This window comes from Scyliorhinus canicula, chromosome 2 (assembly GCF_902713615.1).
Source record: "Scyliorhinus canicula chromosome 2, sScyCan1.1, whole genome shotgun sequence".
Taxonomy (NCBI): domain Eukaryota; kingdom Metazoa; phylum Chordata; class Chondrichthyes; order Carcharhiniformes; family Scyliorhinidae; genus Scyliorhinus; species Scyliorhinus canicula.
Genome location: NC_052147.1, coordinates 57,358,819 through 57,430,907, shown reverse-complemented (window position 1 = coordinate 57,430,907; position 72,089 = coordinate 57,358,819). Strand labels below are relative to the sequence as shown.

The 72,089-nt window shown below is 48.0% G+C and overlaps 1 protein-coding gene across 1 annotated transcript; it reads right to left on the bottom strand.

Annotated features, from left to right (window-relative positions):
• Nucleotides 1-13,098: 13,098 nt before the first annotated feature.
• LOC119962250 (zinc finger protein 623-like) lies at nt 13,099-52,355 on the bottom strand (the record flags this gene model as incomplete). The annotated part of the gene is made up of 4 exons (XM_038790240.1): nt 52,311-52,355; nt 49,560-49,677; nt 13,636-14,155; nt 13,099-13,573 (listed from the first exon to the last, which is right to left on the bottom strand). Coding segments are annotated over exons 1-4 (1,158 nt in total), but the record flags the coding sequence as incomplete, so codon positions are not given.
• Nucleotides 52,356-72,089: the final 19,734 nt, after the last annotated feature.

Here is a 72,089-nt window from a genome sequence, read left to right as displayed (position 1 = left end):
ACACACGGGGAGGACGTGCAGACTCCACACAGATAGTGACCCAGCCGGGAACCGAACCTGGGACCCTGGAGCTGTGAAGCATTGATGCTAACCACTATGCTACCGTGCTGCCCCTAATGTAAATAAAAATAGGAAAACACCACGGCTGTCAGAGCACTAACTTTTTATTGTACTTCAAAAAAATAATATTCGTCAAATGTTGTATTGTGATATGATAGCATAGGCTAGACAGCACAGGCTGGGATCTCCGGTCCCCCAGCCGCATATTTCTCAGTGGCGAGCCGTTTGCTGGTGACAGGATTCTCTACTCCTGCCACTTGTCAATGGGATTGCCCATTGAAGCCACCCCACCCTGCCTGGAAACCAATGGCAGGAACAGGGATTCCCGGTGACCAGAGAACTCCGGCCCACATTAACTAAGACCAACCCAATGGGCCCTTTCTACGTTGGGAGAGAATGGGACCAGGCTTATTCACAAAGGACTGAGTGGTGGATAAGCTTGCTTAGGCTGACATATGAAGATATATTACTGGCACCAAGGACAGAAACTCGACAATTGTCAGAGCCTTCAGAAAATGGGTTTGGTACATTTCGGCGTGGCCAGTTCGGCGTGGCCGATTCGGCGTGGCCAGTTCGGCGTAGCCGATTCGGCGTGGCCAGTTCGGCATAGCCGATTCGACGGAGGAATTTTTCGGCGGAGGGACGTTTCGGCGTCAAATTAGTTATAGCCGCAAAATGTTTGTGCAGCCCATTTCTTGTATCTTTTTCTTCCAGCCGCCTCAGATATCGTGTTTGTGCACCAAACCGGGTCTCTTAAAGAATGGCACCAACATTAAACCAGTTCGCCAGTGATCTACACTGCTGTCTGACTTTACACAGCCGGTGTTACTGAAGATATCGTGTTTGTGCACCAAGCCGGGTCTCTTAAAGAAAGCCGGTGTTACTGAAAGTATTGAAGCAGCTGCCCAGTGATCTACACTGCTGTCTGACTTAACACATTGTAGATCACTGGCGACCTGGTTTAATGTTGGTGCCTTTCTTTAAGAGACCTGGCTTGGTGCACAAACACGATATCTTCAGTAACACCGGCTGTGTAAAGTCAGACCCGGTTTGGTGCACAAACACGATATCTGAGGCGGCTGGAAGGAAAAGATACAAGAAATGGGCTGCACAAACATTTTGCGACTATAACTAATTTGACATCCCACCGCCGAAAAACTCCTCCGCCGAATTGGCCACGCCGAAACGTCCCATTCCAATCGGCTACGCCGAACTGGCCCCGCCGAATCGGCCACGCCGAACTGGCCACGCCGAAATGTCCCATCCCCTCAGAAAATAGAGAGAAAATTGGTGGAAAATGTGCAGATCAATAGTTTGGACTCTCCAAGATTTATATATATTATCACATATTTTATCTAAAATGTTTGGGAGATTTGGGAGTGGCATGGTGGCTCAGTGGTTAGCACTGCTGCCTCAGAGCGCCAGGGAACCGGGTTCAATTCTGTTCTTGGGTGACTGTGTGGAGTTTGCACTTTCTCCCCGTGTGTGAGTGGGTTTCCTCCGGATGCCCCGAATTCCTCCCACACTCCAAAGATGTGTGGGTTAGGTGGATTGACCATGATAAATTGCCCCTTAGTGTCCAGGGATGTGTGGGTTAGGTTAAGGGGTTATTGGGATAGGGTGGGGAAGTGGGCTTGGGTGGAGTGTTCTTTCAGAGTTTCAGTGTAGACTCAATGAGCTGAATGGCCTCTTTCTGCACAATAGGGATTCTAGGATTCTATATTTGTCATGTTTAATGCACTTCTGAAAAATATTTCGGGGTCTATATTGCTGTGTATTTGTTTGCAGAGCCGGAACAGGAGATGGTAATTTGTATTCTGCGGCATGATTATAATAGTCCTTAAATTACTAACATTAGGAATATTTTCTAAGTTATGAATGGCCTTTTTTGTCATGAAGTGAATATATAATTATAGGTAGCTGGCAGTGAGTTACATGATTGGAATTTGAGCAGCTGTAATGACATCATAAACTGCAACAGCAATGTTCAAGCAGTTTATGAAATTGAACAGAGCCTGAGATTGAATTACTGTTTTAAATTCATATTAATGCTCCCTGGAGGCTTATATAGTAAAGGTGTTTGTTTCGAATTCAGGTCTGCTTTAGATTCTTTCTCGGGTTCAGTGGTTGTGCAAGAGGTATAGGCATCTTACCTTTGTGCGAGCTGACTCACAATGCTCTAACCTGCCCTTTCAATAGTGGGAGCCAGGGATGTAAAAATAGTGTCCTCTTGTGACCTGTGCCAGGTACTTTGGTCAATTACACATGTACTGCTTCAGTCTCTCTTGAATCGTAGAATCTCTACAGTGCAGAAAGAGGCCATTCAGCCCATCGAGTTTGCAGTGACCCCCTGAAAGAGCACTCTACCTAGGCCCACTCCCCCACCCTATCCCCGTAGCCCCCCTAACCTGCACACCTTTGGGCAGTGGGAGGAAACCGGAGCACCCAGAGGAAACCAATGCAGACACGCGGAGAATGTGCAAACTCCACACAGTAACCCAAGGCCAGAATCGAACTTGGGTCCCGGGCACTGTGAGGCTACAGTGCCAACCACTCTACCACCATGCCTCCCTTAAGGAGTCAGCAAACCATCGATGAATATATTCACAGTCATTATGACTCATTCACTTAATTCAAGTAACAGTTTGTCTTCACTTCATAAAACATCATTAAGAACATGCCACACCAACAATGACTTGATTTAAACAAGGTGAGTTCAAACTGTTCTTCCAGTGTTTCTAACCTCTTAGTTTCAGTGACAAACCACGTAGCTTTCTCTTTACAAATCTGGCTACCTGGGAGCATTTGTCTCAAACACTTCCCTGTCAGACTGTGTCCCATTCACTGGACAGCATTTTCTGGCCCTTCCCACTTATGGAGTCTTCCAGACCCGCCGATGGCGACAGCCTGCAGCCTGGCGACGTGATCAGTAAACAATGCAAATCATTGGCCAATGGCCAGCTTCCTCCACCGCCAGGAAACACACCTACTGTGTAATCTGTCAAATAAGCGATCAAAGACTTTCCAACAAAATGGAGGCCTCACATTTGACACGGAGAGGAGAAAAAAATTGTTTATCTCTGATGGAACCATCAATTCACCAGACACGTGTTTTCCGATATGAATATAGGCTTTAATCTACTTACTACAGAGCCAGCCTGTAACCTGTTGATGAACTCTCGGTGAACTGCAGGCTGACTCTGGACAAGGGTATTTATACAGCAGCACAAGGGGGAGGAGTCGTGGGCGGAGCCAAGGGTGGAGCCCTGTACAAGTTCCTGAGCATTCCCAGAGCTACTCCCCCCAGTGGTCGGATAACGCTACTGCGCTTACAAAGATACAGTGTGAATTACCATGTTACATTCACCACAATCTCAGAGGGTTATTAATCTTTGGATTTCTCCACTCCAGGGAGCAGTGCAGTCTGGGTCATCGAATATATTCAATTCTGAGTTGGACAGATTTTTGATCGACACGAGAACCAAGGGTTACGGGGGTGAGGAAAGTGAAGTTGAGGCCATGATCAGATCTGTCATGATTTTATTGAATGGCAAAGCAGGATCAAAGGCACCAAATTGCAGACATCTATTTCCTTTGTTCTTTGTGTGAGAGTATCACTCCAAGGACAGCGTAGGAAGAGATTCAACGTCCTCACAAGGGTGGCAAAAATGAAATAAAATAATTGTGGTGATCCACCACTGTGTAATTGTGTGTGTGCCTGTATTAGGGGATGTACAGCAGTACCTGTATTACAGGTTCGTCGGTAGCCCCTGCCGGCTAGCTCCGCCCACAGGGAGCCGTATAAATATGCATGAGTTCTCCTGAGCTGCCATTCTACCAGCTGCAGTCGGAGGATAAACATCTAACTGTAATAAAGCCTCTCTTGTACCGATTCGAGTCTTTAAGTGCAATTGATGGCGCATCAATTTATTATAGTTAGATTTTCCGCATCATGGACATCAGGATCAACCAGATCGCTTGCAGGTGGATCCGCAATCGCAAAACGCCAGAAAAGACTTAATCACTGGCTGGCTTGCTTTGAGGCCTATATCACCTCAGCGAATCTAGAACCAACGGAAGCTCAGAAAATTCAGCTACTCTACTCAAGGTTGAGCTCCAGCGTGTTCCCGCTGATACAGGATGCGGCGAATTACGCAGGCGCCATGGAACTCCTTAAAAAAAATTACGTCCGGAAGACAAACACTCTGTTTGCAAGGCATGTACTCGCCACTCGCGTACAACTACCTGGTGAGTCGATTGAAGACTTCTGGCGGGCCCTTATCTCTCTAGTACGGGACTGTGACTGTCAGGCCGTCACGGCCGCAGAACATTCCAATCTCCTCATGCATGATGCATTCGTGACGGGAATTGCATCGGACCCCATCCGGCAACGACTGCTGGAAGGGGCCGCGCTCGACCTAACGGCGACAAAAACTTTAGCACTCTCCATGACGGTCGCTTCCCGTAATGCACAGTCCTACCCCGCCCACCGCGCGGCCCGCCCATCCTACCCCTCGTGGACCCCGCAACCGACGCCCCCGACTGGGGCCACTCCCGCACAATATGCCTGCGCTGCTCGCCACACCGCGCACTCTGGGGGTCGCTGCTGCTACTTCTGCGGCCAACAGAAGCACCCCCGCCAGCGCTGCCTGGCCCGCGCCGCCACCTCTAAATCCTGTGGCAAGAAGGGCCACATTGTGGCGGTGTGTCAGGCCCGCGCAGTTGCCGCTATCGCGCCCGACTTCTCTCCCTTCCCTCAGCCAATCGCGCAATGGGCGCCACCATCCTCTGCTCCCGGGGCCACGTGCGACCAGTGGGCGCCGCCATCGTCCTCCCCCAGGTCCACGTGCAGCCCATGGGCGCCGCCATCTTGCGCCGCCCCACTACGTGCGCACCATGGGCGCCGCCACCTTCTTCCCCACAGATACTTTGGACGCCGCCATTTTGTCCTCCCCTCTGGACTGGACCGTGGGACCCGGGTCGCTGCCGCTCCTCGTCGGACTCCTCGGACGATCGCCCGCTGCTCGTCTCCATAACGCTGGACCAGTCCCGTCTTCACAACCTGGCTACCGCTTCGACGACGGTGCTAATCAACGGCCACGCGACCTCCTGCCTACTAGACTCCGGGAGCACCGATAGCTTCATCCACCCGGACATGGTAAGGCGCTGCTTCCTCGCAGTCCATCCCGTGAACCAGCGGATCTCCCTGGCTACCGGATCCCACTCCGTTCCGATCCGGGGTTTCTGTATGGTCAAACTCACCGTACAAGGCATTGAATTCAGTGGTTTCCGCCTGTACGTTCTCCCCAACCTCTGTGCTACACTATCACTGGGCCTGGATTTCCAATGTAACCTCCAGAGTCTCACCCTCAAATTCGGCAGGCCCTACCCCCACTCACCGTTTGCGGCCTCACGACCCTCAAGGTTGACCCTCCCTCACTCTTTGCCAATCTGACTGCAGATTGCAAGCCCGTCGCCACCAGGAGCAGACGGTACAGCACCCAGGACAAGGCCTTCATCACGTCCGAAGTCCGGCGGCTGCTTCGGGAGGGTATTTTCGAGGCCAGCAATAGCCCCTGGAGAGCCCAAATGGTGGTGGTTAAAACTGGGGAGAAAAACAGGATGGTCGTGGACTACAGCCAGACCATCAACAGGTACATTCAGCTCGGCACGTACCCCCTCCCTCGCATATCTGATATGGTCAATCAGATTGCACAGTACCAGGTCTTCTCAACGACTGACCTTAAATCCGCAAACCACCAGCTCCCCATCCGCAAATCGGACCGTCCCTACACTGCCTTCGAGACGGACGGTCGCCTCTATCAATTTCTTAGGGTTCCCTTCGGCGTCACTAACGGGGTCTCGGTATTCCAAAGAGAAATGGACCGAATGGTTGACCGGTACGGACTGCGGGCCACGTTTCCGTACTTAGACAATGTCACCATCTGCGGCCATGACGAGCAGGACCACTACGCCAACCTTGCCAAATTTCTCCACACCGCATCTCTCCTCAACCTCACTTACAACAAGGAGAAGTGCGTGTTCAGCACTAACCGCTTGGCTACGTAGTCCTAAACGGACTCCTGGGGCCCGATCCCGACCGCATGCGCCCCCTCATGGAGCTCCCCTTCCCCACTGCCCCAAGGCCCTGAAACGCTGCCTGGGATTCTTCTCCTACTACACCCAGTGGGTCCCACAATACGCGGACAAGGCCCACCCACTGATACAGTCGACTCAATCTCCCCTCACGGCCGAGACACAACATGCCTTCGCCCATATTCGCTCAGACATAGCCAAGGCCGGGATGCGTGCAGTAGACGACACACGGCCCTTTCAAGTAGAGAGCGACACTTCAGATGTCGCCCTTGCCGCCACACTAAGCCAGGCCGGCAGACCCGTGGCATTCTTCTCCCGCACCCTCCATGCCTCCGAAATCCGACACTCCTCTGTTGAAAAGGAGGCCCAGGCAATCGTTGAAGCTGTGCGGCACTGGAGGCATTACCTGGCCGGCAGGAGATTCACTCTCCTCACTGACCAACGGTCGGTAGCCTTCATGTTCAACAACACGCAGCGGGGCAAGATCAAAAACGATAAAATCTTGAGGTGGAGAATCGAGCTCTCCACCTATAATTACGAGATCTTGTATCGCCCCAGCAAGCTCAACGAGCCCCCAGACGCCCTCTCCCGAGATACATGTGCCAGCGCACAAGTGGACCAGCTCCATGCCCTGCATGACAGCCTTTGCCATCCGGGGGTCACTCGGTTGTACCACCTAGTCAAAGCCCGCAATCTGCCCTACTCCGTTGAGGAAGCATGGACAGTCACCAGAGACTGCCAGGTCTGTGCGGAGTGCAAGCCGCACCTCTACCGGCCAGACCGTGCGCGCCTGGTGAAAGCGTCCCGCCCCTTTGAACGCCTCAGTGTGGATTTCAAAGGGCCCCTCCCCTCCACCGACCGCAACACGTATATCCTTAGCGTAGCCGATGAATTCTCTAGGTTCCCATTCGCCATCCCATGCCCGGATATGACGTCTGCCACCGTCATCAAGGCCCTCGATTCCATATTCACCCTGTTCGGTTTCCCCACCTACATCCACAGTGATAGGGGATCCTCATTCATGAGCGATGAGCTGCGTCAGTTCCTGCTCAGAAGGGGTATGGCCTCCAGCAGGACGACCAGCTACAACCCCCGGGAAACGGGCAGGTAGAGAGGGAGAACAGGACAGTTTGGAGGGCCGTCCAGCTGGCCCTACGGTCCAGAAACCTCCCAGCCGCTCGCTGGCAGCAGGTCCTCCCGGATGCATTACACTCAATCCGGTCTCTACTGTGCACTGCCACGAATAACACGCCCCATGAACGTGTTTTTACCTTCTCTAGGAAGTCTACATCCGGAGTGTCGCCCCCGACTTGGCTCGCAGCTCCAAGGCCTGTTTTACTGCGTAGCCATGTCCGACTCCACAAGGCGGACCCCTTGGTGGACAGGGTGCGCCTGCTCCATGCAAACCCCCAGTATGCCTACGTGGAGTTCCCCGATGGCCGCTAGGATACGGTCTCGCTCAGGGACCTGGCTCCCTCGGGTGCCAATCCCACTCCCACACACCTCCCCACCCACGTGCCACCCTCCCCTCCCCCGGCGCTCCCAGCATCAGCCCCACCAGGTCCATCCCTCCTTCCCCTGCCCACGCTAGAGGACAAGGAAGATTTCGGCACGCTCCCGGAGTCACCCAGCTACTGGCCAGCACTAACACCGCCAGCACCAACACCGCCAGCACCGACGCCATTGACGCCGACACATCCTGTACAGACATAACCACCACTGTCGCTCCCAACGAACCGTCAGACCACCGGACAGACTTAACCTCTGACAGGCACCGGGTTGCAAAATGGACACTAAATTTTTTTCCCCCTCCCCTCTTAAATAATTCACAGATTCTGTATATAGTTCCACGTCACCCCCACCGGACTCATTTTTAACAGGGGGTGAATGTGGTGATCCACCACTGTGTAATTGTGTGTGTGCCTGTATTAGGGGATGTACAGCAGTACCTGTACTACAGGTTCGCCGGTAGCCGCTGCCAGCTAGCTCCGCCCACAGGGAGCCGTATAAATATGTATGAGTTCTCCTGAGCTGCCATTCTACCAGCTGCAGTCGGAGGATAAACATCTAACTGTAATAAAGCCTCTCTTGTACCGATTTGAGTCTTTAAGTGCAATTGATAGCGCATCAATAATAAATTGTTAAAAATAGTTAGCAGTTTAGGCAGCATCTATAGTGAGAGAAACAGAGGGCTGGATTTTCTGCCGGCGGGATGCTCCATTTTGCCGGGGGTTTCCCGACAGCATGGGGCTGCCCCACAATGGGAAACTCCATTGACCAGCCGGCATAACAGAGCATCCCGCCGGCGTGATGAAACAGAAATGTGATGCGGCGGGACGGAGAATCCAGCCCAGCGGGTGGGATTTTCCACAGAACCTGCCGCGTGTTTTGTGTCCAGTGGAATCGCCACCCCCCCATTGGCCAGCAGTGAGAACTTCTGGTTGCGTCATTGTCAGTGCGGTTTCCCGTTGAATGCATCCCTCCCCACTGGGAAACCCGTGGCAAGGATGCACTGCTCGAGGAACCGGAAGATCCCACCGGCGCGAATAGCTGAAATATTCTGGGTGGAATTACAGGTTGGCAATCTTTCATTTTTCAGTTCTGATGAAATATTAACGCTGTTTCTCTCTCCACAGGCATTGTCCGACTTGTTGCGCCAACCCAGAATTTTCTGTTTTTATTTCACATTCCCAGTATCTGCAGTGTTTTGCTTTTGTTATCTGGAAAGATGAGTTCAGCATTTTTTTTTCCACCTCTGTTGCATTGAACCTGGCCACTGCCTGTATGCACCACTGCCCCCATCCCCAGCATTCAGAGCAATTAGCATCCCTGCATCACATCCCTCATCATATATCACAAGACCATTCCATGATTAGACACCAGACTGCCACTCCCAACACAAACCTCAAAGGTTTTTCCTCACATCCCTTCTAAACCTCCAGCCCTTTACCTTAAATCTCTGCCCCGTATTGACCCCGCCACTAAGGGGACAAGTTCCTTCCTACCCACCACATCTATGCCCCTCATAACTTTACACAGCTCAATCAGGTCCCTCCTCAGCCTTCTCTGTTGCAAGGAAAATTACCCTGCTTATCTAGTCTCTCTTGATAGCTGAAAAGCTCCAGCCGAGGCAAAATCCTGGTGAATCTCCTCTGCACCCTCTCTAGTGCAATCACTTCCTCCGATAGTGTGACGACCAGAACTGCTCACGGTACTTCAGCTGTGACCTAACCAGTATTTTATACGGCACCATCATAAGCTTCCTTCTTGTATATTCTATGCCTCGGCTAATAAGGGCAAGTATCCCATATGTCTTCTTAACCACCTTATCTACTTGTCCTGCTGTCTTCAGGTATCTATGGACATGAGCACCAAAGTCCTTCTGATCCTCTGTACTTCCTAGGGTCCTACCATTCATTTTCTTTTATTCCCTTGCCTTGTTAGTCCTCCCAAAATGCATTACCTCACACTTTTCAGAGTGAAATTCCACCTGCCATCTAACCAGCCTGTCAATATTGTCCTGTCATGCCAATCTTTTCTCCTCGCCATTTACCACACCACCAATTTTTGTATCATCTACAAAATTACTGATCATACCTCCTACATTCACGTCCAGATCACTAAAACAGCAAAGGACCCAGCACTGATCCCTGCGGAACACCACTGAACACTGGCTTCCAGTCACAAAACAACCATTGACAATCCCCCTTTGCCACTCTGTCACTTAGCCAATTTCAGATCTATTGGATCACTGCTAACTCTTTCCACTTTTCCCTAGGCCATTCTCAGTAACAACAACTTGGATTTATATAGTACCTTTAAGGTAAAACATCCCACAGGGGGACTTATCAAACTGAATGTGATTGATACCAAGCAAAATAAAGGGATATTACTTCAGATGACCAAAGGCTCAGTCAAAGAGTTGAGTTTTGAGGGGTGTCTTATAGGAGGAAAGAGAAATAGAGAGGTGCAGGGAGGGCATTCCAGAACTTCGAGTCTGGATAACTGAATATGCAGCCACCAACGGTGGAGAAATTAAATTGGGGGTGCGGAAGAGTTCAGAATCAGATGAGTGCAGATATCTTGGTGGGTTGTAGGGCTGGAGGAAATTACAGATATAGGGAGGGATGAGGCCATGGAGGGATTTGAAAGAAAGAGTAAGAATTTTAAAACCAAGACATTGCTTGACTAAAATTTAATGTAGCGGGACTTGGGTATGAGTTAAGACACGGGCAGCAGAGTTTTGGATAAGCTACAGTTTTCAGAGGGTAGAATGTGGGAGAGCAGCCAGAAATACATTGGAATAGACAAGTACAGCGGTAATAAAGGCATGAATGAAGGTTTCAGCAGCAGATGAGCTGACAGGGGTGGAGTTGTGAGTTGTGACTCCTCAGTGAGCCAGTCATGTAGATCCTTGGGGTCCCAACCATGAAGTGGAAAATGCTTGTACCACACAAGCAATTATATGAGGTGTTGTATGTCCTGAAATTACAGAGGAGTCTACTCTCCGGCATATGTGAAATTTTCTCACCTCGCACTTTCACTTTGCAATGTATCTGGGAGTGTATGGCTGCCAAACTGCAGCATCACAGCAGGAGTCTGCATCACCAACTGTATCAACTTTGGTGGCAGCTCATACAGCTATCATCCAAAATCTGGGCTGCTGTACCTTGCAGAGACTGGTGTACGAGATGGATAGACTGGTGTACGAGATGGATAGACTGGTGTACGAGATGGATAGACTGTGTACCAGATGGATAGACTGGTGTACGAGATGGATAGACTGGTGTACGAGATGGATAGACTGGTGTACCAGATAGATAGACTGGTGTACGAGATGGATAGACTGGTGTACCAGATAGATAGACTGTGTACCAGATGGATAGACTGGTGTACCAGATGGATAGACTGGTGTACCAGATGGATAGACTGGTGGATCAGATGGATAGACTGGTGTACCAGATGGATAGACTGGTGTACCAGATGGATAGACTGGTGGATCAGATGGATAGGCTGGTGTACCAGATGGATAGACTGGTGTACCAGATGGATAGACTGGTGTACCAGATGGATAGACTGGTGGATCAGATGGATAGGCTGGTGTACCAGATGGATAGACTGGTGTACCAGATGGATAGACTGGTGTACCAGATGGATAGACTGGTGGATCAGATGGATAGACTGGTGTACCAGATGGATAGACTGGTGGATCAGATGGATAGGCTGGTGTACCAGATGGATAGACTGGTGTACCAGATGGATAGACTGGTGTACCAGATGGATAGACTGGTGGATCAGATGGATAGGCTGGTGTACCAGATGGATAGACTGGTGTACCAGATGGATAGACTATGTACCAGATAGATAGACTGGTGTACCAGATGGATAGACTGGTGTACCAGATGGATAGACTATGTACCAGATGGATAGACTGGTGTACCAGATGGATAGACTGGTGTACCAGATGGATAGACTGGTGTACCAGATAGATAGGCTGGTGTACCAGATGGATAGACTGGTGTACCAGATGGATAGACAATGTACCAGATGGATAGACTGGTGTACCAGATGGATAGACTGGTGTACGAGATGGATAGACTATGTACCAGATGGATAGACTGGTGTACCTGATGGATAGACTGGTGTACCTGATGGATAGACTATGTACCAGATGGATAGACTGGTGTACCAGATGGATAGACTGGTGTACCAGATGGATAGACTATGTACCAGATGGATACACTGGTGTACCAGATGGATAGACTGGTGGATCAGATGGATAGACTGGTGTACCAGATGGATACACTGGTGTACCAGATAGATAGACTGGTGTACCAGATAGATAGACTGGTGGATCAGATGGATAGACTGGTGGATCAGATGGATAGACTGGTGTACCAGATGAATAGATTGGTGGATCAGATGGATAGACTGGTGTACCAGATGGATAGACTATGTACCAGATGGATACACTGGTGTACCAGATGGATAGACTGGTGTACCAGATGGATAGACTGGTGTACCAGATGAATAGACTGGTGGATCAGATGGATAGACTGGTGTACCAGATGGATAGACTGGTGTACCAGATGAATAGACTGGTGGATCAGATGGATAGACTGGTGTACCAGATGGATAGACTATGTACCAGATGGATAGACTGGTGTACCAGATGAATAGACGGTGGATCAGATGGATAGGCAGGTGGATTAGATGGATAGACTGGTGTACCAGATGGATAGACTGGTGTACCAGATGGATAGACTGGTGTACCAGATGGATAGACTGTGTACCAGATGGATAGACTGGTGTACTAGATGGATAAACCGGTGAACCAGATGGATAGACTATGTACCAGATGGATAGACAGGTGTACCAGATGGATAGACTATGTACCAGATGGATAGACAGGTGTACTAGATGGATAGACTATGTACCAGATGGATAGACTGGTGTACCAGATGGATAGACAGGTGTACCAGATGGATAGACAGGTGTACCAGATGGATAGACTGGTGGATCAGATGGATAAACTGGTGAACCAGATGGATAGACTGGTGTACCAGATGGATAGACTGGTGTACCAGATGGATAGACTATGTACCAGATGGATAGACTGGTGGATCAGATGGATAGACTGGTGGATCAGATGGATACACTGGTGTACCAGATGGATAGATTGGTGTACCAGATGGATAGACTATGTACCAGATGGATAGACTGGTGAACCAGATGGATAGACTGGTGTACCAGATGGATAGGCAGGTGGATTAGATGGATAGACTGGTGGGGATGATGGATAGACTGGTGTACGAGATGGATAGACTGGTGGATCAGATGGATAGACTGGTGGATCAGATGGATAGACAGGTAGTTTAGATGGATAGACTGGGGGATCAAATGGATAGACTGGTGGATCAGATGGATAGACAGGTGGATCAGATGGATAGACTGGTGGATCAGATGGATAGACTGGTGGATCAGATGGATAGACAGGTGGTTTAGGTGGATAGACAGGTGGTTTAGATGGATAGACTGGTGGATCAGATGGATAGACTGGTGGATCAGATGGATAGACTGGTGGATCAGATGGATAGACTGGTGGATCAGATGGATAGACTGGTGGATCAGATGGATAGACTGGTGGATCAGGTGGATAGATTGGTGGATCAGGTGGATAGACAGGTGGATCAGATGGATAGACTGGTGGATCAGATGGATAGACTGGTGGATCAGATGGATAGATTGGTGGATCAGATGGATAGACTGGTGGATCAGGTGGATAGATTGGTGGATCAGGTGGATAGACAGGTGGATCAGATGGATAGACTGGTGGATCAGATGGATAGACTGGTGGATCAGATGGATAGATTGGTGGATCAGGTGGATAGACTGGTGGATTAGATGGATAGATTGTGGATTAGATGGATACACTGGTGGATCAGGAGGATAGACTGGTGGTTTAGATGGATAGACAGGTGGATCAGATGGATAGACTGGTGGATCAGATGGATAGACTGGTGGATCAGATGGATAGACTGGTAGTTTAGATGGATAGACTGGGGGATCAAATGGATAGACTGGTGGATCAGATGGATAGACAGGTGGATCAGATGGATAGACTGGTGGATCAGATGGATAGACAGGTGGATCAGATGGATAGACAGGTGGATCAGATGGATAGACTGGTAGTTTAGATGGATAGACAGGTGGTTTATGTGGATAGACAGGTGGTTTAGATGGATAGACAGGTGGATCAGATGGATAGACTGGTGGATCAGATGGATAGACTGGTGGATCAGATGGATAGACTGGTGGATCAGATGGATAGACAGGTGGTTTAGGTGGATAGACAGGTGGTTTAGATGGATAGACTGGTGGATCAGATGGATAGACTGGTGGATCAGGTGGATAGATTGGTGGATCAGGTGGATAGACTGGTGGATTAGATGGATAGATTGTGGATTAGATGGATACACTGGTGGATCAGGAGGATAGACTGGTGGTTTAGATGGATATATTGGTGGATTAGATGAATAGACTGGTGGATTAGATGGATAGATTGTGGATTAGATGGATAGACTGGTGGATCAGATGGATATATTGGTGGATTAGATGGATAGACTGGTGGATTAGATGGATAGACTGGTGGATTAGATGGATAGACTGGTGGATCAGATGGATACACTGGTGGATCAGGTGTAACTGATCTCCTGCAGTCTGTTCTCCCTCAGTTCAATAGGAGTGATGAGCCATAGGTCATTACGAATGGCGATAGTGCCACAACACAGACAAATAATTCCCTCTCTCAGGATGGTAGAATGTCTGCATCATCACCAACCCCCAATCATGGTGTTAAGAAGTTGGCTAGGCAAGACTGGTCTGGAAGATGTCAAGGATATAAAGGCTGCAGCCATGCTCTTGCGGGGTTGAGCTCCCAGCAGTCAGCAACCATTAGCATCTCAAGGGTTCCAACATCATCCACAGCAGCCTATCCCCAACTCTGCTGAAATCATGGAAGGTGCATTTCATAAATAGAACAGGGTGACCAAACCTAATTGTAAAGGAGACATTTGCCTTCACAAATGGGTGATCAAGAAACTGATTAAATGTTAAGGTGCGTGTTCAAATCATCATCACTTTCTGCACTGTGGTCTTCAGTTTTTGTGGTGCAACTTTGGAGTCGGCCATGATTTTTAATCATTGATATGAAAACTGGCTGAATGGTTTCAGTGTTATTCAATGCAGGATTATGGGAGTGATGAAGGGATATTCCCAGTATTGTTAATGTAGGAGGGTTTGGTCTCAGTTTCCATGGCGGCGCCTGAGCAGTTTTCTTGATGCATTGAGCTATGGGCCCAGAGTTTGTTGCAGTAATGACAGTGAAATTGTCAACATTCACCATCGTTAAATGTTGAAACTAACAGCAATTTCTGGAGCCCCATATCCACAGAATGACGCAGAAATCCAGAAGTTGCTGTCGGAGACTCTAAACTTCTCCATAGTGTGCGTCGTTGAGGTTCTCCCAGACTGTATCAATGAAAATCAATTGAACTCATGGGAACTTCCATTTTGGCGGTGGCTGCATAAACTTTAGAACATAGAACATAGAACAGTACAGCACAGAACAGGCCCTTCGGCCCTCAATGTTGTGCCGAGCCATGATCACCCTACTCAAACCCACGTATCCACCCTATACCCGTAACCCAACAACCCTCCCCTTAACCTTACTTTTTTATTAGGACACTACTGGCAATATAGCATGGCCAATCCACCTAACCTGCACATCTTTGGACTGTGGGAGGAAACCGGAGCACCCGGAGGAAACCCACGCACACAGGGGGAGGACGTGCAGACTCCACACAGACAGTGACCCAGCCGGGAATCGAACCAATTTTAGAAAATATGACTCCTTGTTGAACAAGATGTAACTGGGTTTTTACTGGTAAGTGAATTTCATAAATACCGCTAACCGCTCTTAGTGGCGCTGGCAAGTTAACTTTATGTTTGTGAAATTTGAATTTCTCCATATCAAGAAACATTTGTTTTAAGAACCCAACTGTCAGCTCAATGATCTCCTTTGTGGGAGGATGGATCTAGTTATCAGCTCTCAGACATGGTGGGGTTATGGAGGGTGTCACCAGCCATGTTAGCAGAGGGCAGCCCTTATAGGCAGTTACTGCTGAACATTCCTGGTCAGGTGGAAAAGTGGAGAGGTATTTAACTTCCTGAATGATGGGAAATAGGCCAGCGGAATTTAAATCAGAGCCGGGAGTTAAAATACCCTGGGCCTCATTTCTGAATCTGCAGGTGAACTTCTAATTCAAACCATTGCACATCCATTCAAAACAAGGCGGGAGTTAAAATTGAACCCAGAGAGTCTTTAAGTTGTCAATATTTATTTCTATTATCATAACCTACCGATCATATGTTTTTCTCAGCTACTCTTAAATCAAAAACATCTTAAATGTAGATTTTTGATATATAATGAAAGTGCTTTCAAGGATAGATGTACAGATGTAAATGTGAAGCACATGGGAGTCGTGCAGTATCTGAAATTTTGTAAATATAAAGGACCCTGCATTTATTGAATGTGGGAAGCTGTTTGCTGATTTAAAGCTGGTATGTGGTCTCTATATCTCTATAACTTCTTAGCACGGCATCTTTCATCATAATCTTTGAGTCGAAAGATGAGAATACATGTGGCCACCACATTTATTTTTTTTCAGCCTAAACAGGCTGCATCCTTTCGCACTGATTACAATTTTGTAATTCCAGTCATTACTGAGACTTTAAAAATAATTCTGGTCCTAAACATTCAACCACAAAATCTAAAATGAAGAAGACTGCACAGTGTTCTGATTAGCGTGTGGAAGAAAGGGTTTAAGAGAAGAAAGGCAAACGTGCACCCCACTGCAATCTGTTATTTTCAATTGCAATATTTCGTGAAGTTCTCTGCATGGAAATCAATTGCAAGTTTGTCGAAATTCTATGCGTTTAATTAATTGAGAAACATTACACATTTCATGGCATCGCAGGAGATGTACTGTTTATGAATGTTGGCACTGTTTCTGACATTCATTTACAACAGAAATGTAAATCATGAAGCAAATGATTGCTGTATGCATGCCAAACCCGAGGGTTTATTTCCAGCAGTTGTTGTAGGCAACTGATAAACCGCAGAACACATAATACATTAAATAGCACAAAATGGTCAAATCCGACCAGGCTAAAGTGAACTCAGCAACTGGAACTGAGTCTGAATACGGATCCATTTCTTATTTTGATGGCTCAAGTAGCAAATGCATTATACAGTGTGGGACCAAATAAGGACTAGGGTTTCCAAACATTTGTTCCTTGGTCTGTACAAATAGTTGATTTTGGCCACGGCGGAAACAGCATGGCAATTGCCCTCAACGTCCCAGAATTTGGAAAGATTTGTCAGGTTTACGCTGCCCGGTTTCCAGCCAGTGACTCCAGCAAATGCACAGAAGTAAATATCAGGTGGAGGGAGACAAGGCCAGGGTCAGCTGAGATGGACGCCTGAAATTGAATGGCCTGTCAGTGCTCAATGTGTATGTTTAAGCAAGGAAAACGGCATTTGGGCAAGGGGCCAGGGTAGAGATGACAATGCAACTATATTTCAGCAGTGGAAGCGCCTTTAAGGAGGGGTAATGAAAGAATTTGGAGGTTTTAGAACAACAGAAAAGCATTAATTGTAATTTGATCATGTGTTGACTAATTGAAATGATGTTAACCTTCTCACAGTAGCAATACATGAATAGGATGGGAATAGAGGGGTACAGACCCCAGAAGTGCAGAAGACTTTAGGCTAGACGGGCATCATGATCAACGCAGGCTTGGAGGGTCGATGGGACTGTTCCTGTGCTGTATTGTTCTTTGTTGTTTGTTCACCAGCACCTTCATGCTGAAAATGTACTTTCACATTTGTAATCTATATGACAATTCAGTTCTGCAAACAATCTATTTTTAATTCTCTGTTTCTAGTTATCAATGGCAATAACCCATTGGAAAAATCGTCCGTTTAGCGTATTCAGTGAGTCTGAGGATGTCTCTTCTTATGCAACTTCCATTGTCAGAATGCAGGTGAGATCGTTATAGCATTTTATTGGTAAAACTTTAAAAGCTCTGCTTCCTACTTGTTACAATAGATGGGCTTTCCATAGGCATGTTCTGAAGGAAAGCACTAATTTATGACCGTGCTAACTATTTTAGCAATTGAGTACATTTTCAAATTATTTATACAGTTCAATCGAATGTTTAAATACCATCAATCATCAAGAGAGCGATAAACGTTCCTGGTTAAGCATGCATTTAGCTTCTTGCAAAATAATGTGTTAATGCCATATAAAATGGACTTTCTGTCCTGGGATTGCATTTTTCAGTGACTACCCAGCTGAATACTGACAGGTACTTCAATTACCCAGTTAATAACACAATATTAAATTTCAGCTCAGTGTTTGCTTTATTATTACAGCAGTTGTCAGATTTGGAATAGGATGGAAACACCTGAATCACTGGCAGTATGAAGAGTTCTGTATCAAACCATGATATGACAGGAAGGCAAGTCAATTGATTGGCTGTGAGAAACAAAATAGTCTTAGATCAATTGACGTTTTAAGTACTGGAAGTTTTTTCTCCTCCTCCGCCCATGGAACACTAAAGCAAGCCATGTCACCATTTCAGTTCATGCCGAGTCTGAGGTCAGCTAACTCAGCACAGATCTGAAATTAAATGGTCTTGATGTAATTAGCTTGATAGTATACCAGGCAGTGACTTTGTTACATTGCTAGGATAATGTGTATTAATTGATTTCTTGCTTCTGGGAAACAAATGAAGAATTTTGCAATCCTATTGTATTTTAGGGTTGACACTGGTAGGGATGTTTTTCTGGGACCATGACCAGGCACATTGGATTGCATGGGCCCAGGAATATCAGAAAAATTTGAAGTCAGATGGTATGCCACTCAATTTTTCATCTATTTAAATTATTGGAAGGAAAATTAGGCAACCTGTTTGGCCGTGTTATGAACGTTGACCATCAAGTCCTGGAGGACTCAAACCCGGAGCTTCTGGCAGGGACACTGCCCACTGTGCGACAAGATCTCCAATAAGAAAGAATCTCTCAAACTAGAAATAAAAGTTGATAAAGTTCGGGTAATGTATCTGCGAAGAATCCATCCTGTCTAATTTGTTTTTCAGAATGAAGTTGAAGCCAGAGTTAAAAGGCTGCAAACATCTGGAGAAGGATCATTACTAGTAATCGTGAGCCTCTCTGTTAATGCACCCCATGAGAAAGAAACCAACAGCCTGCATATTTCTGCAAACTGTTCCCAGAAAGAACCAATTTCCTGACTTCCATGTGGTGTCAATAACATAGGCATGAGATGGAGCAGTCCTTATGAAATATTAAATCTACTTGCAGGACCAGTGTGAGCAAATTCAGACCACCTGTGAGATAAAGGTTTGTGGTAGGTATAGTATTTAAAACTTTGACCCACATAGTACATTGAATGACATGACCGAGTCAACTTATTTTAGCTTAGCAATCTACCAGCAATTCTATTAAAGTTTTTAAAAATCATTATGCTGCAGATTTCATTGTAGCTGCGAGGGGGTGAACTGAACTGCATATTTTCAGAACTTGGTGTGATATGTGGCCAAAGGTCTTGTTATTAATCAACATAATGAATTTGTACTTCATGACATTTGTATTAGATCATTCAAGATAATGCCAACAAAAGCAAAGGAATTGTGTCTTGATGTGCTAAAAGATTGAATCAATTCATTTATTGATATTGGAACCAGCAAGTTTAACAAATATGTACACTGCAATACAATATTAACGCAATAGTGCAGCCCTCAGACTTTCAAAAACTCCCCACATGGGCATTTAATTAGCATTGTGTGGGATGTTTGATATGAGCGGCTGTTACAATATGACTTGATGCTTCGTTAATATACAGCTTCCTGACTTTTAAATTTCATGTGCAATGGCATATTCAGATTAATAGTCAAGCATCTGGATTGATATCCAAAGTTTCAGGTGAAATGGCTTTTACACATATACAAATACATCACAAATTTAAATGCGGCCAATAATATATAAACAACAACTTGCACGGGTACAGCACTTCTAATATTTGTAAAATGTTCCAAGGTTCTCCGGGGGAGCATTATTAAACAATTTGTGACATCAAGCTAAAGGAGGAGACATTAGGTCAGATGATCAAAACCTTGGTAAAAGAGGTAGGTTTTAGGGGGAGCCATGAAGAAGGGGAGACAGAGGTGTGGAGAGGTCTAGGGAGGGAATTCCAGAACTTAGAGCCAAGACAGCTAGATGCACATGTCCACCAATGGTGCAGCCATTAATATCGGGAGTGTACAATTGGAAGTGGCAGACATCTCAGTGGATTGTAGAACCGGGGGAAAGAGACAGGGATAGAGATGGACAGGATATGGAGGAATTTGAAAAGTGAGATTTTTTTAAATGGAGGAGTTGCCAGATCAGGAGCCCATGTAGGTCAACTAACACAGGAGCGATGGGCGTAAGGGACTTGGTGCCAGTTACAACACAGCTTGCAGAGCTTTAGGATGAAAATGAAAGACTGGCCGGGAGAGTCAATATGAGTTTTTAAAAGGGAAATCGGGTTTAACTGATTTTAATAGTGTTTTTTTTGAGGAAGTAACAAGCAAGATGGTTAATGTGTAGATGTGATGTACTTGGATTTCCAGAAGGCATTTGTTGAGGTGTCACATCAAAAGTTGCGACACAAATAAGATTACATGGTGTCGGGGATAACATATTAGCATGGAAAAAGAAATGGTTAGCTAATAAGATGCAGAAAGTGGGGATCAATTAGTCTTTTTCAGGTTGGCAAGCTGTAACAAGTGGAGTGCCACAGGGATCAATGCTGGGGCCTCAACTATTTGCAATCTACATCAATGACTTAGATGAAGGGGCCTATTTGCCGATGACCACAAGAAAAGAAAGTGAGTTGTCAAGAGAAGGTAGAGAGTCTGCAAAGGGATATAGATTGGCTGAGTCTCCAATTTAGCAGATGGAGTATAATTTGGGAAAATGTGAACTTGTCAACTTTGGCAGGAAGAATAGAAAAACAGTGTACTGTTTAAAATGGAGAGAGTTTGCAGAACTTTGTGATGCAGAGAAACTTGGTGGCCTAGTACGTTAATCACAAAACATTAGTATGCAGGTACAGCAAATGATTAGGAAGGCAAATGGAATGTTGGCATTTATTGCAAGAAGAACGGAATATAAGAAGGAGGGAAGTTACACTGCTGTTGTACTGGGCCTTGGTGAGACCACATCTGGAATACTGTGTACAGCTTTGGTCTCCTTATTTGAAAAAATATATAATTACATAAGATGTAGTTCAGTGAAGGTTCACTCAACTCATTCCTGGGATGAGGGGCTTAGTTTATGAAGAAAGGTTGAACATGTTGGGCCTATACCCAATGGAGTTTGGGAGAGTGAGAGGTCATCTTATTGAAACATTTGAGATCCTGAGGTGATTTGATAGGGTGGATACCAGGAGAATGTTTCCACTTGTGGGAGAGACTAGAACTCGGGTACATAGTTTAAGAATAAAAGGTCGATTGTTTAAGATGGAAGTGAGGAGAATTTCTTTCCCTCAGAGGGTGGTTAGTGTGTGGAATTCTCTTCCCCAGAAAGTGGTGGAGGCGGTGTTGAATTTATTCAATGCAGTGATAGACAAGGGGCAGGATTCCCCGGCCTCTCAGCCATGTGTTCCTCGGCAGAGGGAGGCAGTGCACCGTTTGATGGCGCTGTCAATGGGAATACCTATTGAAGCCATCCCATGCCGCCGGGAAACCCACAGGCGGGGGGTGGGGGGGGGGGGGGGGGGGGGGCGGCACTGCCAGAGGGACCAGAGAATCCAGCCGTCAGCGAATGGCCGGAGAATTACAGCCAAGGAAAACCAAGGTTATGGGTTATGGGAGACGGATGGCAAAGTGAAGTTGAGACCACAAGCAGATAAGCCATTAAGCCATGATCTTATAGAATGGCAGAGCAGCCGCGAAGGGCTGTGTGGCCTACTCCTGCTATCGGTCTTATGTCCCCGTAAGAGCATTTGTAATGTTCGTTTATAGAGTAGACCAAAATGAGATACGACTGAAGGTGTGTTTGCTGATGCTTCCCTCCAGTAGAGAAAGTGACAGGGGCCTTCATTTATCAGTTAATTTCTTTATAAAACAAATGTCACTCCAAGTCTGGTCACTACTGAATTGAAATAAATGATAACATCACAGATACTGAAGATGTGTAGGAAACAAAAAAAAATAATGTACAGCAGTGAAAAGTGTCAAACTGTGACAAAGGAGTTTTTTTTTTACATCTAAAAAGCAGGTGCATTGCGATATGTTAACATTTTTATTTGACAGTGATTGTGTGAGTGATGTGACGTTGATGCACTTGACAGCACGTTGGTGCTTTATGGCAGAACTCCAGATGTAATGGCATTTTTGCTTTGAAGCTTCAATCAGCGGGAGTACAGACCTTGCCAAGTAAGAGGAACTAAATCTGGTTACAGTAAGATTTGTATTCATTTGGAGGCTTATTGCCAAGCTCCACAGAGCCAGATCGGAAACCACCAGAGAGGTTTCTTAGAACAACTAAATAATGAAATGTAAGTGAGACTAAAGAACGCAATAAAGGCAGCGTTAATTGTGTCATACTTAACAATGGACTTAAATATTGAAATGTAGCAAAGACAACGTTTATTAGAAGCCTGTCTTTAATTTTCACAAGCCTGCTGCTTTTCTGCAAATGGCCACTTGATGGCAGGGTTTTGTTTTCTTTTGCTTTGGCAATAGTGTTAAACTCGCTTGACATCCGCTAACTCGAGTGTTGAAGATAGAGGTCCGGAAACATTACAGGAAACCTAGTCTCAGAGTAAATCCATGTGGGATTCTGGTTCAGTGACCAAGAGATATTCACAGCAGACTCTGGAAATATTTTACATTGTTCCAGTTTTGTTCGGGTCTAGGCAACTGAAACTTTTCTCACACTTCCTCAACCATTCTTTTCAAAAACACTCTCCTGGGTCCTAACTGTGCTCTTTCCACTTTGATCGTTTGAATTTGGAATTTGCAACTTTGCAAAAGTCTTTTAAAACGTCCTCCACCATTGGTTCTTGCTGAAGATTTCTAACTGACTAGAACGTAGGCACAGCCCCTGCTGTGGAAAAGCAAACTCAAATCTGAATGGACTTGGCGAGAAAGCAGTTGTGTCTCTCAAATCTTTTGAAAATGGATCGCAAGTGGTTGCATTCTGAATCATCACATATAGTGTTATGTTAGATATATTTAAGGTACCAACTGAAATAATAGTATGAGTGGCATTAGAAATGTTTGAAGTGCATACACCAGGTAATCAAATGTGTGCATCACATCTTACTCTCTTCATACGTCTCCTGTATCCTTGCTCATGGTTAATTGGATGAAGTGTAATTTAGCTATTTATGATGCCACTTTGTGGTCTCTATAAGACCATAAGGCATAGGAGCAGAAGTAGGCCATTCGGCCCATTCAATGATCTAACATGATAATCCTCAGCTCCTCTTTCCCACCTTATCCCCATAACCCTTGATTCTCTTACGGATTAAAAATCTGCCTATTTCAGCCCAAAACATACTTAACAATCCAGCCTACACAGCCCTTTGAGGTAAAGAATTCCACAGATTCACTACCCACTTAAAGAGGAAATTCCTCCTCATCTCGGTCTTAAATGTTGATAGCACGGTGGTTAGCACCATTGCTTTACAGCACCAGGGTCCCAGGTTCGATTCCCGGTTTGGATCACTGTCTGTGCGGAGTCTGACCTGTGTCTGTTTGGGTTTCCTCCGGGTGCTCTGGTTTCCTCCCACAGGTCCTCCCATATATGTAATTTGGACATTCTGAATTCTCCCTATGTATACCCGAACAGGCGCCGGAATGTGGCAACTCGGGGCTTTTCACAGTAACTTCATTGCTGTATTAATGTAAGCCTACTTCTGCCAATAAAGATTATTAATTAATTAAATGGGTAACCCTTTACTCATATGCATCCCCAGCTTTCATCACTCTATCAAGTGCCTCGGCCCAAAGCTCCGGGATTCCCTGTGTAAATCTGTCCTCCGCTCCTTCCTACTTTAAGACACTCTTTGAAATCTAAGGGCATGATCTAATGGGAGAAGCACTAAATGCAGTAGTGGGTGCGACTTCCCTGACGCTTCCCGATGGCCAACCCGGCGAGACTGTGACCGGAATTAGGACCGGAAAGCCGTGGGCTTCATTGCGGAAATGGCCATCCAGCCAGCTAATTCCCCTGGACCCCGCTCGGCAGCTCTCCACCCGCTAACAAGGGGGAGCAGCACATAAACCACTCCCTCAAGCGCACTCCAGACAGCACACAGCCATGCCACACCGGAGATCTGCTCCACGTTTCGGGGACACTGACCTGGCCAGGCGGCTGGATGCCGTTGAGTTCAGACAGGACACCCCTGTTCCCCTGAGGGGGTCAGACGACCAGCCACAGGGCTGCCAATGCAGCCTGGGAGGCAGTGGCAGCAGCTATCAGTACGGGCAGCGTGACCAGGAGGGCCTCAGTCCAGTACAGACTGGGAGGCAGTGGCAGCAGCTATCAGAAAGGGCAGCGTGACCAGGAGGACCTCAGTCCAGCGCAGCCTGGGAGGCAGTGGCAGCAGCTATCAGTACAGGCAGCGTGACCAGGAGGGCCTCAGTCCAGTACAGCCTGGGAGGCAGTGGCAGCAGCTATCGGTACAGGCAGCGTGACCAGGAGGGCCTCAGTCCAGTACAGACTGGGAGGCAGTGGCAGCAGCTATCAGTACGGGCAGCGTGACCAGGAGGGCCTCAGTCCAGTACAGCCTGGGAGGCAGTGGCAGCAGCTATCAGTACAGGCAGCGTGACCAGGAGGACCTCAGTCCAGTACAGACTGGGAGGCAGTGGCAGCAGCTATCAGTACGGGCAGCGTGACCAGGAGGACCTCAGTCCAGTGCAGCCTGGGAGGCAGTGGCAGCAGCCATCAGTACAGGCAGCGTGACCAGGAGGACCTCGGTCCAGTGCAGGAAGAAGACCAACAACCTCCACTGGGCTGCATGAGTAATTGACACTGACCCCCTGGCATTGGTCCCGTCTGCTGCCACCTTGCCATCCTGACCTTGCGCCCCCCCCAATGGGTCAACAGCTGGCTCCAACCCCCCCCCCCCCCCCCCCCCATCCCCACCCAGCACAGTGCCTGTGCTGCAGCACACCCTGGCACCCACCCATGCCCAGTAGTGGACTCCACAGATGTTACCTGCCATTGACACCCCTGCCCGCCCCCCCCCCCCCCCCCCGCCGCCCCCCCCCCCCCCAACCCCCACCAATTCATAAGATGTGCGGCTCACAATGCCCTCTCTTTGCCCCCGCAGAAGTTGGCACGTAACAGGAGGGAAAGGACCCAGATGGGCAGCAGGGTGCCAGACCTCAGAGGCCTCCCCTTCTACAAGGAATGGTCCCTGGAGATAGCGGGGTTGAGTGAGGATAGAGCAATTACCGACAGCAAGGCTGGCCTGCACCACAGAGGTGAAGATCCACTGCCCCTTCATCCAGCTGACCTGTCTCCTGTGAATTGTGCATGCCTGGCAAAATGATCCTTAGCTTTCACTGACCACATGTCCTTTTCATCACAGGATCTCCATGAGTTAGGGCCAGGCAATCCCCCCCACCCCACCCCACCTTCCAAGAGAACACCTCAGAGGAGAGGTCCGAAGATGCCACCATCAATGCATCACGACTGTCACCCCCACCTTCCACCAGTGCAGAGACACACACCTCAAAGGGGAACATTAGTGGCCAGGCTTCTGGGGCACAATCTGGTGAGCACCACACAGTTGCTGATGCACATCAGGTGGAGGCAGGAACACCCGAGGGAGTCAGCAGTCGGAGGTCTGCTGGGTCCCAGGACTCAGCTGGGTCCCTGTCCGATGCCGAGCCTCGGGAATAAGTTACCCCGGAGCTGATGCAGATGCTACAGTGCAAGGCTCAGGAGGTGGTGCCACCAATATGTGGCACCAAGGTCAACACTGCGAGGGTGGTGACCACAGTGTCAAACCTGGAGCCTGATGCCAAGAGTGCTGGTGTCTAGGGTGTGGTTCAGTCACTGGGGCCATGGCTGAGGCCCTCAACAGCACGTCCCAGACGCTGGGGGACGTGTCCCAGATGCAGGTGGACATTGCCGAGACACTGCAGAGCATGCCCCAAGGCACAGCTGGGCTTTCTGAGGCATTCTAGATCTTGGCCCAGTCACTGGAGAGCATTGCTGAGGTCATCAAGACGATAGTGCAGGCAATGGGGAGCCTCCAGGGCCGGCAGGGCTGGATAACGCAGGGGCCTCTGGAGTCACTCCAGCGCCTCTCTAATCCACGGAGACCCCCAGGGCCACACAGATAATGGCTGGGAGGAGAGAGCACTAGAGTCTGATCCAGGCCTCTCACCAGGGAGACAACTGCGGTCTTCAGCTCTCCCGAGATCCACCAACTAGAGAAAGGATTGGCCCACTAAAAGACAAAAGAGGGAATTTATGCGTGGAGTCAGAGGAAATAGGTGAGATTCTTAATGAGTACTTTGCATCGGTATTCACCAAGGAGAGGGACATGACGGGTGTTGAGGCAAGGGATGGACGTTTAAATACTCTAGGTCAAGTCGGCATAAGGAAGGGATACGTTTTGGGTATTCTAAAAGGTGGACAAGTCCCCAGGTCTGGATGGGATCTATCCCAGGTTACTGAAGCAAGCGAGGGACGAAATAGCTGGGGCCTTAACAGATATCTTTGCAGCATCCTTGAACACGGGTGAGGTCCCGGAGGACTGGAGAATTGCTAATGTTGTCCCTTTGTTTAAGAAGGGTAGCAGGGATAATCCAGGGAATTATAGACCTGTGAGCTTGACGTCAGTGGTAGGCAAACTGTTGGAGAAGATACTGAGGGATAGGATCTATTCACATTTGGAAGAAAATAGACTTATCGGTGATAGGCAGCATGGTTTTGTGCAGGGGAGGTCATGTCTTACAAACCTAATAGAATTCTTTGAGGAAGTGACAAAGTTAATTGATGAGGGAAGGGCAGTAGATGTCATATACATGGACTTCAGTAAGGTGTTTGATAAAGTTTCCCATAGCAGGTTGATGGAAAAAGTGAAGTCGTATGGGGTTCAGGGTGTACTAGCTAGATGGATAAAGAACTGGCTGGGCAACAGGAGACAGAGAGTAGTGGTGGAAGGGAGTGTCTCAAATGGAGAAAGGTGACTAGTGGTGTTCCACAGGGATCCGTGCTCGGACCACTGTTGTTTGTGACATACATAAATGATCTGGACGAAGGTATCGGTGGTCTGATAGCAAGTTTGCAGATGATACTAAGATTGGTGGAGTTGCAGATAGCGAGGAGGACTGTCAGAGAATCCAGCAAAATATAGATAGATTGGAGAGTTGGGCAGAGAAATGGCAGATGGAGTTCAATCCAGGCAAATGCGAGGTGATGCATTTTGGAAGATCTAATTCAAGAGCGAACTATACGGTCAATGGAAGAGTCCTGGGGAAAATTGATGTACAGAGAGATCTGGGAGTTCAGGTCCATTGTACCCTGAAGGTAGCAACGCAGGTCGATAGAGTGGTCAAGAAGGCATACAGCATGCTTGCCTTCATTGGACGGGGTATTGAGTACAAGAGTCGGCAGGCCGTATTACAGTTGTATAGGACTTTGGTTAGGCCACATTTGGAATACTGCGTGCAATTCAGGTCGCCACATTACCAGAAGGATGTGGATGCTTTAGAGAGGGTGCAGAGGAGGTTCACCAGGATGTTGCCTGGTATGGAGGGTGCTAGTTATGAAGAAAGGTTGAGTAGATTAGGATTGTTTTCGTTGGAAAGACGGAGGTTGAGGGGGGACCTGATTGAGGTCTACAAAATTATGAGAGGTATGGACAGGGTGGACAGCAACAAGCTTTTTTCAAGAGTGGAGGTGTCAATTACAAGGGGTCACGATTTCAAGATGAGAGGGGGAAAGTGTAAGGGAGATCTGCGTGGAAAGTTTTTTACACAGAGGGTGGTGGGTGCCTGGAATACTTTGCCAGCGTAGGTGGTAGAGGCGGGCACGATAGCATCATTTAAGATGCATCTAGACAAATATATGAACAGGCGGGGAACAGAGGGAAGTAGATCCTTGGAAAATAGGTGACAGGTTTAGATAAAGGGTCTGGATCGGCGCAGGCTGGGAGGGCCAAAGGGCCTGTTCCTGTGCTGTAATTTTCTTTGTTCTTTGTTCTTTGTTCTCCTTACCCCGGTGTGCCTCGAGGTCCGCGGGCGACACCAGTGTCACCAGTAAGGCTGTCAGGGCCCTCTGGCCCCAGGCCCTCCAGAGGATGCCCGTCTGGAGCATCAAAGGCCAGAGGCTGTGAAAAGCAGTAGATTGCCTCCACCTCCAATGTGCATCCTGGGGTCACACCTCGACGTAACTGCAAAGCATGGAAACTTAAGAAGATTGAGGACCACTGAGTGGGCACGGGTGAGGGTGGAGGGGGAGCACTGGAGGGGAGGGGGGTTTACCTCACAGCGGGTTATCATCATTCTCCTGACTTGTATATTGACCCGCCATCAGTGGCGAGATAGGCCCATCGCCCGGGTGTAATGTTGCACAGGCCCTGGGAGGGTGGAACAGGGTAGTGGGGAGGGGGAGTGATCAGGGGGCCAGGGGGGAGAGGGGGGAAGGGGAGGAGTAGGGGAAGAGGGGCAATAGGGAACTGGGGGAAATGGAGGCAGGGGGAGGGCGTGAGATGTCAGACAAAGCCTCGTCCAATGCAAATCGGGCGAGGATGAGGGCCTCCCTGGTCCTCCGGGCATGCTGGAGGACCAGCTTGGCGCCTGTCCTTCTTCTTCTGACTGCTCTGGCAGGTCATCCCAGGGCCTGTCCTCCAGCCTCTCCTGGCCAGGCTTCTCTTCGTCATCCTCCTCAGACGAGGCCCCATGTCCCTCCTCCTCCACCTCCAGCGCTCTGCCTGCTGCTGTGCCGGGTTATGGAGGGCACAGCAGACCACCACAAAGCGGGAAACCCTCTGGGGAGTGTACTGCAGTGCACCATCAGAGCGCTCCAGACATCGGAACCACATTTTGAGCAGTCCGATGCACCGCTCAATGACAGCACGCGTGGCAACATGGGCCTCATTGTATCGGGTTTCCTCATCAATCTCTTACCTCCAGACTGGTGTCATCAGTCAGGACCTCAGCGGGTACCCCTTATCCCCCAAGAGCCAACCGATCATCCCATCATTGAAGACGTTGGGGTTCTCTGAGTGTCCCAGGATGAGCTGCCTTGCACACTCCCTGGGAAGTGTACACACACATGTATGATCCGGAGGTGGTGGTTGCACACAAGTTGAACATTCAGGGACTGGAACCCCTTCCTGTTAATGCACATGTCTGCCATCTATTACCCCTTGAACCTGGTGCATCCCACCGATGGCGGAGAATTCTGCTGCCTGAGCATCTTAATCATTGAATCATAGAGTTTACAGTGCAGAAGGAGGCCATTCAGCTCATCGAGTCTGCATCGACCCTTGGAAAGAGCACCCTACTTAAGCCCATGCCTCCACCCCAGTAACCCCACCAAACGTTTTGGATACTAAGGGCCAATCCACCTAACCTGCACATCTTTGGGCTGTGGGAGGAAACCGGAGCACCCAGAGGAAACTTATGCAGACATGGGGAGAAAGTTCAAACTCCACACAGTCACCCGAGGCCAGAATTGAACCCAGGTCCCTGGAGCTGAGAGGCAGCAGTGCTAACCGCTGTGCCATCATGCCCAACCATATTACACAAGTATTAGTTTAACAATATACCGACTTGTCCATGTTATCCCTTCCCAAGGAACAGGCAAGTTAATTACATTTTGGGAACAAGATCACATGACTAGTGTATAGAAGGCTCATTGAAAGTTGGCAATGGCTACTTTTATTTAAATTATAGATTTCGAGTACCCAATTCTTTTTTTTTCAATTAAGGGAAATTTAGTGTGGCCAATCCACCTACACTGCACATCTTTTTGGATTGTGGGGGTGAGACCCACGCGGACATGAGGAGAATGTACAAGCTCCACACGGACTTGATGGGCTTTCAGATCAAAGTTTATATAATCAGCTCCATGAGAAAATAGGGCATCCGTGACCTCACAGATGCACGTGTCGGTTGTGAAATGCCGCACAACTCCCCATTTGAGCCCTGGAATGAACCGGTGGCATAAAGGTTCAGGGCTGCGGTGGGAGGTTCCTCCTCCACGGGGTTCCAGGTACGCAAGGACATGGCACAGGCGGCGCACTGCCCCCTTGTGGAGGCAGAGTCTCCTGCGGCACATGCTCTCCAACATCTCCTGTCCAACATCTCCTCAGACAACCAATGACACCTGTGCACCTTGGGCCATCACTGACCTCTCCCTCTGGGTCACTTCCTGTCCTGAAGTGTGGCCCGGTGAGGGCTGTCACTGCAAGGTCTACGATACCATCCACAATGTCATATCAGTAAGGATTTGGAGACTGTTAGACACCAACAATCAATTATGGCTTCCACCCCGAGACCCTCAGAACCCCCAAGCCTCCCTCACCCTTACGTGTACCGCCTTCTCTCAGAGCACCATCCAATGAGCCAGTTGCGCCGGGGGACCCCGTCCTGCACCTGCCAGGAACATAAGCGGGACTGAGTTCAGGTACCCTCCCCTGGCCTACACACTCACCCTCTGGTCGCGGAGATATCCCCAGTATGGAGCATTTGATTGTTGGCTGCTGCATTTGTAATGTTGACGTCTCCAGGGTTCAGGCAGTGTGTCCAGGCCTTACTGCTTGCTTGGAACGTTAGGCAATAACACTCGTCTGAGACATGGCAGGTGTACCCATGAGGAGCCACTTGAGAGCTGTGCAGTGCTGACATAACTAGCAATGTCAATTCCTTATTAGCAATAGCATTCAGCTGTGCAGTCAAAAACTGCTCCCAGTCAGAGAGAGTTAAAGTGACTTGCACCATATTACCGCAGACAAGGCTCTGTCCTGGAGGTGCTGGGTGGGACACAGGCAGCTGCTGTAGTTGCCCTTATTATGGGTGCACACAATCTGGGTTTGCCTGTTGAACCTGCGGGCACTGAGTCCCTCACCCCTGCCACACACACCTTCAGCCCTCACCAATGGGGCCCAGTTCCCCAACCAGGTTCCCCTCCCACTCTCCACCCCGAAGGCTCCCCACCCCTCCACCCCCAGGCATTGGGGCAGCAGCTGCATGCCTGATTTCAAAAATGGCTACACTCTTCCTCCGATCCCCACAGCAGTCATTGTGTTAGCGCCATTTTTAAATAGCTGTGCAAAAGGACGTCCATGTGACCTCTCGCTGGGGAGCCGATTAAATCCCAGGAGCCATTAGATAGAGAGACCATCTTGTTAATGAATTGGAGATTGGTATTAATTGGTACCTCCACGTTGGGCGGGATCTAGCTTGGATCCACTGAAACTATGCTGACTCAGGAACAATGACTATGCAATGCCTGCTTTGAAGTCCAAACTGGAAGATAGTACAAAGATAACGGGCGCAATGTAACGGCCGCCTGGCATTGTGCCTGGCGTGAGTGCCAGTTAGATCCCGGGAGAAGCTGAAATCGGGATCCATGAAATCGGCTGCCGGACGGTTTGCGATCTAACAGGTTCGCTCCCTTTGGCGGGTTTCGTATCCCACCTGGACGTGGCAAGGTGTCAAATATCACCAATTAAGGGCAATCTACATCTCATTAACGAGATGGACATCCTATCTAACGGCCTCCCGGGTTCTGGGCCGAAATGAATCTTATTATAACCGATCGTTCCAAACCCAAAAGCTAGGGCTTTGTTGTCTTTCATGGAGCAGATGGAGGGAGGGAGGGAGGGGGGGAGGGGGGGATGGAGGGAGGGGGAGGGGGGAGGGAGGGAGGGGGAGGGGGGAGGGAGGGAGGGAGGGGGGGAGGGAGGGAGGGAGGGGGGGAGGGAGGGAGGGAGGGGGGGAGGGAGGGAGGGAGGGGGGGAGGGAGGGAGGGAGGGGGGAGGGAGGGGGGAGGGGGGGAGGGAGGGAGGGAGGGAGGGAGGGGGGAGGGGGGAGGGGCGTAGATCCTTTGTGCTTCTTGAACCCAGGCAATAAAGAATTTTCCTTTTTTTTGCATGTTCATTAGGTATATTCGCGGATTGATTTTTTTTGTGGTAGATAGGTCTCGCCTCCCTTCAGGGGTGGCAGCTGAGTGCACAATGATTGTTATTTCGGACCATGCCCCACAGATTGTGGACTTGACGCTGGAATCTGGCCCCACCCGACATTCACCCTGGAGGTTAGACACAACACTATAAGCAGATAAGAAATGTTGTGAGCGCCGACCATTGCTATAGAGGACTATATAAAGTTTAACGAAACCCAGTCAATCTCATCTTCCACGTTGAGGGAGGCCCTAAAGGTGGCCTTTAGGGAAGGAAATTATCTCCTATAAAGCAGATTTGGTAAGGACAGCGAGGTGGAGCAGCAAAGGCTGGTGGATTCCATTCTTGAGGTGGACCACCAGTGCTTACTTGATCCTACCCCGGGGTTGCTGGCAAGTAGGAAAAAGCTGCAAACACAGTTCGAACTATTGTCGACTGGCAGGGCAGCAAACCAATTGTGACGCATAAGGGGCAGATATTACGAATACAGGGAGAAGGCCTGTCTCTTTTGGCTAACCAACTTAAATGGCCGGCGGCCTCCCAAAAGATCACACAGATACACAACGCCAGCGGCAACCTTGTTTCCACTCTCCTCAGGTCAATGTGGCTTTTGAATTGTTCTATTGTGACCTTTATAGTGCAGAACCTCCTACGGATGGATCGGTCATGTCTGACACTTTGGACCGCCGAGCCATTCCAACTATGGAGGTGGAGAGGAGAGGTAAGTTGGAATCCCTGTTGAACTCTGAGGAAATGTTAAAATGCATTAGTTTTATGCAATCTGGCAAAGCCCCTGGTCCGGATAGGATTCCAATTGAATTCTATAAGAGGTTATCTGAACAGCTGGTGCCTTTAATTCTGGACATGTTTAATGACTCCTTATCCTGGGTTTTGTTGCCCTCCACCCTCACACAGGCCTCTATCTCTTTGATTCTTAAGAAGGACAAAGACCTAACATTTTTGAACACGGATGCTAAGTTACTTGCCAAAGGGTTGGTGCTTCGGCTGGAGCCCTGCCTCCCAAATGTAATCTCGGAGGATCAGACAGGTTTCGTGAAGGGTTAACAATTGTCGGCCAATATACGTGGCCTGCTAAATTTAGTCCTTTTCCTCTCCTCGGTGCCCAAACCAGAGGTGATTGCTTTTTCAGCATCTAAGGAAACATCCAATAGAGTGGAATGGGAGTATCTATTTGAGATTCTTGGCAGGTTCTGTTTTGGCTACAAATTCATTCCTTGGATTTGGCTACTGTATAAGGGTCCCCTGAAGCATTTGTATGAATGCCCTGTGTCTTGTTATGCCCTTGGCATAGCATAAGCGGTTTCCTTAATGTGCACTCTGACAAAGGAAGGTTCAGACGTGGAGATAACTTCAACACGTTTATTGAACTATTTACAATTCTCCTACTCGGGTTTGCCACTACTGTTAATCCTTCTATAGCTACTCAGACTGACGAATCAGTCTGCTACAATCCACTTGGTGGGTGTGATATTGAATCAACCATGTGTCCGTACTCACTGAGTGTCTCCACTGGAAAGAGGAAGATCATGTATGCTGTGTCCTTGCCCCCTGTGGTAGTGTCACCTCTGTGTGTATCGTGAATGCCCATTGGTCGTGTCCTATCTTACTGACCTATTGGTTGAGTGTCTGTGTGTCATGTCTCTGGTGCTCCCTCTAGTGTCTTGCTAGTCTACGTGTGCTTACATTACACGTACATTACATTAACTCCTTGTGTGTCTACAGTGATGCACATCACCACATACTGAACTCTAGTTATTTTACGTTGAATGGGGCACACGATAGGGATATCCCTGCTCTTGTTCGCTTTGGTAATAGAGCCGTTCACTATAGCGCTGAGGTTCTCTGTTAAGTGGAGTGGGATGAGTCAGGAAGGGGTGTAGCTTCGGGTGTCCCTTTATGCGGATGACTTACTTCTCTATATTATGGATCCAGTACCCTCCGTGGATAAGACAATGAAGCTGTTTCGTACTTTTGGCTCCTTTTCTGGGCACACGATCAACTTGGACAAGAGTGAATGGTCCCTGGTCAACCCCCCTGGGAGGAGAACCCAACTAGGGGTTTTAGCTTTTCACCTGGCCAAGACTAGCTTTCGTTATCTGGGGATCCAGGTGACCCGCAACTGGGCCTGGCTTCATAAATTAAACTAATCTGGTGGCCAGTCTCAAAACTGACTTGCCGAGGTGGGATAACCTCCCTTATCCTTGGCGGGTAGGTTTCAAACTATTAAAATGAATGTGCTCCTGAGACTTTTCTTTCTCTTTCAGTGTCTCCCCATTTTCCTCCCCGTCCTTTTTTGTTCAAGTCAGCAAATTGATGTCCTCCTTTACTTGGGTGGGTAAGACTCCTAGAATCCATGGGGTTTTACTCCAAAGAGTCAAGAGTTGTCCCTACCCAATTTATTGTTTTACAGTTGGGCAGTAAATATTCAGAAGATATTGTTGTGGTTGAGCGATCCCAGTTCCATATGGGGACAAATGCACTGCACTGCTTCTAGTCTTTGTGCTATCGTTTCTGGACCGTTGCCTTTTTCCCCGGTGAGATTTTCCTCAAAAACAGTGGTGGGCTGTGCACCCTGAGGTGTTGGAAGCAGTTCAGGCAACATTTCAAGCTCCAGTCCCTGTCTTCGCCAGCCCACATCTGCAATAACCATCTTTACCTACCAGCTGGTTTGGCCTCCATGTTTAAGTCTTGGGGGGAGGATGGTCTGGAAAGGTTTGAAGATCTGTTTGTGATGGGGAAGTTCGCTAGTTTCAAGGAGTTAGCTGAGAAATTCCAACCTGGTTCCGGTCTTTTCAGGATTATTCAAATTTGCGATTTTTCGCACAAGGCTTTCCCCTCCTTTCCTTTGGTGTCACCCTCTTCCCTGTTGAATAAGATTTTGTCTTTGGTTAGGCCGGACAGGGGGTCTATTTTGTACATATATGGGCATTTCCTTTTAACTGAGTCTCCTCTGAATGGTGAGGCAGAAATGGGGGGGGGTGAACTGGATTCTATTCTTAATGGTGAGGTGTGGAGAGATGCCCTTCACAGGGTGAACTATGTGCCGAGTTTGATTCAATTTAAGGTTTTGCACAGGATGTACCTGACCAGAGCTAGGATGAGCGGCTTCTCATACGAGTATGAGTATGAGCGCTGCTCTCGTGGGCCGGCTAATCATACACACATACTCTGGCCCTGTCACAAGTTAATAGCTTTTGGGTCTTTCTTTGACACTATGTCAGAGATATTCTGTGTAGATTTGGATCCATGTACGCTGGTAGTCATATTTGGGGTGTCAGATATGCCAGTGGCTCAGTCAGGGGTAAAGGCGGATAACCTTGCCTTTGCATCATTGATAGCCCTGCTTGGGTGGAGGTCTCCTACTCCGCCTAGTGGCTCGGCTTGGTTGGGTGACCTCATGTCTTTTCTACATTTGGAGATGATCAAATGCACCATCAGAGGGTTGGTGGAGGGGTTCTACCTGAGATGACAACCGTTTCCTTTTTGAAGGAATTCATCACCGTCAGGGGGTTTACTTTAGTTTTTGTGTTAAAGTTAATGTGTGCTTTTGTTTTTTTTATTTCTCTCTTCTATAATGTATTTATGTTTGATTGTTTTTGGTGGTTTTGTTCAATATGGAAATTGTTTAGTAAACATATATTTTTTTAAAGAATCAGGACTCATAACTACAGATATTGCAATGAAAATCTAAATAATAGCAGATACATATGAATATATTTTGAACTTGGGATTAATAGGGTAGAACATCCTATCAGTGAAGATGATGTACAGATGCGTAACGCTGGTATATATTTCTGCGTGTGCTGTTTTTACTCAGGTCTTAACTTACGAGTTAAAGTTGGCACAAAATAATGCAATGGAGATGGAGTACAAACAAATGCTCATGTATCACATCATAGAGTCATTTACAGCACAGAAGGCGGATATTAAGCTTGTCGAACCCATGCTAGCTATTCTTTAGGCTATTTTTACTGAAGGTGAGATCTTTTCAACTTAACTGTGAAAAAATAATGAACCCATGATGGAAATCACCAACCGCCTAATTAACAAGGCGCCACACATTATAAAAGTGCAAACTCCAAATTCTGGTCTGTTCTCAGTTACTTGGAGCTTCATTTTCAAATCGGAGCTGGGAACCCGATGCCTGGATAATCGCCGGGTCCCAAACCCGTGCCGCAGTGGCCTTGCTCCCGTAACGCCATCTTGAAATGTAAATGTCCTATTTGGGCCAGAGGTGAGCTTGTTGCCCAATTAGTGACGCCGAGCATAAGCAGGAGGTGGGATGTGTTTGCTGAGTGTGAGCAGCAATGGCAGACGATAGCCACGTTGTGGCCTGCTGCCGCCTTTCAGAAGAGAGTGGGCCAGCAGCCTCATCAAGCACAAAAGTGTCCAAATGTAAGATAAAGCATATGCACACTCGAGTGGAAGATCCCCCAGCTCCCCAAATCTTTCAATAATAAAAAATAAATAAAATAACTTCTGCCCACTTTGAACTGGACGGCTGTGCAGTAACGTGTACCACATTCTTGGGGTTCCATGATATCAACATTGAAAATTCCCTTCTGGCTCATTAACAAGCTCCTCAAGGAGGCAATAGGTTCTCCTTTCCCTATCTCCCAGCCTTCCTTTGAAAATTGCATCACATCCCAGAGGCAGCAGAATTCAGTGATGCTCCATGGGAATGCAATTTTCAAATCCCAGCCTTGATGAAAGGCACATGAGTAATTGAGTAGCTACAATTAGTCATAGCACAGTTTTGAGGGGTGTTAAAACGTACCAGTCCTGCATTCATTATCTACTGATCTGTTCTTGATAATGCCCATGTGCCGACATCGGGAAAGAACAGCATAAGGCCTTATTGCGAAACAGCCCAAGGAAGCTTATCATTTAGCTCAAGCGAGGAAATTGGATGAGGTATCAGGCGACTGCTTTGATAGTAGAATTCTGTCTGGCAAGGATCAGTGTTTTCAAGAAAGGAAGGGAGTAAATTAACTAAAATGGGGGGGGAGTTACTTATTAAAAAACTGCATTTGATTTGTTTGGTACCAGAGAGATCTGCTGCTTCAACATGTTGTATAACATAAATATGTTGTTAAGGGGCAGCAGGGTAGCATGGTGGTTAGCATAAATGCTTCACAGCTCCAGGGTCCCAGGTTCGATTCCCGGCTGGGTCACTGTCTGTGTGGAGTCTGCACGTCCTCCCCCTGTGTGCGTGGGTTTCCTCCGGGTGCTCTGGTTTCCTCCCACAGTCCAAAGATGTGCGGGTTAGGTGGATTGGCCATGCTAAATTGCCCGTAGTGTCCTAAAAAAAAAGTAAGGTTAAGGGGGGGGTTGTTGGGTTACGGGTATAGGGTGGATACGTGGGTTTGAGTAGGGTGATCATGGCTCGGCACAACATTGAGGGCCGAAGGGCCTGTTCTGTGCTGTACTGTTCTATGTTCTATAAGTGCAAGCAGCAGCTCAAATTTAAAATTCCCATTTACATCAGAAACGAATGAGGTTTTCATTTAAAATATATCCAGAGTTCACTATTAAATTCTTATTTAGTTCTCTACAGTGTTTCCTTTAGTTGTCTGCGTTTTGTTATGCTCTTGACGTACCATAAGCTGCTTCCTTGATGTGCACTCTGACAAAGGAAGGTTCAGACTTGGAGATAGCTTTCACACATTTATTAAACTGTTAATAATTCTCCTACTTGGATTCAACTCTTCTATTAATCCTGCTATAGCTACTCAGACTATCTAACCAGTCTGCTACAATCCACGTGGTGGTTGTGATGTGTTTCACATTAACCCTGTCTGTACTCACTAAGTGTCTCCACTGGAAAGAGAAAGATCATGTGTGCTGTGTCCTTATATATGGGTTGGTGTAATGCCCTCCTGTGGTAGTGTCACCTCTGTGTGTGTCGTGAATGCCCATTGGCCGTGTCCTATCTTACTGGCCTATTGATTAAATGTCTGTGTCATGATGTCTCTGTTGCTCCCTCTAGTGTCTAGCTAGTCTTCGTGTATTTACAGTAATGCATATCACCACAGTCTGGTTACTCCTTCTGATTTCAAATTTCTTGTCTTCATTTTCAAACTTCTCAAAGTCTTGTCCTAGCACAGCTCAGTGATCTCCTTCAATCAGACCTTCCCACATGCACTGTCTGCTCCTTCTTGCCTTCCCTGCCCACCTTCCCTACTTCAGTATTACTGGCCACTCGCATAGCCACTGCGCTCCTCTCCCAAGTTTTGGACAGGATTTTCTCTGTGGGCCTCTGGATCCCGCCATCAGGTTCAAATCGGGGATAAATTCCCACACTGTGTGGGAGTTTGTCCTCCAATGCGATTTTCCCCATAACAGCCAATTAATGGCGAGGGGAGAGCCTTGTCATCCAATTAAGAACGTTGGGCGGGCTTCAAAGCTGGAGGGCCAATAAGAGGTCTTCCAGCTTGAAAGCAGCAGCAGGATGCACTGGAAGGTAAGTGAGGGAGAGGGTGCTGCGAAATGGAGTCACCTTCTCTCCAATTTTTAAAAATGTTCCTCTACTTTTGCAGATCATGGGTTGAGGATTGGGGGGAAGGGAGGTTTATAGGGTAGCCTACAGCTCCTTTCAATCTGGCGATGCCAGGGTCCCTAGGTGGCACCAGTACCTTGGGGGCCTCCAATCCCCTGGGAGATCCCCATGAGTGTCGTTCCATCTGATCCCCATTTGTAGGGATCAGTCCTGAATGGCGCTCAACCGAGGTCTCCGAGGAGAAGGGGATAGATGCCAACGCAGGAAACTGGAAACTGCACATTAGAGTGAGACTAGCTGCCTCACTCTGATCTGCAGACTACTAAAATGTGATCCCGTCCACGCTGCGCTGCGCACGGAGAGCTGCTGTTTGGGCGAAGCGCGGCATTTGGATTGCGCCCATAGTCACTGTTGAAATATAGGAAACACAGCAGAAAATGTGCACAGTATGCCCCCACACAAACAACAATGTGATAATGACCAGTTTATCTAGTGTCAGTTAAAGAATTAATATTGACATCGCCCCAGAGACAATTCAGCCACTCGTCTACGAAAAAGTGCCATGGGATCTTTTATGGCCAACTGAGAGAGTAGACAGGGTCTCAATTTAGCCTCTCACCTGAAAGATGGCTCCTCCAGCAATGCAGCACTCCCTCAGCACTGCACTGGAGCATCAGTCTAGATTTTTAAACTCAAGTGTTGAAGTGAGACTTAAAATCCACGACTTCCTGACTCAGAGGTGATACGGACGCAGACTGAGTCACAGTTTCCACTTCGATTGCCTGCGAGCGCTCAATAACAAGGCTGCGCAGAATTTTGGTGGCTAGTACTTGGCCTAATGCTCTCCCCTAACAGCAAGCAGCTGAATGGGAGTTAACAAATCATTGCCGAGGAATTTGAATGCTACTCAAATCTAAAACATATTTTGTTCTTCTCTTGCTACTGGAGATTTGAAGAGGACTTTTGAAAAACATCAGGCGACAATCTGCGACACTTTGTTAAAACCTGACCAATGCCCGAACATCATTTTTCTCAGATATTCGCTCTTCTGCACATATAGAATTTACAGTGCAGAAGGAGGCCATTCGGCCCATCGAGTCTGCACCGGCACTTGGAAAGAGCACCTTACCCAAGGTTAACACCTCCACCCTATCCCCATAACCCAGTAACCCCACCCAACACTAAGGGCACACACTGGGAGGATGTGCAGACTCCGCACAGACAGTGACCCAAGCTGGAATCGAACCTGGGACCCTGGAGCTGTGAAGCGATTGTGCTATCCACAATGCTACCGTGCTGCCCCAATATGTGCTCTTCTGCCTTGTTGGGACAGCTTGCAGGAATCACCGGGAGAATGTGACTGCTTGTCATCTTGCGAGGGATCTCTCCAGGTCTGGATAAAGAATGAGATGAGGACATGAGGCCAGGCACAGCAGCACCAGTTAATCCAGGGGTAGTGGACAAATTTGCCATTGTGGGTACAGAATAATACTCCTGCTCTGTCTGGACTTCCTCCACCGGGATCTCTAGTGCTGTGCCTGAGAACCTATGCACCCTCTCTCAGTCCCTGAGCCACTCTGAAATCTGCTGCTGTGCGCCAGCCGGAGCACTCCACACGCTCAGTCAAAGTGGGTTCAAGGAGCTCACAAATACTGCCACACAAAAATTGTATCTAATGCACGCTTCAGTGCAAGCGTCTGATTTAGCAGATTCAGGCTATTTGGAATTATAATTAGCACCAAAATTAGTGCTAACATTATTGGCACGGCAGTCACATAGCATAAGCTTTCACCCTTACACCAAAATTGTTCCCTGAAAAAGCACGCTTAACTCTCAAAACAACTCATTAAAAAGAACTGTATCCTGTTTGTATAGATCAAAGAATTTGGGATAAATTAATATCTGATTGTGGTAGTCACCACTGTTGTATTATATTGTATGTATGGGTATTACGGTAAGGCCCCTGTACTACAGGTACGGGGGTAGATCACTGCCTGCTGGCTCCGCCCAGTAGGCGGAGTATAAATGTGTGTGCTCTCCATACAGCAGCCATTTCGCCAGCTGCTGTGGGAGGCCACATATAAAGCCTCGATTACTCTCTACTCTCGTCTCATCGTAATTGATAGTGCAGCACTGATGTACACCAGTTCCTGCGCTTTAACCTAACTGGTTCTGATTGTTCCATCAAATGATCTGAATTATTACTGATCGCCTGCAAAAAAAGGTTGGTTTTGTTAAACTGACACACAGATTGAAAGGCTGGCAGTTGGCAGAAAGGTGGAAGTCCTTTATTGTTGGGAGAGTCTGGAACAAAGATCCATGATGCCTGTGAAATACTCTGAGGCATTCAGTCTTAACTTCAGTAAATTTAGCAAACAATTATGCATCAGTAAAAAACAGTGCAATGTAGTTGGAAAACCCTCCCTCATCCTCCACCCACTTCACCTCAAACCTGTCTATGTTTTGGGCTACTCCGCAAATAACTCAATGGCCATGAATGAATTTATGAAGACTGGTGAAAAATTAGATTAAAAGTTCTTGTAAAGGTGATGGCCAATGAATTTGGGATGTGTTCTGCAGCTGCACAATTAAATCGCTAAATAATTGCATTTTGAGTCAGACCTGGCATAAATGAATTCATGAAAGAGAAGTTCTCCAAATTATTACCACAGCAATGTGTTAGAGGTGGGACTGGGGAGAATAGGGGGAAGGGGGGTACAGATGCTGCCAAACAATGGGCCGGTGGGGAGGTAAGTGGGTGAAAGAGATGGTGAGAGGGATGAGTGGGTTGGGTGGGAGTTAGTCGGGCCATGGCTTTTGGGGTGGGGTGAAGGGAGTGGGGGTGAGGTGAGGGCTTGAGAGGGTGGCATGCGATGAGTTGTGAGGTAAGGGGTGAGGATGTGTGCTGGGATGAGGTGAGGGTGGTGAGATAAGAGGGTGGGGGTATGCGGAGGGGTTTGTGGGGTAAGGCGGGGGGATGAGGTGAAGGAGGTGAAGCGGGTGGGGATGAGGTGGGGAGATGAGGGGGTGAAGTGGATAAGGGCGGGATGGGTGAGGGTGTATGGGGATGAGATGAGGATAGGGTAAGGTGAGTCGCTGAGGGTGGGGGTGAGAGAGTGAGGTGAGGGGGTGAATGGTGTGTGAGTGTGGTGGAGGGTAGGGTGTGTGTGTAGGGTGGGGTGAAGGGGTTGGGATAAGGTGAGGACTTGAGAGGGTGGCATGCAATGCGTGTGAGGTGAGCAGTGGGGGGGGTGTTCGGGTGAGGTGAGGGTGGTGAGGTGAGAGGGTGGGGTATATGGAGGGGTTTGTGGTAACGTGTTGAGGAGGTGAGATTAAAGGGTGAAGGATGAGGTGAGGTGGATGAGGGGGTGTTGGAGTGATGTGAGGGGCTGTTAGTGGGAGGGGTGAGGTGAAGGGATGGCGAGTGTGTGTGGGGTGGCGGGTAGGGTGAATATGTGGAGCTTAGGGGCGGCGCAGTGGTTAGCACAGCTGTCTCAGGCACTGAGTTCCTGGGTTCGAATCCCAGCCCTGGGTCACTGTCTGTGTGGAGTTTGTACATTCTCCCTGTGTCTGTGTGGGCCTCACTCCCACAATCCAAAGATGTGCAGGATAGGTGGATTGGCCATGCTAAATTGCCCCTTAATTGGTGAAAGAAAATGAATTGGGTACTTTAAATTTATTTTTAAAAAAGATATGTGGAGTGAGGGTATGTCGAGGGATGGCAGGAGTGAGCTGAATGGTGGGGATTGTGGGATGAGGTGAGGGGGATGTAGTGATCCTCGCCTGAGTGTGTACAGAAGGGGCTGATGGGAAATGGAAGTACCACCAGGGGGCAGCACGGGGACATATAAGAGTGACGCCTCGCTCACTTTGGCTGGAGGGACAGGGGAGCAGGACAGGACGGAAGTTGAGCTCAGGGCTGCAAGTGGTTAGGTCTAGTTGCAGAGCATAGAAAAGCAGTATCTTTACAAGTGCCATTCTGTAAGTAAAAGCTAACGAAGTAATTTATTGTGGAGCACAATAAACCATCCTTCAATTGCTGAATGACTTCTAGCATTCTTTTAAGAAACATAACATGGTACAGGAGTGGCTTCTTTGAACAGAAAGAACCAACGCAACCAGCAAAAGCAACAGGCCGGCCGCCCGACTGTGGAAGACTTCGCAGCCTCTCGACTCCAGACGACCTTCTGAAGCAATGGATCACACGCTACTTCCAGGGATGATGAGAACTACAGGTAATTTAAATAGCAACTGGAAAATGTTTAAACAGCAGTTTCAGCTATTCATGTCAGCTCTGGACTTAAATGCAGCCACCGATGACAGAAAAATTGGACTTTTGCTCTCAACGGCAGGCCAGCAGGCAATAGACATTTATAACTCTTTTACGTATGCTGATACTGAAGATAAAACCAAGTATCAAGTGATAGTGGCAAAATTTGATGACCACTGTAAATCACAATCCAATGAAATCATTGAAAGATTCAACCTGCGTAACAGATTCCAAAAAAACAGGGAGACTATCTCCCACTTTGTAACAGATCTGCACTTGCTAGCACAAGGCTGCAACTACGGTGATTTAACAGACTCACTCATCAGAGATCAATTAATCTATGGTCTTGCCGACGGAAATCTAAAAGAATCATTAACGCTGCAAAATGACTTAACACTGAGAACCACCATAGATAAATGCTTACTACAGGAGCAGAAAAAGCAGCAGTTACTGGAGCTGTTTGACAAACATACCTTGGAAAATACTCACCACGAGGCAGATGTGAAAATGGTGACCTCTCCTCACGGGCGCTCTCTTCCGGTTGCCGGCCCGTCTGCGCATGCGCGCCATCCCGAAGGACATGACCCCGGAAGTACTCGGTATGCGCATGCGCACTTCTCGCAATACCGGCCCCGGACTGAAAGTCGCATTGCGCATGCGCGAACGCAACATACGCATGACGTCATGACGTGTCATCACTGTGGCTCCGGCCATTTAAAAGGGCAATGTCCTGCACAAGGAAAAAGGTGCAGAAAGTGCTCAAAAATGAACCATTTTGCTTCCCAATGTCAGTCCACAGCCAAATAGTACTCAACAATGCAAAGGCATGGAAACTTTAAAGTACGGACAGTTGATGTAATGGACACTCCGGCACCCGAAGACAATTTATCTGACCACGAAGAATTCCACTCCTAGGAGAACACGTACGGCATTGGAATTATAAACGCCACAGCGGAACCACAGGAGCTGACAACAAAACCTCGACACGTGCATGCCATCGACTCCGCAAGCGAATGGAGTGCTACGGTGCAAGTCAATGACTTCCCCATCACGTTCAAGCTGGACACGGGAGCATCCGCAAACTTGATGACGAGCAAAGATCTAGCATCCGTCCCAGGGACGCATGAGATGTTACCTGCCGCATGCAAGTTAACTGATTACAACGGAAACCAGATCATCTCAAAGGGATCCTGCCACCTACAAGTTGCCAACAAGACAGTCACAACAGGACTACGATTTGAAATTGTAGATGACAAAAGATCCTCACTGCTAGGTGCTCAAGCCTGCAAGGATTTGCGGCTAATTCAAAGGATCTTCATGCACGCGGCTGACTCATCACGCATTGCCGATGACATACAGCTGCTACTCAGCGAGTACCCCAACGTCTTCTCTGGCATGGGTACGCTACCCTACAAATACAAAATCCTGCTCAAAAAGGATGCCATACCAGTCGTTCATGCCCCACGGAGGGTGCAGGCTCCATTGCGGGACAAGCTAAAAGCTGAACTTCAACGTCTCCAATCTCAAGGCATTATATCACAAGTCACACAGCCGACTGACTGGGTCAGCTCGTTGGTGTGTGTCAAGAAGCCGTCTGGTGAACTCAGGATCTGTTTAGATCCCAAAGGCTTGAACAAGAACATTCGCAGGGAACACTACCTATCCCCAAGCGCGAGGAGATAATGAGCGAAATGGCACAAGCTCGCATATTTACCAAACTTGATGCCTCACAGGGCTTCTGGCAAATGCAGCTCGATGATTCCAGCCGACTGCTGTGTACCTTCAATACGCCGTTTGGACGGTACTGTTATAATCGGATGCCCTTTGGGATTATATCTGCATCCGAAATATTTCACCAAATATTGGAGCAGATGACAGAAGGCATTGAAGGCGTCCGTGTCTATGTGGATGACATCATAATATGGTCAACGACAGAGGAAGACCACATTGCGAGGTTGAAGCAAGTCTTCCAAAGGATCCACCACTTTGGTCTGAAGCTCAACCAGGCCAAGTGCACCTTTGCACGGCCCTCTCTGACCTTCCTGGGTGACACAATATCAGAGCACGGGGTGAAGCCGGATGCTGAGAAGATCGCCGCAATTCAGAGCATACAGCGGCCACATGACAAGAAAGCGGTGCTCAGGTTCCTGGGATTCATCAACTTCCTCGGTAAATTCATACCGAACCTAGCAGCACGGACGACGGCGTTAAGGAAAGTGACAAGGAAGGACACGGAGTTTGCCTGGACCCAACATCACCAAGATGAATGGGATGATCTGAGACACCAGTTGATGGCAGCTCCAACGCTGGCATTTCTGACCCGTCGAAACCTACAAAGATCTCCACCGATGCCAGTCAACATGGAATTGGTGCGGTGCTACTGCAACAGAATGACCAGTCGGACTGGGTCCCAGTGGCTTACGCTTCACGAGCAATGACCGCCACAGAGTGCAGGTATGCACAGATAGAGAAGGAGTGCCTAGGGCTGATCACAGGCGTGACCAAATTCCACCACTATGTGTACGGTCTCCCCACGTTTCTCGTGGAAACTGATCATAGGCCGCTGGTAAACATCATCGACAAAGATCTCAATGATATGACGCCGCGCCTACAACGCATGATGGTGAAGTTGCGGAGGTACGACTTCACGCTGGTCTACACCCCTGGTAAGGACCTAATAATAGCTGACATCTTATCCCAAGCCATTGACGCTGACAATCCGCCTCCGGCTTCCATTAATGATGTGGAAGCTCATGCACAGTGGTGCAGGGAGACACTCCCAGCAACAGACGAGAGGCTGCAGCAAATTCGTCAGGCGACACGGGAAGATGCCACCCTCCTTCAAGTCATGCACAACCTTCAGCATGGCTGGCCAAGAGGGCGGTGCCCACAGTTCCAAAACGTCCAAACTGAACTGTCCATGGTGGATGGCATCATACTGCGGAATGACAGAATCGTCATCCCACTGGTGCTCCACGCGGACATGCTCCGCAGGATTCACGAGGGGCACCTTGGTGCCGAAAAGTGCAAAAGGAGAGCATGATAATCCGTTTACTGGCCAGGGATAAACGAGGACATAACGAACATGGTGCTCACCTGTGACACGTGTCAAAGACATCAACCGGCACAATGCAAGGAGCCACTGCAGCAGCATGAGATGGCCACGTGGGACAAAGTTGGCATTGACTTGTTCCACGCCATGGGCCGCAACTATGTTCTGCTCATCGACTACTACTCCAACTTTCCAGAAGTACTGAAACTCCTGGATCTCACAGCGGTATCAGTCATCAAGGCCTGCAAAGAAACCTTCTCCAGGCATGGCATCCCACGGACGGTCATGTCCGACAATGGTCCTTGCTTTTCCAGCTGGGAGTGGATGGGCTTCGCCAAGCACTACAACTTCAAGCATGTAATGTCGAGTCCACACTTTCCGCAATCGAATGGCAGGGTGGAGAAAGGTGTCCACATTATCAAACAACTCATCAGCAAGGCTGCGAACTCAAAGTCCGACATACACTTGGCCCTCTTGTCATACCAATCATCACCTTTGAGCTCTGGACTATCACCGGCTCAAATGCTCTTCAACAGAGATGTGCGGACAACATTACCGGCACTACAATTCACCAATCCCGATCACTCGCCAGTCCTGGATAAGATGCGTCACCAACGTCAGGTACAAAAGCAGCATTATGATCGGCAGGCAAAAGTACTGCATCCATTGGCAATCAACGATATGGTGAGGTTGCGACACCCAGCTGGGGGCTGGTCTAAAATGGCGACGGTTCTCCGGCAAATATCGCCACGATCCTACGTAGTGCAGTCTGACGATGGAACACTGTTTCGACGAAATCGTCGAGACCTTCTAAAAGTTACACCTCGTCGACAGGTATTTCCAACACTAGATCTGCAGGACGCTGTCATGCAACATCCTGGAACTCCAGCAGCAGGTGTCCAAATGGACGTAAAAGACTCTGGATCTCCATGCCCACTCAGGAGGTCTACCCGGATCAGACGTGCACCCAACCGTCTGAATTTATGAACATGGACTGACAATATCATTGCTCTGCCTTGTCTTTGTATATAAACCTAACTGTTTGAATTTGTGTTTAGTTACAGCTCTGCAACTAAAAAAAAAGTGAAAAAGGGGGATGTAGTGATCCTCGCCTGAGTGTGTACAGAAGGGGCTGATGGGAAATGGAAATACCACCAGGGGGCAGCACGGGGACATATAAGAGTGATGCCTCGCTCACTTTGGCCGGAGAAGCAAGGGAGCAGGACAGGATGGAAGTTGAGCTCAGGGGTGCAAGTGATTAGGCCTAGTTGCAGAGCATAGAAAAGCAGTATCTTTACAAGCCATTCTGTAAGTAAAAGCTAACGAAGTAATTTATTGTGGAGCACAATAAACCATCCTTCAATTGCTGAACGACTTCTAGCATTCTTTTAAGAAACATAACAGGGGTGAGTTTGTGTGGGAGGGTGAGGTGAGTGGGTGAGAGGTTCGGGGATGTGTGGGAATGTGGGGGGTAAGGTGAGTGTGTGGGGTGGGTGTGAGGGGCTAGGGTGCGCTGAAGGTTTGGGTGGGTCACTTTTCATGTTTAATACCACAAAATTAAATATTGTACTAGTCTCAAAATTTTCTTTTGAATTTAAACCAGCATATAAGTAGCAGTCTAAATTTTCACTATACCCTAAAGTAGACAAAATTCTAATGACATGCCATGCTGATGTGCCAGAGGCTTGAGAATCTTAGGCCTCTTCAAAATAAATGTAAGAAACTAAAAACCAGGATTGATACAAAACAGGATCTTGTCTCCCTATCGCCTGTTTTATTACTTTTGCAAAGTCTGGGAATTAAATCCCTATTTGTCACGAGGAGATTGCTTAAAGGAAGGTTTAAAAAATCTCTACTCCATCCTTTGTTAATGCCAGAGGGACTGTAAATTCACAGTGCACAGCACAATTTGTATGGCAGTTTCTTGGGGAAGAGGAAACAATCCCGTTCTTAAGTTAAGGTTGTAAGGTTTTTTTGGACCATTTATCATTCTTCTCTGAAAAATTTACCATCCTGGGTATGGTGTCATTAGTGTAAAGGGGGCCAATGCCATTTATGGTATATTAGACCATAAAATTCCTACAGTACGGAAGGAAGCCATTTTGTCCATCAAGTTTGCACTAGCCCTCTGAAAGAGCACTCTATCAATGCCCACTGCCCTGCCTTCGCCCCATAACCGATAATCCCACCTCACCTGCACATCCTTGGACACTCAAGGGCAGTTTAGCATGACCAATCCACCTAAGCTGCACTTCTTAGGACTGTGGGAGGAAACCGGAGCCCAGAGAAAACCCACGCAGACACAGGGAGAAAGTGCAAACTCCACACCGTCACCCAAGGCCAGAATGGAACCCGAGTCCCTGGCGCTGTGAGACATGCCTTGTATGTTGGTGCCAGAGAAATCCAAATGGTAAGATTGCATTAGCTACAGAGTTGAATTATTTTGTAAAAGTAAGGATTTCTTTGTAGCCACTTTCCTAATATCAGTTCATTGCTCTGTGATTAATTATCCTTATAGTATCAGCATTGGGCCTCTAATTTCACCATTGCTACAACCACTCTACCTACTGTTTGGAGATGTAATGAAAGAAACACGGAACCTACATTTATAGAGCATCTTTCACAATGTTCCAAATTGCTTTACAGCCAATTAAGTACTTTTGAGTTGTAGTAGTCAATTGTATAATGTAGACAACGTTAATAAATGACAGAATAGGTTTGAGGGGTCAAAAGGCTAACTCCTGCTCCTCATATATCTATTTATATCCTTTGGATGGATGAGATAAGCTGAGCTAGATGACCTTTGTCATTTGTAGTTATCTAGCAAACAGAGGATGGAATAATGGCTGGAGTTCTGTTTATTTTGTTGCTAATCATAGAATTTACAGTACAGAAGGAGGCCATTCGGCCCATCGAGTCTGCACCGGCTCTTGGAAAGAGCACCCTACCCAGGCACACGTCTCCTCCCTATCCCCATAACCCAGTAACCCAAGCCAACACTATGGGCAATTTTGGACACTAAGGGCAATTTAGCATGGCCAATCCACCTAACCTGCACATCTTTGGACTGTGGGAGAAAACCGGAGCTCCCGGAGGAAACCCACGTGCACGAAGGGAGAACGTGCAGACTCCGCACAGACAGTGACTCAAGCCGGGTTTACTGGGTAGGCTTTGTGGGGTAAAATTGCCAGGATAGGAGTGCATAATGGGTTCATAGTGAATCAGTAACCTGTTTACATTGCACATGATTCTCAAGAGTCTTTTCCAGTTACTCTAATCTTGCCCTTTTTCTACTTACCGATCCACCTTTGTGCTTTTATGGGTTTTTGAGGTTATGAAATATCGTAATAAAGTTGTGTAGCATAGAAGATCTTGAAAATATGTTGCAGTGAGAAGCAACAATCAGCAGAGTCTTCAAACCTGCTGCTGAAGAAAACAGGTATAATTGTGAACCAATCAGTTTTTGTGCTCTGGCCTCTTAAATGTTATACCGCACAGAGACTCCTGAGGGCCCCAACTCTTCTCACTGACAGTGAAACCCTGCACTGTTCAATCATTCCACATTGATGCCGAGGAGTCATTTGAGCGTTTTGCCCTGTGAGATTGCTGATAAAATAGAATTTAATTACACCCCTTGTATGAAATAATAATTTTGAACAATATCATGCACCCAGGCAAAAAAAAAAGTTTTCTACTTATTCTGTGGAATGGAAAAGATTTGTGCAGTTTATCTGGGTTGCAAGTATTGAATCTTTTCCCTAAAGATGAATTTACTGTCACCATACACTGTGAAATGAAGGCGCAATATGGAGAACATGCTAATCAGGTCTGAGCAGTCGGTGAAATCAGTGTTATCGCCTGCAGTGTTATAAATAACCACTGGGATATTTTCCTGTCAAATTAATAATATTGCATGATGCAATTAAAGAAAAATTTGTATTCTCTATTTGCTTAATAGTCACCGTGGGATCACCTTTAGGGTGCACGCAAACTAACACTATTATTTAGTTGCTGTTCTAAAAATTAATAGCCCATGCTGCATTTAGATAGGATGATATTTGTAACCAGATGTAAACAATAGAACATAGAACATAGAACAGTACAGCACAGAACAGGCCCTTCGGCCCTCGATGTTGTGCCGAGCAATGATCACCCTACCCAAACCCACGTATCCACCCTATACCCGTAACCCAACAACCCCCCACTTAACCTTACTTTTTAGGACACTACGGGCAATTTATCATGGCCAATCCACCTAACCCGCACATCTTTGGACTGTGGGAGGAAACCGGAGCACCCGGAGGAAACCCACGCATACACGGGGAGGACGTGCAGACTCCGCACAGACAGTGACTCAGCCGGGAATCGAACCTGGGACCCTGGAGCTGTAAAGCATTTATGCTAACCACCATGCTACCGTGCTGCCCCAATGGACAGTATCATTTTACTAGGACCTTTTGATTGGTGAATCTGGAAAGAGGAGAAAATATCATGAATGATTGAAGCAGAGGGTGGCAGGTTGGGTTGGCAGTGGGAGGCAGGTGGTGGGGAAAGGGGCCTGGAAATAGGAGAAGCACCAGGGCCCATGATTGTTCTCCCTAGCCTTGAACAGAAGTGGTTAGCACATGGAAGGGTTTTTCCGGAGTATGGCAGTCTTGGTCATGATACGCAGTGTTGAAACAGCAGAAAGGCAGAATGCTAGAGGTGCTATATGACACACAACTATTACTACTCAAGGGAGCAAATGTACTCATTCAGTTAATTGGTTTGGGGGAGAAACAATGGATAATGAGGTCCAGACCACCAAAAACAACCAGTCTTCTGCTGTGTGCTACCAGTGATGGTGAAGTGCCCTCAATTTTGGTCAATAATGCACTGCACAGTAACAGAAATGGTGGGTTAGCTCAGTTTGCTAAGGTTTGTGATGCAGTGTGACGTCGACTGTATGGATTTAATTCCTGTACTGACTGAGGGCCTTATTTTTTTCATAAAGGCCCTGCCTTCTCAACCCTGCTTGAGCTGCGGTATCCCTTGGGTTAAATCACCACCAGTCAGCTCTCTATCAAAGGGGAGTGCAGACAGTGACGACATTTACAAATAATTGACATACTATGGTCAAATTTATAAAGTTTATCAGCGCTTTGAACTTGAGATAGGTAAAGCCATAGTTCCGGTTTTTGTCACATTGCTTGTGAAACGTTACTTCTCATGAACTTTGTAAAGTAACTTTGGATGAGCATAGGCGATAGAGCGCATTGACTCCCAGTCACACTTGGCAGAATTGGTACACTGCAGCTTCGACAGTGCAAACGTTTTGTACATGGTGTACCCATTCAAAATATGTCCTTTGCAAAGGAGAAATGCTTCTGCTAATCTTTCATCACCTTACAAATCAAGCAATAATTTCCATGTTTATAATTTCAGTCAACATCCTCCACCCCCATGCTTATTATAATCAAAGACACACAAATTACAAACTCATAATTATATCCTCCATGTTACAGATCTGATTAATAGGTCATATTCCGAATCTCTTTTCTTCCTCTAAATTAACTACACATGAATAAAAATCAAAAGCAGTTTGAATCAATTTAACAGGATTATAGTGCCAAAAAAATCCAGTCTGTGCAGCACTTTCTCATTTCTTACTAATTGGTGTCCTTCCATTAATGTCAGTAGGAATATAGCCAAGGCTTAAAAATTTGTCCAACTGGCAAAATTCAGGAGCATAGTTTATTTGCTTTTATATTGTACACTGTGCATTTAGTATCAGCAGTTTATTCTTGGTGGATTATTTCAGAATTTGAAAGATATGTTATGCTTCACCAGTTGCCTTTCCAGTGATCCTTCATTGTGCCAATATTTTATACCCAGTCAGGCAATTCATTTTTTCAAGATTATCACTTTGTCCTTCAGCCTCCAAAGATTGTTTCTCATATTCCTCCCACCTCTTAGCAAAGCAGTTATTTGGCAAGGGTTTGGTTCCTGTGGCATTTGCCGCCCGCCAACCCCACACTATTTTTCATCTGGGACCCGAGGCAGTCTCCCTGGTCTCCCCTGCCCCCACTGATGGGTTGAATGGTGGTTTGGGGAGGGGGGGGACAGAATTTAGCTGGAGGCCCAGAAATCGGGTATACGCCGGCATGGATTTCCTGCGGTAACCTCCACTGGTTCCCGCCATGGCAGATTGGAAAGAGTAAGAAGTCTTACAGCTTTAACCTGGGGACCCCTGCTGGAGAATGTGTGTGTGCCCTCCTCAGGAGGAAGGAGCAGTGCTCCGAAAGCTAGTGTTTGATACAAACCCGTTGGACTTTAACCTGGTGTTGTAAGACTTCTTACTGTGCTCACCCCAGTCCAACGCTGGCATCTCCACAGATTGAAAACAGGCTGCAGCCAGCGTGAAACTGACTTACATCCCACTAATAAAATGAAGGCCCGACAGGAATCTTCACCCCCAAGCCAGGTTCACTGTGATACCAGCGGGAAAACACACTGATCCAGACTGCTGCAAGAGTCAGGACTTACCTGAAAAATGCCTGGGTCCGGTCCTGGATCCTCTTGGTGCACCATCTCTCGGTTGGAGAGACCACCTATCTGCTGTCGACATCCTTAACAACTTCCTTCCACACCTGCTTGGCTGACAAAATTAATTTCTTGCTGCAGCCACAAAAATCCAGGTTCTGGAGGTCCTTGTGACCAGTTTATTTAGACATCTTTGACAGAAAGGGCCCGTCATCCCGCCCTTAACAGTCGGTCAACCCAGAGGTGGGATGCTAATGCCAGAGCGCTGGGAAAAAGACTGTGCATACCCTGCTGCTTATTCCTTTTCTGAGCTGTAAATGGTCCCACCATTCTGACTTGCGACTCAGTCGCTAAAGCTCTATAAAGTTCTGTTAATCCTCCAAGAACACACACACTCTCCGGCAGGGGTCCCCATGTTAAAGCTCAGGGAATAGAATCCTGGCTGAATCTTCCTCCCATTGTCCCTGGGACACCTGAAGCAAATTGCAGCACTCTCACTGAAGTCCCGTCCCTGATCAGTGAACTCAGCACAAACCAAGGATTGACGCAGGGATTTTCTTGCTCTACATACTTCAGTCATATACCCTGTGGTGTATTTATTCACTGAAGCATCAGGAGAATTTGAGAAGCTTTACCTCTGATACAGCCCTATGAATTCCTTTGATAAACCATTGAGTCAAAAATTTAACAACTGAGAGCTTTGCTGTGTGATGGTACAGAAGTTGAGTTTTACGATAAGAGAGACATGCTACCAAAGCTTTTTGCCTTGCACTCATCAGGACACACAAGAATACCAAATTGCAAAGCTGTATGGATTGTTGCTTCCTTTGAAGTTGGTATTCTTGCTCTGTCCCGATGATTGCAAGACAGAATGCTACAACAGCATGTCTCTCTTTTCAGCAATACTCCAGCTTTGCTGTGGTTGCATTTCCTTCTATCAAATCAAATACTTTTATTTGATTGTTCATCAGGTATGGGAGATTTTTGAGTGGCGTGGTGGCGCAGTGGTTAGCACTGCTGCCTCACAGCGCTGAGGACCCGGGTTTGATCCCGGCCTCGGGTCACTGTCCATGTGGAGTTTGCATATTCTCCCCATGTCTGCGTGGGCCTCACCCCCACAACCCAAAGATGTGCAGAGTAAGGTGGATTGGCCACGCTAAATTGCCCCTTAATTGGAAACATTTTTGAAAAGGTATGGGAGACTTTCACATGTATTGGAAATCCCCAGCTGCTTTGAGACAGTGGTGCCGGACCTTCTTGAATTAGACGACTACTATGAAGCTATTTGGTTTTAGTTTTGACAACTAATTCGTCTTTACAAATAAATAGGGCGGGATTCTCATTTAGCCAACACGAAAATTGAGAAATGCGGTTTGGCGGAGAAAGCTTCCGACGGCAAAATCGCAGCAAGTGCCGATTTGACACCAAATTGCAATTCTCCGTCACCTCGAAAACGGCGTCAATATGTTTCACTGCGCACGTACAGTAGGCACCATTTGCATATCATTAGCAGGCCTGACCTGGTATTGTCCAGGGCCTTCTCGAATCTCCGCCTCCAATGGGCCGAGTTCCTGATGGCGTGGTTCACTTGTGCTTTTTAAAATCGTGAAACCGGCGTGGCTGCTGCTGAGGGAGAGAGAGAGGGGTTACGGAAGGTGTCCAACATCGCCATCGTTTGCTGACAGTTATACCGCTGGCCAGGGGGCTTCTGCCAGGGTTGGGTGGAGTAGTGGGGAGTAGCCAGGAAGTGGGTTGTGGGGCACTCAAATAGCAATAATGGTCACCATACCCTTTAACCTTTATCCCTCTGACTCCTTCGAAACTGCTTCTGGGGCGGCACCGGAGAATCGTCGCCAGTCGCCTGTGCGCGGTCGACGCGGCACCGGTCGGGGGCCATTGAAAGAGGCCCCCACCGCGATTCTCCGCCGGCAGCGTGATGATGTACGTGCTCCAAGTGTGGCAGTTTTCACACCGACTATGTGAAAACCCCAAATTATCTGGCACTAGGCAGCTTATCTCATCAATGGTGTTCTCAATGTGAAAAGGAGAATTCAGCCTTGCAGTTCTGTTCATGTCCTTTCACACAAAGTTCAATTATTTAGCTTTTCAATGTTAAATGGTAGACAGGTGAACTCTTATTCATTCCTGGTTCAGCTGAATGAGTGTATGGGGTGAACTAACTAAAGGGTGGAGTTCGGAACTTATTCCAGCAGTTGTAGCTCCCAGTAATGAAAGGCAAACATTGCAGTGAAGAGCAGTGTCATTCTCAGTTTGCAAGTTTGATTTTAATTTAGGCATTTTGATCTGTTGCCACCAGAGGACAGAGGACATCTGAAACAAGGGAGAGGGGTCCCTCTACTGGCTTAAAATACAAATTACAGGTCAAAAATTTGAAGAATAAATTTCTATACAAATGACAAGTATTGCAAAGTTATAATCATTGAAAACATTGATATTTTATTCCAAGAACCATTTCTCATATGAACTAAATGCCTGATTTAATGTTAAGATTTGTTAAAGTTTGTATGAAGAAGCCAAATGACGCAGAGTTGTCAACACTGTAGAAATAATGGGAAAATCAAAAAATAAATGATGTGGAGATACCGGTGTTGGACTGAGGTGAGCACAGTAAGAAGTCTTATAACACCAGGTTAAAGTCCAACAAGTTGTTTTGAATCACTAGCTTTTGGAGCACAGCTCCTTTCTCAGGTGAATGAAGAGGTAGGTTTCAGAAACATATATATAGACAAAGTCAAAGATGAAATATGATACTTTGAATATGAGTTTTTGCAGGTAATTAAGTCTACAGGTCCAGACGGAGCAACCGGAGAGAGCGATAACACAGGTTAAAGAGGTGTGAATTGTCTCAAGCCAGGACAGTTGGTAGGATTTTGCAAGTCCAGGCCAGATGGTGGGGGGCAAATGTAATGCGACATGAATCCAAGGTCCTGGTTGAGGCCGTACTCATGTGCGGAACTTGGCTATAAGTTTCTGCTCGGCGATTCTGCATCATCGCGAGTCCTGAAGGCCGCCTTGGAGAATGCTTAGCCGAAGATCAGAGGCTGAATGCCCTTGACTGCTGAAGTGTTCCCTGACTGGAAGGGAATAAAGGGAACAAAAAATAAATGGCATTTATGTAATGCCTTTTGCAACCTCAGGATATCCCAAAGGTATTTTTTGACGTGTAGTCACTGTTGTAATGCAGGAGCAACTTTGAAATGAAAATCGCTTATTGTCACGAGTAGGCTTCAAATGAAGTTACTCTGAAAAGCCCCTAGTCGCCACATTCCGGCGCCTGTTTGGGGAGGCTGGTACGGGAATTGAACCCGCGCTGCTGGCTTTGTTCTGCTTTACAAGTCAGCTGTTTAGCTCACTGTGCTAAACCAACGAATGCAACTGCAACCCCATGTAAACTTATGTAATTATTTTTCAGGGTGAAATATGTTACAGTTCAAAATGAGATTTGATAGTGCAGCATGATAACACAACAAGTGTGCCATGTAATGGAAGCTTCCAGGCTGTAGCCTGTGACCCCTGCACACTTACTATATAGGCAGAGACAAAAATGGTTCCTCACTGTTTCCTCATGGGGAGGGGGGGGGGCAGTTTTTCCTTGCTGTTGCTCCTAGAGATGCGAGAGGAGGCCAGAGAGAAACAAGTCATCTGCCTGCCCTCTTCAAATTATTGGATAGCGAGTGGCAGGAGGGACAAAAACTGGGAGGTCATAGAAATAATCAGCAAAGAAAAACTGATTTCTGCAGGCTTTGATATTTCGCCAGACAAAGAGGTAATAATCCTTTTTTTTGTTTCAAATGTACAGCATAATTGAAGTGAGGAACTGAAGTCAAATAAGGGCCAACAAAGGCAGGTTCAATGACCTGTGGTATGTGTCTACATTCTCCTTCACAACTCCAAAAGGTCAGTGTCCAATCTTCAGGACCTTCCACTTCACAAGACTAACTGCCACAAAGCTGTCTCACCTGCTGTCCAATCAAAATCAAGGTTAATCATTCCCATGGAAATTAGGGTTGCCGTGACCTTATCACTGCACCAGCTAGTTTCATCCACCTCCAGATACCAGCAACCAATCTTCATTTGCAGCTAGGTATATGGAAGCTGTGTGACCACATTAACTGGATCTTGATCTCCTTCCATAGATTTGGCACCTTTGCTTTTACTGAACCTACAGTTCCGAATAGGGCCAAGTTCCTCTGGCGTGGCACCTTCCAACACTTCAACAACAAAGGGAGCAATACTGTCCACCTGTCTCCATTGTAACATTGTGAACAACTAATCTACTTTAATGTCCATGTCACAACTTTCCCTCTTATTGGTATTGTTGCACCCCTTTCAGAGTTGCTATCTCGCTACATTTGAGTTCTCCAGCCAAGTATGCAAAGGGCCATGCTCTTTGGACTTGCTTTCTATGCCTGGAGCCTGGAGCAGGGTTTATATTACAAAATTCAGTGATGTATTCTGTCCTGAGCTTTGGGCATAGGGATGTCTGCAAACAGGACAGGCTTAATCCTAGTTTTACTAGGTTTGCATAATTGGGGCTAGAGTATGATAGAAATCCAGCGACTGGTACATGGGTGCTGTCCACCAGTCCACATTAATGGGATAGGTTAACTGTCGGGAAGGCATCAGGCTGCAAACCCACCACCAAGTCTAAACATGGTAGTTAGTAGGAAGGAGTGAACAACCAACAATGCAGCAGTCGCATATAACATGGGAAAAGCTGAAACAGAAAGGAGGCAAGTGTATTAGTATTAGGGCAAATTTGGGAATGGGAGAGACAGAGAATATTGCATCTTTTAAGGGAATTATGGGTAAATGTTTGAAGTGCAACAAAATACATGGCTGTGCTTAGACAGCAGGTCCATCAGATTAGCATTGGGTTATCGAGCAAAGATACAATCGGCTGATTCTGGGCTGTAAACATTTATGTCCCGCTGGTCAATGTGATGGTAGTCAGTTTTGTAAGAAGGTACCATGATTCCAGAAGGGAGGAAGGGAAACTACAGGCCAACCAGTCTAATCTCAGTGGTGGGGAAACTATTGGAATCAATTCTTAGAGACAGGATTAATCTGTATTTGGAAGGGCAAGGATTAATCAAGAACAGTCAGCACAGGGCAGCACGGTGGCCTAGTGGTTAGCACAACCGCCTCACGGCGCTGAGGTCCCAGGTTCGATCCCGGCTCTGGGTCACTGTCCGTGTGGAGTTTGCACGTTCTCCCCGTGTCTGCGTGGGTTTCGCCCCCACAACCCAAAAATGTGCAAAGTAGGTGGATTGGCCACGCTAAATTGCCCCTTAATTGGAAAAAAATAATTGGCTAATCTAAATTTTAAAAAAAAGAACAGTCAGCACAATTTTGTTAAAGGGAGGTCACGACTGACTAATTTAATTGAATATTTCAAAGTGCTGACCAGGTGTGTAGATGAGGGAAATGCATTTGATGTAGTCTACTTGGACTTCAGCAAGACTTTTGATAAGATCTCATATGGGAGACTGATCATGAAGGTCAGAGCCCACGGGATCCAAGGAAATTTGGCAAATTGGATCCAGAATTGGCTGAGTGGCAGAAAGCAGAGGGAGATGGTTGAGGAGTGTTTCTCTGACTGGAAGCCTGCGTTCAGTGGGGTCCCGCAGGGATCAGTGTTGGGACCCTTGCTGTTTGTGGTTTATATAAATGATGTTGACATGAATGTTTGAAGGATGATCAGTAAGTTTGCGGATGATAGAAAATTGGTGGAGTGGTAAATAATGAGGAGGATACCCTATACTACAGGAGGATATGGACGGGCTGGTTGATGGGCTGATCAGTGACAAGTGGAACTCAATCGGGATAAATTTGGCTTGATGCACTTGGGCAGGACAAACAAGGCAAGGGAATACATAATAAACGGCTGGACCTTGGGAAACACCGAGGGTCAGAGGGACCTTGGTGTGCATGTACACTGAACCCTTAAGGTATCAGGGCAGGTGAATAAAGTGGTTAAGAAGGCATATGGTATACTTGCCTTTATTAGCCGAGGCATAGAGTTTAAGAGCAAGGAGGTTATGCTGGAACTGTCTCAAACGTTGGTTAGGCCACAGCGAGAGTATTGTGTGCAGTTCTGGAATTCACATTATTGGAGGGATGTGATAGCACTGGGCAGGGTGCAGAGGAGATTTACCAGGATGTTGCCTGGGCTGGAGAGTTTTAGCTATGAAGAGAGATTGGATGGACTGGGGTTGTTTTCCTTGGAGCAGGGGAGACTGTATAAAATTATGAGGGGCCCAGATAGAATAGGCAGACAAAATGTTTCTTCTTGGTGTAGGGATCAATGAGCAGGGGGTATAGATTTAAGGTAAGGGGCAAGAGATTTATAGGGGATGTGAAGAAAAAGGTTTTAACCGAGAGTGTGGTGGGAGTCTGGAATTCACTGCCTGAAAGGGTGGTGGAGGCAGAGACCCTGATAACATTGACAAAGTATTGGAGGCTGCTTCGTGCAGGGGCACTAGCTTAGCAGCCCTGATCACGGCGCCTCTGCCGCTTCCGCCGGCACGGTACTCCACCAGCCCGATAGTGGTGGCGGCTCTTCGGATCTGGAGCCAATGGAGGAGGCAAGTCGGGGAGGCAAGAGCATCGGTATGGACCCCAATCTGCGGCAACCACCGATTTGCCCCGGGGAACATGGACGGGGGGTTTCGACTGTGGAGGAGGGCGGGGATTATGAGGATGGGAGATCTGTTCCTGGAAGGGAGCTTTCCGAGCATGAGGAGAAGTTTGGGCTGGCGAGAGGGAACGACTTTAGATACTTGCAGGTGAGGGATTTTGTACGCAGACTGGTGCCGTTCTTCCCACCTCCCCCACCAAAGGGGAGGCAGGACAGGATAGTTTCTAGGAGAGAGGTGGGAGAGGGTAGAGTTTCCGACGTCTACAAGGAGGTAATGAGAGCTGAGGATTCGCAGACCGAGGATCTGAAGCTTAAGTGGGAAGAGGAGCTCGGAGGGGGAGATGGAGGACGGTATCTGGGCAGAAGCCCTGAGCAGAGTGAACACGACCGCAACATGCGCCAGGCTCAGCCTGATCCAGTTTAAGGTCGTGCACCGGACCCACATGATGAGGGCCCGGATGAGCAGATTCTTCGGGCTGGAGGCCAAGTGTACTAGATGCGCCGGAGGGCCAGTTAACATGTTCTGGGCGTGCCCTAAACTCAGGGGGTATTAGCAGGGATTCGCAGATGTCATGTCCCGGGTATTGAAAACTGGAGTGGTAATGAGCCCGGAGGTGGCAATCTTTGGGGTTTCGGTGGACCCGGGAGTCCAGGAAGAGAGAGAGGCCGACGTTCTGGTCTTTGCTTCCCTGGTAGCCCAGCGACGAATACTGTTAGCATGGAGGGACTCAAAGCCCCCGAAGGCTGAGGTATGGCTATCGGACATGGCGAGCTTTCTTGGCCGAGAGAAAGTCAAGCTCGCGTTGAAAGGTTCGCTACTAGGGTTCGCCCGAAGGTGGCAGCCATTTATTGACTTCTTCGCAGAGGAGTAAGCGTCAGCGGGGGAGGAGGGGGGGCAAGGGTAGAGTAGAGTAGGGGGGTATTGAGGCAGGTCCGTGCGTGAACAAAGCCGTGGTTTGCAGTATGTTTATTTTGTAATTTGTGTCTTGACTTCTTTTTTTTTGTACTGTACACCGTCACTTTTCCTATATGCCTAAAATACCTCAATAAAATTGTTTGTTAAAAAAACATTGACGAAGTAATTAGATGTGCACTTGCAATGCCAAGGCATATAAGGCTATGGGCCAAGTGCTGGAAAATGGGATTAGAATAGTTAAGATGGTTGTTTTTGACCAGCGCAGACATGATGGGCCGAAGGGTCTTTTCTGTGCTGTCGACCTCCATGACTAAGGGGAAAAAATGGACGAAAATAAATAGTGACCATATATCTTTGCACAGAACGCTGCAGGATTAAAAAGGGACTGTGCTACAAAGCTGGGCTGTCTAAGATTTAAGCAGCACTGCATTAAAAAGCAAACAGTCGGTTATGGTTTAACTTTATTGTCTAAAGCACAAGGAGTAATAAAGTTTTACATTTCTACACTACTTCAGGTTAGTGGGGTTTTTTTGCAATAAATGAATATGTGTCTGCTCCACTGAGTTCACCTGCTCATTGTCTAGCACACCAGAAAGTGCTTCCCTCCGCAGCATCTGTGAAATCCTGTACTAAACTATCCTGTACTAAAGATTCTCCAGACTAAGTGTTCTCCGATGAGTTGAAGAACAAATTGGTAAAATCTAATGAGGTTCATGTTTTACAAGTATTTATAATGTCCGCGCTGTAGTGGATGATTGTAGCCCTTGAACATTCTCCTCCTTCCACTGGCACAGTGTCGAGTTCTACAGTGAACAGTTATTCTGAATTATTCAAATTTACCGCTTTAAAAATGGAAATGAGCTACTTGATTTAATACAAATGGATCCATAAGTATTAAGTGATAAATGAAGATGGCAGTTAATCCACAAACACACAATTCAAACGTTCATCAAGATCAAAAATGTGTGATATGCAATTTAGTTTGGATAGTTGAAGGGTGACCTATCTGAAGTGCTTATTGTAGTAGAAGGGTCTGGCACATAGAGGGTTAAGGTAGGACTGAGTCCACAGTTATTTAAGAGATGGTATTTAAGAGATGACTTAGCGGTCAATGTGGTATTAGACAGAGCCGTGTGTAGAAGCAGGCACGGAGACAGTTCCCAGCTTGGACCTACATTATCTATGTATGGGATTGCTTGTAATTAATACATCTTTCTGGTAAAACTATCCAAGACTATGAGTACCTTCATGGGCGGTACAATAGCACAGTGGCTAGCACTGTTGTTTCACAGCTCCAGAGTTTAATTCCCAGCTTGGGTCACTGTCTGTATGGAGCTGCACGTTCTCCCCGTGTCTGCGTGGGTTTCCTGCCACAAGTCCCACAAGATATGCTGTTAGGTAATTTGGACATTCTGAATTCTCCCACAGTGTACCTGTGGTGATCCACCACTGTGTAATTGTGTGTGTACCTGTATTAGGGGATGTACAGCAGTACCTGTATTACAGGTTCGTTGGTAGCCCCTGCCGGCTAGCTCCGCCCACAGGGAGCCGTATAAATATGTATGAGTTCTCCTGAGCTGCCATTCTACCAGCTGCAGTCGAAGGATAAACATCTAACTGTAATAAAGCCTCTCTTGTACCGATTTGAGTCTTTAAGTGCAATTGATGGCGCATCAATTTGTTACAGTGAGATTTTCCGCATCATGGACATCAGGATCAAACCAGATTGCTTGCAGCTGGATCTGCAATCGCCAAACGCCAGAAAAGACTTTAATCACTGGCTGGCTTGCTTTGAGGCCTATATCACCTCAGCGAATCTAGAACCAACGGAAGCTCAGAAAATTCAGCTACTCTACTCAAGGTTGAGCTCCAGCGTGTTCCCGCTGATTCAGGATGCGCTGAATTACGCACGTGCCATGGAACTCCTTAAAAAAAATTACGTTCAGAAGACGAACACTCTGTTTGCAAGGCATGTACTCGCCACTCGCGTACAACTACCTGGTGAGTCGATTGAAAACTTCTGGCGGCCCCTTATCCCTCTAGTACGGGACTGTGACTGTCAGGCCGTCATGGCCGCAGAACATTCCAATCTCCTCATGCGTGATGCATTCATGATGGGGTTGCATCGGATCCCATCCGGCAACGACTGCTGGAAGAGGCCGCGCTCGACCTAACGGCGACAAAAACTTTAGCGCTCTCCATGACAGTTGCTTCCCGTAATGCACAGTCCTACCCCGCCCGCCATGCGGCCTGCCCATCCTACCCCTCGTGGACCCCGCAACCGACCCCCCAACTGGGGCAGCTCCCGCACAGTACGCCTGCGCTGCCCGCCACACCGCGCACTCTGGGGGTCCCCGCTGCTACTTCTGCGGCCAGCAGAAGCATCCCCTCCAGCGCTGCTCAGCCCGTGCCGCCACCTGTAAATCCTGTGGCAAGAAGGGCCACTTTGCGGCGGTGTGCCAGGCCCGCGCAGTTGCCGCTATCGCGCCCGACTTCTCTCCCTTCCCTCAGCTGATCGCACAATGGGCACCACAATCCTCTGCTCCCGGGCCCACGTGCGACCAGTGGGCGCCGCCATCTTCTCTCCCCAGGTCCACGTACAGCCCATGGGCGCCGCCATCTTGCACCGCCCCCACAACGTGCACACCATGGGCGCCGCCATCTCCCCCCCCAGGTCCACGTGCGGCCAGTGGGCGCCGCCATCTTGCACCGCCCCCACAATGTGCGCACCATGGGCGCCGCCATCTTGCCCCGCGCCCGCAACGTGCGCTGCATGGGCGCCGCCATCTTCCTCCCCACAGGTACTTCAGACGCCGCCATTTTGTGCCCCCCTCGGGACTGGACCGCGGGATCCGGGTCGCTGCCGCTCCTCGTCGGAATCCTCGGACGATCGCCCACTGCTCGTCTCCATGACGCTGGACCAGTCCCGTCCTCAGAACCTGGCTACCGCTTCAACGACAGTGCTCGTCAACGGCCACACAACCTTCAACGTGCTGGACTCCGGGAGCACCGATAGCTTCATCCACCCGGACATGGTAAGGCGCTTCTCCCTCGCGGTCCATCCCGTCAACCAGCGGATCGCCCTGGCTGCCGGATCCCACTCTGTCCCGATCCGGGGTTTCTGTATGGTCAACCTCACCGTACAAGGCGTTGAATTCAGCGGTTTCCGCCTGTCCGTTCTCCCCAATCTCTGTGCTACACTATCACTGGGCCTGGATTTCCAATGTAACCTCCAGAGTCTCACCCTCAAATTCGGCGGGCCCTACCCCCACTCACCGTTTGCGGCCTCACGACCCTCAAGGTTGACCCTCTCTCCCTCTTTGCCAATCTGACCGCAGATTGCAAGCCCGTCGCCACCAGGAGCAGACGGTACAGCACCCAGGGCAAGACCTTCATCAGGTCCGAAGTCCAGCAACTGCTTCGGGAGGGTATTATCGAGGCCAGCAACAGTCCTTGGAGAGCCCAGGTGGTAGTGGTTAAGACAGGGGATAAGCACAGGATGGTCATGGACTACAGCCAGACCATCAATCGGTACACGCAGCTCGACGCGTACCCCCTCCCTCGCATATCTGATATGGTCAATCAGATTGCACAGTACCGGGCCTTCTCAACGATCGACCTTAAATCCGCATACCACCAGCTCCCCATCCGTAAATCGGACCGTCCCTACACTGCCTTCGAGGCGGACGGTCGCCTCTATCAATTTCTTAGGGTTCCCTTCGGCGTCACTAACGGGGTCTCGGTATTTCAACGAGAAATGGACCGAATGATTGACCGGTACGGACTGTGGGCCATGTTTCCGTACTTAGACAATGTCACCATCTGCGGCCATGACCAGCAGGACCACGACGCCAACCTTGCCAAATTTCTCCACACCGCATCTCTCCTCAACCTCACTTATAACAAGGAGAAGTGCGTATTCAGCACGAACCGCTTAGCCATCCTCGGCCACGTAGTCCAAAACGGACTCCTGGGGCCCGATCCAGGCCGCATGCGCCCCCTCATGGAGCTCCCCTTTCCCCACTGCCCCAAGGCCCTCAAACGCTGCCTGGGGTTCTTCTCCTACTACGCCCAGTGGGTCCCACAATACACGGACTAGGCCCGCCCACTGATACAGTCCACTCACTTTCCCCTCATGGCCGAGGCACAACAGGCCTTCGCCCGTATTCGCTTGGACATAGCCAAGGCCAGGATGTGTGCAGTAGACGAGTCACTACCCTTTCAAGTAGAGAGCGATGCTTCAGATGTCGCCCTTGCCATCACTCTAAACCAGGAAGGCAGACCCGTGGCATTCTTTTCCCGCACCCTCCATGCCTCCGAAATTCGACATTCCTCTGTTGAAAAGGAGACCCAGGCAATCGTTGAAGCGGTGCGGCACTGGGGGCATTACCTGGCCGGCAGGGGATTCACTCTCCTCACTGACCAACGGTCGGTAGCCTTCATGTTTAACAACACGCAGCGGGGCAAGATCAAAAACGATAAAATCTTGAGGTGGAGAATCGAGCTCTTCACCTATAATTACGAGATCTTGTATCGCCCCAGCAAGCTCAACGAGCCCCCAGATGCCCTCTCCCGAGGTACATGTGCCAGCGCACAAGTGGACCAGCTCCGTGCCCTGCACGACATCTTTGCCATCTGGGGGTCACTCGGTTGTACCACCTAGTCAAAACCCGCAATCTGCCCTATTCCGTCGAGGAAGTACAGACAATCACCAGAGACTGCCAGGTCTGTGCAGAGTGCAAGCCGCACTTCTACCGGCCGGACCGCGCGCGCCTGGTGAAAGCGTCCCGCCCCTTTGAACGCCTCAGTGTGGATTTCAAAGGGCCCCTCCCCTCCACCAACCGCAACACATATATCCTTAGTGTGGTCGATGAATTCTCCAGGTCCCCCTTCGCCATCCCATGCCCGGATATGACGTCTGCCACCGTCATCAAGGCCCTCGACTCCATATTCGCTCTGTTCGGTTTCCCCGACTATATCCACAGTGACAGGGGATCCTCATTCATGAACAATGAGCTGCGTCAGTTCCTGCTCAGCAGGGTTATCGCCTCCAGCAGGACGACCAGCTACAACTCCCGGGGAAACGGCAGGTAGAGAGGGAGAACGGGACGGTTTGAAGGGCCGTCCAGCTGGCCCTAAGGTCCAGAAACCTCCCAGCCGCTCGCAGGCAACAGGTCCTCTCGGATGCTTTGCACTCCATCCGGTCTCTACTATGCACTGCCACGAATAACACGCCCCTTGAACGTGTTTTTACCTTCTCTAGGAAGTCCACATCCGGGGTGTCGCTCCCGACTTGGCTGGCAGCTCCAGGGCCGGTCCTACTGCGTAGGCATGTCCGACTCCACAAGGCGGACCCTTTGGTGGACAGGGTGCGCCTGCTCCACGCAAAACCCCAGTATGCCTACGTGGAGTTCCCCGATGGCCGCTAGGATACGGTCTCGCTCAGGGACCTGGCTCCCTCGGGTGCCAATCCCACTCCCACACACCTCCCCACCCTCCCCTCCCCCGGCGCTCCCAGCATCAGCCCCACCAGGTCCATCCCTCCTTCCCCTGCCCACGCTAGAGGACATGGAAGATTTTGGCGCTCTCCCGGAGTCATCCAGCCACTGGCCAGCACCAACTCCGCCAGCACCAACACCGCCAGCACCGACGCCGTTGGCGCCAATATCTCCTGTACAGACGTCGCCATCACTGTTGCGTCGCTCCCAACGAACCGTCAGACCACCGGACAGACTTAACCTCTGACGGGCACCGGGTTGCAAGATGGACACTTAATTTCTTTTCCCCCTCCCCTCTGTAAATAATTCACGGATTCTGTATATAGTTCCACGTCACCCCCACCAGACTCATTTTAATAGGGGGTGAATGTGGTGATCCACCACTGTGTAATTGTGTGTGTGACTGTATTAGGGGATGTACAGCAGTACCTGTATTACAGGTTCGTCGGTAGCTCCTGCCAGCTAGCTCCGCCCACAGGGAGCCGTATAAATATGTATGAGTTCTCCTGAGCTGCCATTCTACCAGCTGCAGTCGAAGGATAAACATCTCACTATAATAAAGCCTCTCTTGTACCGATTCGAGTCTTTAAGTGCAATTGATAGCGCATCAGTACCTAAACAGGCGCTGTAGTGTGGCGATTAGGGGATTTTCACAGTAACTTAATTGCAGTGTTAATGTAAGCCTACCTGTGACAATAATAAAGATTATTATTGTCATTATTATAAAACCTACCGAGCTATGCCCAAAACCTTAAACTTTGCTAACAGCAAATGGAACAACTCAAAAACTTTGCAGAGATTGCAGAAGGAAATTTAAATCCTGGAAAACGGAAGTTAAAATCAAAGAAGCATTCTGACCTGAAAAAAATGCTCAAGAAGCAAAAACACAGAAGTAAATCACCAGAGAAAAGTTCCAAAGAGAGGCTTGAAACCTGAAGGCAGAAATTAAATTCTCACTGCAGCAACAGACTCCATTCAATCCCAGAGAAGTCAGCTTCAATATCCAGAGTGGGCAGAGTCAACAGACGTCGCAAGGGCGAGCTAAAGATTCAAAATTGCTGATCCTGAGAAAAGTTAAATGCTGCAGTGGTCAGAAATTGCCATTTAAGTCGCATTCCGAGAAATCCAATTCAAGTTGACACCTGAACATGTGGCAGCTGAACTCCCTCCTAAGAAAAAATATGAAAGATTTATTAAAAATTATTCACAACTGAGTAGACTGGTTTAAAAATACGGAAAAGGTGAATATTCGATGCTTCCAAGACCTGAGAACATTGCACTAAACCAGGGAAAACTCTGATTAGTCGATCCCAGCAGCTATTGTTAAAAAACCACTGAGATCATGAACGCCATTACTGTGGGAACCTGCCAAAAGCGACAAGCATGGGAAAACCCTTTATACAGAAGCATATGGAGCATCGTCTTGGATTTTCGGAATCCTCTTAAAGCTGAAGCTGCAGTTCGAATATTTTAACCATTGATCAGAAATCCACTCTTTCCGGTCAATTTGGACATTTCCAAGGCCCTGATCAATAACAAAATTGGGAATCCTGGAGAAAGAGATTCCTTAGGTACATGATTGCATCAGATCTGGATAAAAAGACAGAAGCTGAAGAAGTTAACTCGCTGCTTTATTCAGCAGGCGGAGAGCCAGCAATATAATAGCAAGACAAAAAATAAAATGGCAAGGCAAGGAATCAATTGATTTGATGGCATTTTAAAAATCATTTGACGTTGACTTTAACCTAAATTTAACAAAATCTTTGACAGGGTTAAATTTAATAAATGTGCCCAGCAACCAGGGGAACCTGCCGACTCGTTCATTATTGAGCTGTCAGAATGGCAGAAGGCTGTGATTATGGTGACCAGAAATCTGAGCTAATCCGGAATAGATTAGTTGTAGGAGTGGGCGATGATGGGCTCTCAGACAAGCGAAGGAAGATCTAACCCCTGAGAAAGCCATCCAATTTGTCAGGCAATCTGAAATCAGCTCAGATCACTCTGAAGGGAAGAAGGCAAATAATGGTATAAAGTGAACCCCACTCTCCAGTTAGTGAAACTGCACAAGAACAGGGACACTTCAGACCAAAAGAAGAAATACCCAACTGACCATGCCAACACTGCAGAGCAAAGCGCCCACACAGGAGTTACAAATGGCTATCAATTTCAGCCCAATGTGTTCAACCGAAAAGGTCACTTTGGGAAGTTGTGTAAAGCCATTACAGCAGAATGCACAGAATCCGAAGAGGATCCACGAGGCCAAGACATCACACCAAGAGGACACACAATCATGCTTCTTGGGTGAGATCAAAGAGCCTGGATTTTTTATCCTAGAACATAGAGATATTGGTTATTGACCATCTCACAAACTTTAAATTGGACACAGGAGTCAATGCCACAGTCGTATCGGATAAAAAAGCCATGGCTGAGAAACCTGTAGCTATAAACGGCAGACAGACATCTGATGGGCCCGGAGAACTCTGACTTCCGGTCACCAGCAGATGGACTGTAGCAGTTCACTGTAGCAGTGATTCACCACCTTCTCAGGTCAAACTCGGATTGGTCAACAAATGCTGGCCTTGCCAGTGATGCCCACAACCCATGAAAGGTTTATTTATAATGCCAGGGCACGGATTTGCTGGTCCGTTAGCTGCGGGCGCAAATACCTTAATGGACAAAACATATTGTGAGAGGCCAAAAACGGGATGGCACGATCAGGTTCATGCCCAGGAAGGGTAGAACCTGATTTGAATGAATTTGAATGCATTTTAATCTAATTGCGAGTTTAAAATTAAATCTTCATTGAATATTCCCACCCACCAGCGTGATGTTACACGGGTGCGAATTATTGCTAGTTTTTAAAAACAGGAACCAGGAGCATGACCTCAGAAAAGGAAGAAGGAGCTTTTATTTTCAAAAAAAAAATTAATTTAAAGTACCCAACTCTTTTCTTTTTCCCAATTAAGGGACAATTTAGCATGGCCAATCCACTTCCCATCACATCTTTGGGTTGTGGGGGTGAGACCCACGCAGACACGGGGAGAATGTGCAAACTCCACACGGACAGTGAGGCGCGGCCAAGATCGAATCCAGGTACTCAGTGCCATGAGGCAGCTGTGCTAACCACTGCACCACTGTGCCGCCCCTACAATCCACATATTCACCCTACACTGATTGTGTTTGATGCTATTCGACTTCAGCAATGCCTGGAACTCCCTTCTAGTAAAGGCTGTACCATTATCAGAGACTAGGTCCTCCAGTATGCCGTGATTAAAAAAGCTTCATCAGAGATTTTCTACCGTGGCTTGCAGAGGCAGACTCATAATGTTGGGGGCCTTGCGCTCTCCCCCTTTGCAGGGGCTGCCATGTCAGACCCTGTCCCCTCCTCCCTATGACATGGAAGCCTACCCCCCAATGACATCAAGCCCCACCCCCAATGACATCAAGCCCCACCCCCCAATGACATCAAATCCCACCCACAAAGATGTCAATTCCCTTATGACCTCGCCCACCCTCAGCTCACACAATTCAAAGTCTTTTTGCCTAGCTTTGTCCTCTTGCCTCGCCTTGAGCATCCTGCATTTCTGATTGCCAGATGGTGTCTCTTCATATTGACTGGGGATGATCTGTCTTGATTTCAACGATTCATGAATAAGTTGATGCGACCATCACTTCACTTGAGACATGAGTAGAAGTAAACTGTGGCTTTAATCAACTTAGAACAGCGCCTGCCTGCGACTGATCCAATACTGAGAACCGCCTACAGGTCGACTGCTCTTTATACCTCCCTTCAAGGGGAGGAGCCATGGGCGGAGCCCATACATGCCCCAACATGATCCCCTATGGATAATGCCATAAAATGGCCCATAGGAGAAGCCCACAAGGGCAACAGCATAGCACAGATACAAATACAAGGGCAACAGCACAGATACAAATACACTGGTGGATTATTGGTATAATACATTCACCACATAAGTCTTCACAATTTTCTGTTGAGCGAAGCTTCCTGAAGCAAAAGCAGCGGATTGTCTAAGCTGCTCAAAAGCAGTGACAAATTAAACAAAGTTTATGAGTTGGTAAGGGGGTAGTTTTAGTAGTCATGGAGAAGCCGGAAAGAAAGGAAAGTATTTACAAGTTACATTCCCATTTGGGACTACTCTGCAGCTTACTTCCTGTCTGGGCCAGCTTTTATGGGACTGAGTTAACTAGCCCGCTAAAGGGCCTCCGCGGTGGGGGGTTTGTATTCCACGAGGCTTGTGGGGAGATTAATCGGGTCATCCCTTGGGTCTCATGTGGGTTATAACATTCCTTCCCCTGAAGTCTATAAGTCCCTCCAAAGAAGGTGGAGCAGGAGGACATCTGTTCCTCTTCGCCTGCGGCTGCACTTCCAGTGGTGACGATGCTGGGTCGGGGGGCGTGTAGCATGTGGGAATTTTGTTTCCTCAATGACCGTCTGGGGGCTACTACTGGCGACTGATCCCTTGCCAAGTTGCCGTCGGAAGCCTCAGGTGTTCGTGTCTCCGTCTCAGAGCCTCCAGGCCCCCATCTATTGGGGCGACATGGCTAGAATACGGTTCCTCTGGTGGAGTGTGGCCTAACACTGGCCTCTGCTCCTGAGATCTTTACCTGGTACAAAACCTGTCTGCTATACCACTGGCGCTGGAATGCACGGACACCATCCGCAAAATTTCGGGCCTGCAATATGTCCCTTCGTTTGAAACTCCTAGTCCGCGTTCATCTGCCTTGGCTTTGCCTCTGCAGATCCGAATCATGTTGTACTTTCCCGATACGGGAAACGCAAAGCTGAGGCAGGTCTGAGCCTCTGGCCTATCAAAAATTCCGCTGGGGCTATACCCGCGGCAAGCAGCGTGGTCCGATAACTGAACAAAAATCTTGCTCGTCGCGTTTCCATGGACCCCGTGGTCTGTTTCTCCATCCCTCTCTTGAAGGTCTGCATCGCTCGCATGGCCAGCCTATTCGGGAAAACATGATACGGGGCCTTGCGGATGTGCTACACCCCGTTTGCTTTTGTAAAACACTCAAACATGTCGCTGGTGAAGGGGAGGGCTTTGTCGTTGACCAGCACCTTTGGGATGCCGTGAGTGCTCAACGAGAGACGTAGCTTCTGATAGATAGCCAGCCAGTTGATGTGGGTGTTCACCACGAATAAAACCATTGACCCTTGGAAGGATCCAGCAAAATCGGCATGCAGACGCACCCAAGGCCGGCCTAGCCATTCCCACGAATGTAGCAGGGTGGCTGTCAGGAGCTTCTGATGCTTCTAGCATGTGATACATTGTTCGGCAAGTCTTTTGATCATTCCATCCGGGTCTTGTCCTCTTTAAAAAGCCTTAGCAATGGCTTGTGGTTCGTCACAAGCAATGGCTTCTACAAGCAATGGCTTGTAGTGAATCAACACCCATACACGTATTGATAAAATTTCTTCACTGCAAATACGACGGCTAAACCTTTTCCTGTGTGGGCATAATTTCACTCCACAGTGGCCAAAGTCCTTGATGCATATGCTATCGGCCTTTCCCTGCCGCCCGCCATGTGGTGGGACAACACAGCTCCAATTCTGCAAGGCAAGGCGTCGCATGTCACCAAAAGGGGCTTTGGAGGGGTCATAATGTGTCAATAACCCCGACAACGTTAGCTGCTGCTTTACCTTGGCAAAGGCCTCCACGCCCATTTTTCATGCTTCTTCAGCAATGCGTGTAGTGGGGTGAGGATGGTCGCTAGGCCAGGAATAGATTTCACAGAATCCCCACAGTGCAGAAGAAGGCCATTTGGCCCATCGAGTCTGCACCGACCCTACGAGTCTTCACCAACCCTAGCAAGGATCAATCCACCGCCCTATCCCCGTAACTCCACCGAGGAGCAATTTAGCATGACCAATCTACCCTAACCTCCACATCTTTGGACAGTGGGGGGAAACAGGAGCACCCAGGGGAAACCCACGCAGACACAAGAAGAATGTGCAAACTCCACACAGTGACACCCAAGCCGGGAATCGAACCTGAGACCCTGGATCTGTGAAGCAACTGTTCTAAACACTGTGCTACCGTGTTGCCCTGAATATGGAGGAACCCCTAGCCATAGCAAGCACTATAATGGCTCTGGTTACTTATGGGCAGCAGTCCACAATAGTGTAGGGCCCCGGACAGAGTTGGCTGGGCTGTGACTGGCTACAATGCCTCCGGCTGGAAAGACAGTGGATCTTCTGGATGGGCACCGGAAGACTTTAAGGAGTCTCGAGGAAGTACGCAGAAATCTTCCAGGAGGGCCTGGACAAGATTAAAGGGGCTCTGGCCAAGATATATGTGGACCCTGAGGCCAAAGTACTTCTGGGTCCACCCTGTCCCTATGCTGGCGAATGCAGAGGACGAACTCAACCGATTGGAAGGCCTTGGTATCATCCAATCAATGCAGTTTGGTCGTTGAGCAGCGGCGGTAGTCCCGGTACTAAAACCTGACAAAACCATACATTGGTGCAAACCCTATGGGCTGAATGGCCTCCTTCAGCACTGTAAATGCTATGATATAGGTTGATAGCCTTGCCTCAGTGTCCCACAAGCTCAACTGTTAAACTCCAGTCCTGATTCTCTCAAAGGTCTGCCTCCCAATTACTGAAACTGAGGCCCCCGTGTTAAATTTCATCTCTAATGGGTGGCCATTCACTTGGGCAGTGATCCTGATGGAGACAA